At 48.9% G+C, this 71,447-nt stretch overlaps 2 protein-coding genes across 3 annotated transcripts in view; both read left to right on the top strand.

Annotated features, from left to right (window-relative positions):
* LOC142496417 (cAMP-dependent protein kinase inhibitor beta-like) overlaps positions 1-6,663 on the top strand; it is a 12,490-nt gene extending 5,827 nt beyond the window's left edge. The window contains exons 2-3 of the mRNA XM_075603116.1: positions 4,603-4,754; positions 5,947-6,663. Of these exons, the coding sequence (XP_075459231.1) occupies positions 4,610-4,754; positions 5,947-6,029 (228 nt within the window). The 5' untranslated portion in view covers positions 4,603-4,609 and the 3' untranslated portion in view covers positions 6,030-6,663. The remainder of the gene's footprint in view (positions 1-4,602; positions 4,755-5,946) is intronic.
* Positions 6,664-45,343: 38,680 nt separating this feature from the next.
* On the top strand, positions 45,344-56,811 carry FABP3 (fatty acid binding protein 3). 2 transcript variants are annotated; one of them, XM_075603844.1, is made up of 4 exons: positions 45,344-45,499; positions 51,047-51,219; positions 52,838-52,939; positions 55,655-56,811. In XM_075603844.1, exons 1-4 carry the CDS (start codon positions 45,427-45,429, stop codon positions 55,703-55,705), a joined length of 399 nt encoding a protein of 132 aa, XP_075459959.1. In that variant the 5' UTR covers positions 45,344-45,426; the 3' UTR covers positions 55,706-56,811. The 2 variants fall into 2 exon arrangements, with proteins under 2 accessions (XP_075459959.1, XP_075459960.1); XM_075603845.1 differs by lacking the exon at positions 45,344-45,499 and adding an exon at positions 49,212-49,275.
* The last annotated feature ends 14,636 nt before the right edge of the window (positions 56,812-71,447 follow it).

The following is a 71,447-nucleotide window of genomic DNA, read 5'->3' as shown; positions in this document are numbered from 1 at the left end:
ATCGATGCTTTAAAAAGTAGCGTTACAGTGATGGATTTTTAGAAATTCTCAACCTCCAATTCCAAGTTCTTCTGAACTCTGGAAAAGGAGGGAGAGAGGGAGAGAGGGAGAGAGGGAGAGAGGGAGAGAGGGAGAGAGGGGGAGAGGGGGAGAGGGGGAGAGAGAGGGAGAGAGGGAGAGAGGGGGAGAGGGAGAATTTTTGAAAAGTAATCCAGTCTTTCTGTATAAAGAAGGAAACTGTTAGTTTGTATATTAGATGTTATCATCATCTTCTTCAGCCCTGGCCTCCCTGGAAGCCCTGGTCAAGAACTTTGTTCTATTTTCTCTCTTACTGGGAAGCACTGGTCAAGAACTTTGTTCTATTTTCTCTCTTACTGGGAAGCACTGGTCAAGAACTTTGTTCTATCTTCTCTGTGTACTGGAAAGCACTGGTCAAGAACTTTGTTCTATCTTCTCTGTTACTGGGAAGCACTGGTCAAGAACTTTGTTCTATCTTCTGTTACTGGGAAGCACTGGTCAAGAACTTTGTTCTATTTTCCCTAGCCTCCCCACTGCTGGATGAAGCCTCCCCAATGATCTCCCAGGTACTGCAGGTACAGCCTCTCTTCTTCACATTGGGCCACCACACTTTCCATCTTACTTTTGGTCATCATCTTGGTCTTTTAATCACTCTTGGAATCCAGTTGACTACCATCTTTGTACAATGGTAATTTCATCTTGTTATATGTCTGACCCACCGCAATTTTAATGTCTTCGCCCTTGTGATAATGTCACAGACGTTTGTTTGGTTTCAACCCCATTCATTCTTTTCCCCCTGTCTCTTGGTCTTCTGGAACCAGGATGACACGTGGGATGTGAGTGAGCCCAGTGGTTTAACTCATCCCCCTTTGAGAGCACACAGAGTCCTTTTATTTTCTTCAACTTTAATGGGGGAGTCAAAAACTATAAAGGGTATGTGCAGATGGTAATGTGTGGTGAGAGAGTGCTTCTCTATGCGAAGGTGCTCTGTTATGGGGGGACAGTAAAAAAGGATGGCCTTGCAGGGGTGTAATGGAGGAAGCATGTACAGGCATACCCCGCTTTAAGGACACTCACTTTAAGTACACTCGCGAGTAAGTACATTTCGTTCAATAGGCAAACGGCAGCTCACGCATGCGCCTGTCAGCACGTCCTGAACAGCAATACTGGCTCCCTACCTGTACCGAAGCTGTGCGCAAGCGGGGAGACTATAGAGCCTGTTACACATGCGTTATTTACATCAGTTATGCACGTATATGACAATTGCAGTGCAGTACGTGCATCAAAAGTGGGAAAAAGGGAGTGCTTCACTTTAAGTACATTTTCACTTTACATACATGCTCCGGTCCCATTGCGTACGTTAATGCGGGGTATGCCTGTACTCACTAAGCCAGCTAGTTAGATCTAAAAGCACATGTTCCTGTGGCTGGCAGGAAGGGTCTAAGGACCAAAGTAACAGCTATAAAGGCGGGGGGCGCAAGCTGGACTAAACCACCTTTCCAGCTAAGGAGATTGGAAGGTTGCCAGGGCAACCAACTAAGCCTGTGTAAGGGACATATGTAGTAATAATGTTGCCTTTACATATGCAGCCAGCTGCTGGAACAGGAGAAAAACATGCAGCCGAACAAGGGAGACAGGAATAGTCAAAACTGCAAAGGGAGACAGAAAATGTGAAATCCTGTTCCAGGAAACTTCGTGTAATACCCAGCATGCATCGCTCTATACGTCTTTGGCTTGCCTGAAGCTTCTGAATTATCTTCGCACTTAGGATCCAAGTTTCACATCCGCACGTCAGCACGGATCACACATATTTATAGAGAGATGTTTTTATATAGCGCTTACACTGTACACAGTGCTGAACATAGCATTTTGCAGGCACACCGAGTCCCTACCCGGAAGAGCTTACAATCTAAGTTTGGTGCCTATAGAGAAGGAAGATAACGTGACTTGCCCAAGGTTGCAAGAAAAGTTGACGCGGGGATTCAAACCAGGCTCACCCATTTCATAGGCAGGGGCATTACCCCTAAGCTTTTCCTTTAGCCGCGGGGTAAATAAAGTAGCAGTACATTGGGTTTATAAATTAAAAAGTAGTGGTACTGTGGGGTTTTAAATACTGAACTAGAGGTACTCCTGGGTTTGTAAATAAAATAATAGTGGTACTGTCCGTAAAAAAAGAAGTTATACTAGAGCTTGTAAAGTAAAAAGTATTAGTACTCTGTGTTTGTAAACAGTATGTAGTCACACCCCTGCCGCCTAGTTCAATATATATATATATATATATATATATATATATATATATATATATATATATTGTGACAAATGGCTTACTCCGCGGCTCCGCCGTCTGTCCGGGACTGTTAGAACACGGTCTTTTAGGGTAGGTTAAATAACGGGGCGTAACGTGCTGTTCCTTTAAACAGGCTATTGCCTGGTTTATTCAGTCCCAGGCACTGAGACTGCCACAGTGCATACACAAGAAACACAAGCAAAACAAAAGCCTGCTCACCTGAGCAATAACTTAACTAAGATTTTCCCTGACTCAGGGTTGGAGTGGCTTTTCCACTTCCAACAAGAAAAATAAGGAACTTTGCAGTTTTAGACAAAAAGGAGCAGAATGATTTAACCTGTTTGGGGAGAGGCTTTTCCCCTCTCTGCTTCCAGCAGCCTTCCTGCCTCCAGGCTCTTGGGGAGAGGGGAGAGGAACCAGGAAATCAGTCTTAAATATCTGATTTCTAACTAGCAGGACAGGTGACAGAAATCAGGCAGCAGACAAACTCTGGTCAGGATCTCTCATCCCTCAGTTCCAGCACTTGCCAAACTGTGGGATGGAGTACATGTATTATCAGGCTGCACTTTCCAGCCTAAACAGGATATAAACTGTTCAGTAACCTGGGAGCCATATATATGCAATTTATTACCATCCCCTGGTTTCTGTCACAATATACATATACACACACACACTAGTGATGTCACCTCCCTGCTCCCCTGGGCACATAGGATGGGGCACCTCTCCCATTGCCTGTCCCTGTGTGAGTGACATGCTGACGGAGAGGCAGTGGCACCCTTTGTGCTGTCTGGCATAGGGATGCAGGCGTTGCCATGGTGACCAACCTCAGGTTACCTGCGGTCCTAAGGCGTGAGCTCTACCCACAATGCATCGCTCCGCCGAGCGCTTAACCCCTTTCTGCCCAACCACACACACAGTGAAAGGATTCACGTGTATAAATCCGGACCGAATATAACTTAAAATTCAGGCTTCACCCCAATTAAGCAAAGCTTTGAATCTGTTTGTTTTCATGTTCGGTAATAATGATGGTGTGTGTATTATTTAGAGAAATGGCTAAATATCAATAAAATAACCCTGCTATATCATCCCAAGCGCAGGAGGTCATGGTCTCCCTCTGCGCCCGCGATGATCAGTGTCCTGCGTCTCCCTGCTGTCTGCTCCTGTTGTGTCATTTGTGGCTCTGCCTGTTTCCTGTAAAGAGCCGGATTTTAATATAAAGTTTCCATTTCAGACACAAGTTTCTTTAGCAGGGCGGTGTCCCCAGTGTTAGAAGTCCCTCTGCTGCCGGGTCACTTAGTTCCATTGTGTCTCCGTTATATGAGAAGAGCTGACAGCCCTGTGATATTAGGCTGAGTCCCCGCTGGGGCTGAGCGCGCTTATGCTTGGAGAGCGCTCAAAGCATGAGCGTCGGGTGTCCTGGCATTACGCGCGCGCATGCGCGAGCGGGGGGGCATTGCGGGTAGTTGAGCGTGCTACAAAGTCATTTTTTTTGTTTACATAAGTGCTGAGAGCGGGTGAGCGTGTGTGCCTGCGCACAAGCGCGCGGAGACTTGCATCTATATATGTAAGTAACCGCGGCAAGCGCCGCGCGCTCAGCGCCAGCGGGGACTCAGCCTTACATTGTCTGATACCTGGAACTTCCTGTATCTTCAGTGATGTCATCAATGACAACTTAGAGACTTCCTGTTCTACTTTATTTTTATTTATTTTTTTTAACGTTGAAAACCTCAGCATTCTGTATTAAAAGATTTAAAAAACGATACAACTATTTTTTATTTTCTGTAATGCAGTGCGCACAGTATGTATATAAACAATAAATACAATACGTCATTTTAAGTGTATAGCTTTCATATAATACTCCAAGTTAGGGCAACCCCTGTAACCTTCCAAAAGGACTTATTACTGGATGTGCATGTACCCGCTGCGTTTGTTAGGGGGTTGTGCTTAATGGAGGAAATTATGCTATGCAGACCCCCAAATGTGCAGGGATCAGCGCTAAGTGCTAAAGCTATTGTGCCGATTTAACCCGTTCAATGCCAGCAGTTGTGGCTTCCTCTGGCAGTGAAAGTGTTACGTGGAAAGTAAAAGGAAGAAGAAGTGATGATGAGGTGGAAGGGCTCATGGTGTATGCAAGGTGTACGTGTGTATAAAGTGTATTTGCAGTGTGCGTATGTGTATGTATGCAGTGCATGTACTGTATGTATATGCATACTACAGTGCATGTGTATGTATGCAGTGTATGTGTATGTACATGCGTAGTGAGTGCATATCTCATCAATGTGACGTGTACTCTGCAGGGTGAATATGACGGAGGTGGAGCCTGTGCTGGACTTCGCTACCTCAGCACGGACGGGGCGAAGAAATGCACTGCCCGACATATTGGGGTCACCGGTTGGGGTCAGTCCCTCTGACCTGCCTCTCAAACTAGCAGAAATGTCTCTAAATGCGGGTAAGTGCAGATAGCTCCGTCTGTCTGTGTCACCCTGCGGTGGGAGGGACAGACTCCATGTCCCATACCTCCCTTCTGTCTGTGTCACTGTGTCACCCTGCGGGGGGAGGGACAGACTCCGTGTCCCGTATCTCCCTCCTGTATGTGTCACTGTCACCCTGCGGGGGGAGGGACAGACTCCGTGTCCCATAGCTCCTTCTGTCTGTGTCACCCTGTGGGGGGAGGGACAGACTCCATGTCCCATAGCTCCCTCCTGTCTGTGTCACTGTGTCACCCTGCGGGGGGAGGGACAGACTCCATGTCCCATATCTCCCTTCTGTTTGTGTCACCCTGCGGTGGGAGGGACAGACTCCATGTCCCATATCTCCCTTCTGTTTGTGTCACCCTGCGGTGGGAGGGACAGACTCTGTGTCCCATAGCTCCCTCTGTCTGTGTCACCCTGCGGGGGGAGGGACAGACTCTGTGTCCCATACCTCCCTCCTGTCTGTGTCACTGTGTCACCCTGAGGTGGAAGGGACAGACTCGTGTCCCATAGCTCCCTTCTGTCTGTGTCACTGTGTCACCCTGCGGTCGGAGGGACAGACTCCATGTACCATAGCTCCCTCCTGTCTGTGTCACTGTGTCACCCTGCGGAGGGAGGGACAGACTCCATGTCCCATATCTCCCTTCTGTGTGTGTCACTGTCACCCTGCGGGGGGAGGGACAGACTCCATGTCCCATATCTCCCTCCTGTCTGTGTCACCCTGCGGTGGGAGGGACAGACTCCATGTCCCATATCTCCCTCCTGTCTGTGTCACCCTGCGGTGAGAGGTACAGACTCTGTGTCCCATAGCTCCCTCTGTCTGTGTCACCCTGCGGGGGGAGGGACAGACTCCGTGTCTCATATCTCCCTTCTGTCTGTGTCACCCTGCGGGGGGAGGGACAGACTCCGTGTCCCATAGCTCCCTCCTGTCTGTGTCACCCTGCGGGGGGAGGGACAGACTCCGTGTCCCATATCTCCCTTCTGTCTGTGTCACCCTGCGGGGGGGGGGACAGACTCCGTGTCCCATAGCTCCCTGTCTGTGTCACGTGTCACCCTGCGGGGGGAGGGACAGGAAGACAGACTGTTCCCACATTTATTCTTTTTTCCCCCCATTGGCCACCAAGGATTGAACCTTTTGCCTACCCTTTAACCTTTGACCTCCCCCCTTAGACCGAGGTCCCGACCTCCAGTCCCCTTCCACGGAGATGCCGCCGCAACCCATGCAGAGTCCAGAGCCGAAGGACGCTTCCTAAGCTTGAGCCGCTCAACCGGAGGGCATTTCCAACCACGCGGAGAGAGAAGGCAGAGGCGTCTGCGAAGCTTTGGACAGGGTCTGCGGGGGGGGGCCGCGCTCTTTCCCCTGCGGTCCAGAGACCGGTTCTTTGACGCGGCAGCGAATGAGCCAAAGAGTGGGCCGGGAGGGGGGGTACGGTAGCGGGAATTAGAGGAACCTCCACCACCCCCTGTTCAGCCCCGGGTGGGGGCACTGTTTTCCGAGCCAACGCCTGAATATTCAGGACGGGATTTCTGCGGAGGAAACCTCCCCACCCCCCCCAACCAAGGACATCTTTTTTTAATTTATTTGGGATTTCTTGCGGGGTGGTATAAACGTGTGTTTGTGTGTGTGTACATATATATATGTATATACAACCACTGTGATCTTTTTGTAGTCCCCCCTAAATCCCTGTTTCTCAGGCCGCTGCCTTTTCTGTAGCAGGCGCAGGGGTTCAAATGATGATCATATTTTAGGGGTTCGTTTTGGTAAAATGTTTCTGCCCTCCCCCCCCCCCACTCATATAGGTGTTAGAAGAGGCAGAGGGGAGTGCGGTAGGGGAGAGAGCTAGCAGAGAGAGGAGCATAGGATGCAGTGTTAGGAGAGGGAGAGGAGAGCGCTGGTGGGGGTAGAGTTAGCAGAGGAAGGGGAGTGTGGGTGGGGGGGAGAGTTAGCAGAAATAGTGGGAAAAGGGGGAGAGTTATGAGAGGGAGAGTGGAACACAAGGTTCAGTATCAGCAGAGGGAGAGGTGGGAATGCAGGGTGCAGTGTTAGCAGAGAGAGGGGAGCGCAGGGTGCAGTGTTAGCAGAGAGGGGGGAGCGCAGGGTGCAGTGTTAGCAGAGAGAGGGGAGCGCAGGGTGCAGTGTTAGCAGAGAGAGGAGAGCGCAGGGTGCAGTGTTAGCAGAGAGAGGGGAGCGCAGGGTGCAGTGTTAGCAGAGAGGGGGGAGCGCAGGGTGCAGTGTTAGCAGAGAGAGGGGAGCGCAGGGTGCAGTGTTAGCAGAGAGAGGAGAGCGCAGGGTGCAGTGTTAGCAGAGAGAGGGGAGCTCAGGGTGCAGTGTTAGCAGAGAGAGGGGAGCGCAGGGTGCAGTGTCAGTAGAGGGAGAGGTGGGAATACAGGGTGCAGTGTTAGCAGAGAGGGGGGAGCGCAGGGTGCAGTGTTAGCAGAGAGGGGGGAGCGCAGGGTGAAGTGTTAGCAGAGAGAGGGGAGCGCAGGGTGCAGTGTTAGCAGAGAGAGGGGAGCGCAGGGTGCAGTGTTAGCAGAGAGAGGGGAGCGCAGGGTGCAGTGTTAGCAGGGAAAGAGCGCAGGGTGCAGTGTTAGCAGAGAGAGGGGAGCGCTGGGTGCAGTGTTAGCAGAGAGGGGGGAGCGCAGGGTTCAGTGTTAGCAGAGAGAGGGGAGCGCAGGGTGCAGTGTTAGCAGAGAGAGGGGAGCGCAGGGTGCAGTGTTAGCAGAGAGAGGGGAGCGCAGGGTGCAGTGTTAGCAGAGAGAGGGGAGCGCAGGGTGAAGTGTTAGCAGAGAGAGGGAAGCGCAGGGTGCAGTGTTAGCAGAGAGAGGGGAGCGCAGGGTGCAGTGTTAGCAGGGAAAGAGGAGCGCAGGGTGCAGTGTTAGCAGAGAAAGAGGAGTGCAGGGTGCAGTGTTAGCAGGGAAAGAGGAGCGCAGGGTGCAGTGTTAGCAGTGAGAGGGGAGTGCAGGGTGCAGTGTTAGTAGAGAGGGGAAGTGCAGGGTGCAGTGTTAGCAGAGAGAGGGGAGTGCAGGGTGCAGTGTTAGCAGAGAGAGGGGAGTGCAGGGTGCAGTGTTAGTAGAGAGGGGAAGTGCAGGGTGCAGTGTTAGCAGAGAGAGGGGAGTGCAGGGTGCAGTGTTTGCAGAGAGAGGGGGTCAGGGCAGGTAAAGGATGCTGACAATCCGGTAACAGCTTTTTAACCGTCAGGGACGTTTCCCCCCGAAATATACAAGTCCTATTTAGTGTAAGAGGGACCAGCGATGGGTGAGGGGCTCAGGAATCAATACTGAGACCCCCACATTACTGCACGTCCCCCCGTCTCCTGTGTCCTTCTGTCTCCGTCCCGCTACTTGTCATTGTCCTCTGTGATCCAGCCTCTGTCTCACGTGACAACGGTCACCCAGGGTGAGATAGCACAAGGGGGCGGCCGCGGGAAAGGGACAAGTTATTCTGCGGTGGAGAAAGGTGACAGAGACCGAAGAGGGGGGGGGGGGGGGGGGTTAGGCAAGGACACAGTGAGGGAGCCGGGGTCCCAGTGACATCTAGTCTAGGACATTTGGTCACAGCCGCTTGGCTACGACTCACCTCACCGCAGGAACCAGACACCGCTGCGGGTAAGTGCCTAAACCCCCTACCCTGAGCCCTTACCCCAAACCCTAAAAAAAACTTACCCTAAGCCCTTACCCCAAACCCCTTACCCTAAGCCCTTACCCCAAACCCCTTACCCTGAGCCCTTACCCCAAACCCCTTACCCGAAAAACAACCCCTACCCTAAGCACGTACCCTAAACACCCTACCATGAGCCCTTACCCCAAACCCTTTACCCTAAAAAACCCTACCCTAAGCTCTTACCGTTACCCCAAAATACCCTACCCCAACTGCAAAACCCCTTAAATGAACCCTCTACCCTAACCAGTAATAAAACACACCTTAGAAGCGGCCGGCAGCGGCGGCGACTCCGGCGGCGGCCACATGTCCCACCCAGGTGACCTCACTGAAAAGCAGCCGTCCGTACGGCTTGCTATTTGTATCACCCGACCCGTGACCCCCTAACCTCCGACGACCTCCCCAGTCCCCGATCACCGACCAGGTTTACCCACTGGGCAACAACACGTGCGGGGCGGACACAAGCGGGGTCACGCTTGCTCCGGCGGGGCAGTTGGGGGATTGCTGCTATAGCCATAACCCTGCACCTCTGCAATGCTGCCAGCACCAGGGGCTCCTATGGGTTATAATGTTATATGTCACAGGGTATCGTCGCTTACAGAGAAAGCAGCGAAACCATACAACTGTCTCCTCTAATAAATACAACCAGGCCTCAAACAAAGATTGGGCCATTTTCGTTTGGTTAGACTATACTCCAGTCCACCAACAGGCCAGGTTTTCAGGATATTGCCGCTTCAGCACAGGTGGCTCAACCAGTGGCTTGGTCGAGTGCTGAAGCAGGGATATCCTGAAAACCTGACCTGTTGGTGGCCCCTTGAGGCTGGAGTTAGCCTCTCCCTGGGAAAGAATTATCGGGGGCCTCAGGATGAGGGGGGACGCTTTCCCCAACCTGTATCCTACCCCGTCCCTGTTCGAGCCAGTAAAGATTAGGAGGGCGAGAGAGTGGGGACTTTGTCCGTGTAAATTCTTTTGGAATATACATTGATAACAGAAAAAAGGGATCAGCCAGAGGGAAAGACACCCCGCCAGGCCTCAGCTCAGGATGTTTACAGACTCATTTTAAATATAATTTAAAAAAACTTGTAGGTGTCAGATTTTTGCAACAATTACGGCAACTGCCATTAAACATATCACTGCCGTCAGGTCACTTTGCCCCTACGTGGGACTGACCCTTTATCCCATTAAACATGGCGATGTCATTAAGTCACTTTGCTCCTACGTGGGACTGACCCTTTAAGTCATTAAACATGGCGATGTCATTAAGTCACTTTGCTCCTACGTGGGACTGACCCTTTAAGTCATTAAACATGGCGATGTCATTAAGTCACTTTGCCCCTACGTGGGACTGACCCTTTATCCCATTAAACATGGCGATGTCATTAAGTCACTTTGCCCCTACGTGGGACTGACCCTTTATCCCATTAAACATGGCGATGTCATTAAGTCACTTTGCCCCTACGTGGGACTGACCCTTTAACTTTATATACAATTTTCTAACATTTTCTGAATCCAAAAAAACGTGCCGTCTGCCTGTAGTGCAAAAATACGACTGTCACGTGCACGACTGTGTCACTTTATGTCCTGGTTCAAGTGTGCGTGTACAAGTGTGCGTGTGCGTGTTCAAGTGTGCGTGTACAAATGTGCGTTTCTTCCAAATAAAGCCGTTTTTTCAAAGAAACAATCCATTTTCCGTGGCTTGTGTTGTTATTCTTCCCGGAGCGAAGGACAGTAATAGGTTTATAAGGCTGACAAAATGGGACAAGTACAGTGCGACGGTGAAGGGGGACCCAGGCCATTAATAAAGGTATTTGGCTCGGCTGAGTGCCCCCGAGCCATATTGGGAAATTGTGAGTGTCAGCTCTTCAACCCAATTGTGGCATGTAACTGCATGTGTAATAAAGATATGTGTGGAGTTTTTACTGTTCCAGGAGTGCCAACCAGTGGAGATGTGCAAGGCGTGAGTTTCAGGGATGATTTTACAGTAAAATGTTGTCAGGGTGTGTTGGGGTAGCAGGGGGCCAATGTTGCGGGTTACCCTGAAACATGCACTCAGGAATCCCCGCAGGCTCCTGAGGACATGAGGAACACAGACCACCGGATAAAATCCTCCCTAGAAAGCAGTTTGCAGCTCACCGCCAAATCCCCCTGCTTCAGCACAAACCAGGACAGTAAAACCGGGCAGGGAACTGAATTACATTAAAGGTTCTCGGCATATGCCCAAACCCCAGAACCCAATGTGGGGTTCCGTACAGCTCTCACCAGGCATAAGGCGAAGAGAGTTATAGGGGTTTTAAGTTAGAGTGTGAGCTCTGTGACCCAGTGAGGGCTGTAATACTGTAATTGTATTGGGGACCGTCTGTGTGTCTCCCACCAGGGCTAAGGTTTTCTGTATAAGGTAGAAAAGAAAATGGTTTTTAACAATCTCCAAAGTTTATATTTTTATTCCAGTACAGTACTGTTCAGAGGAAGGCATTTAGTATGGATAAATATTCATTTGCATAGGAAGCAGGGGAAGCTAATCCGCCTCTGAGCTTCAAAGAATCAGCTTCACAGGCCATCCAGGAACGAAGGGGTTAACAAGGATATGGAGGTGTTAACCATTTGGTACCAGGGAGGAGAAAAGGAAGAGAAGTTCAATAAGCAATCCTGGCAAATGGCTACTCAGTCCAGACTCTCCGGCGCTGAGCCGGCAGGGGGTCTCGCATGACAAGTGGGGGAAGATGGCGGTTCGCACATGCTCAGTTTCCATACTGAAGCTCTCTGCCAGGTTCTGTAAGAGACTGGCAAAACCTGACGATAGGTGGGTTATTTAGTTCCCACGCAGCAGTTGGCTGCAGACTGTACAGATAGGGACTGGGAGGGTTTAAAAATCTGTGCAGCCCCTCAGGTAACCGTTCCATCTGAGATTCACCTAAGATCCATCTAAGATTCATAATGCGGTAAAGAGTTCCATCTAAGATCTTTCCTGTAACCAGATTTAATATCGTAACTAGTAAGTGTATTTTCGTAGTATTTTGTAAATCAAGCTGTGTGTTCATTGTGTAAATAAATTACAATTTATTTTATCTTCTGCTTTGCTCAATCAAAGGATCCGGGTAATTAAGGTGTTAAAAGCATTGGTCTCCGTGACATACAGTACCGTTACTCTTAGCGGCACTAAATCTGTGCTAGGAAGCCGGTTACACTGAGTGGTTTAAAAATATATATTTTTCAACCCACTGCATGGGATTAACTTGGGGGCGGCCATCTCCAATAATCAAGGGCCACCAACAGGTCATGGTTTAAGGGAATCATTGCTTCAGCACATGTGGCTCAATCAATCCCCTGCTTCAGCACAGGTGGCTCAATCAGTGGCTCAGTCTTTGAGGGATATTAGGGATATCCCAACTCCAGGCCCTTGAGGACTGGAGTTGGCCATCCCTGGACTAAACATTTAAATACTGCTCTGGTTGGGAGGCTTATATACCAAGTCTATAGGTCATTCATTCTCTTCTTAATCTGTTCTCTTTGTAGACCAGAGACCAGTGGGTTAAGTCTCTCTGCTCAGACTTGCCAAAACGAAACCTCCCCATCACTCTCAGCCCGGGAGTCCTGTCCCTCTGATCAATCTGCTTTGTTATACACCGGTCTCCCCAGTTTTCCAGCCGGGAGACTTCAGGGAACAGACTCTTTGTATCTGGCAGAGAAAAGAATCGAGCCTTCCTATCTTCACCGTCTCGCATCAAACTTTGTAGCTTAAAAATCATGAAAAGCTGCACTTGCTTTCTCCTCTCGCCTCCCAAACACTTCTCTCCAGACACAACCGGATCAGGTCATAATATAGGCCATCAGATCCGCTGAAGCTTTATTACGTATACGTGCTCCCCAGCTTAACAATCGCGTATCCACATCTTCCGAAGATGTCGCCGAGTTGTTCCCATAAGTAATCGTCGTCCCGCCAGCTCCCTACTCCAGCTGAAGGACAGGTATGCTTACCCCATAACCAGCCAATGAGTTTGTTAACTGGCTGCTGACCTGTTCCTTATCCGCACAAGCAACCTAACAATTGGGTCTAACTAGACCAGGGAGGGGAAACTCCAGTCCTCAAGGGCCACCAACAGGTCAGGTTTTCAGGATATCCCTGCTTCAGCACGAGTGGGTCAATCAGTGGCTCAGTGTTCAGCTCCGGAAACCCCAAAACTGTCTGGTTTGGGTGCTTACATGTGCTGGGATCTCTGATAATGGTAAGAAATATATGAACCCCTATAAACTGATGTTCCAGACATTGGGCGTGTATTACCTGGTACGTGCTGCCACCTGCAGGACAAAGTGTATAACACCGGCTAAAAATATATTTCTGATTTAAAGGTTCGGTCCCAAGATCAAAACAAAACTTTTTTTTAAAAATAACTTTACAATCTTCTTCTTCAGGCTGCGGAGGTAGATTCGCGCTAGTGTCGCTGTGCGAGGTCTGTCCTCCGTTGACGCGCGCGACAGGAGTTGTGACGTCACCAGGCTGGGTCGCCCCTCATTGGTTCGAACGGCGACATGACGCGGCCGTCGCGCGAAAAATCAAATTCATGTGTCTCCTCCAAATCCTGCCGCAGTATGGCCGGACTGGTAAAGGTAATTCATTTGTTTGTGCCGCGTGCGGCCGCCCAGACTATGGACACGGCTTCAGAAAGATACAACCCCCCCCCCCCCCCAGAGAGTAACTGTTTTACATATCCAGATCTGGTCAAAAATGAATGTTTTGCTTTTCTCCGGGAACACTGAATTCCAGCATATCAGCTGCTTCTGTTTATCTGTCTGGCTATTGGCGGCTTCAAAATTACTTTGCAAACACAGAACAGAGCAGAAAGTGCAATTTACCTGCAGCTTCGATGGCTGACAAACAGTCTGATCATCCAAAGATATAAGATAATTGTTAAAAAATTAAAAAATAGGTGATATAAACTCAGATCCAATGTATTGCTTTATAGCGAAAAACTGTAACAAGCATTTGTTTTGTTTCTAATTTTTTATATATATACACATAACTCCGCGGGAATCCCTGTATATGTGTATCTATCTGTATGACTCGAAAGTATATACACCTGAATAAAAAGATATTAAAAAAAAAAAAAAAGCTTTTATTTATTGTCCAAATGTATAAATGTTTATCAAATGATTTAAGAATACTAACGTAGGTTAAATCAGGGATTATTATGAGCAATTGTTGTAAAAACAGATTCAACTATGCTCCGGAGGAGTTATAGGGAGAGGTTATATGGAGAGATAGGAGGAGTTATAGGGAGCGGTTATATGGAGAGATAGGAGGAGTTATAGGGAGAGGTTATATGGAGAGATAGGAGGCGTTATAGGGAGAGGTTATATGGAGAGATAGGAGGAGTTATAGGGAGAGGTTATATGGAGAGATAAGAGGAGTTATAGGGAGAGGTTATACAGAGAGATAGGAGGGGTTATAGGGAGAGGTTATATGGAGAGATAGGAGGAGTTATAGGGAGCGGTTATATGGAGAGATAGGAGGAGTTATAGAGAGAGGTTATATGGAGAGATAGGAGGAGTTATAGGGAGAGGTTATATGGAGAGATAGGAGGAGTTATAGGGAGAGGTTATATGGAGAGATAGGAGGAGTTATAGTGAGAGGTTATATGGAGAGATAGGAGGAGTTATAGGGAGAGGTTATATGGAGAGATAGGAGTTATAGGGAGAGGTTATATGGAGAGATAGGAGGAGTTATAGGGAGAGGTTATATGGAGAGATAGGAGGAGTTATAGGGAGCGGTTATATGGAGAGATAGGAGGAGTTATAGGGAGAGGTTATATGGGGAGATAGGAGGAGTTATAGGGAGCCGTTATATGGAGAGATAGGAGGAGTTATAGGGAGAGGTTATATGGAGAGATAGAAGGAGTTATAGGGAGAGGTTATATGGAGAGATAGGAGGAGTTATAGGGAGATATAGGAGGAGTTATAGGGAGAGGTTATAGGGAGAGATAGAAGGAGTTATAGGGAGAAGTTATATGGAGAGATAGGAGGAGTTATAGGGAGGGGGTATATGGAGAGATAGGAGGAGTTATAGGGAGCGGTTATATGGAGAGATAGGAGGAGTTATAGGGAGAGGTTATATCGAGAGATAGGAGGAGTTATAGGGAGAGGTTATATGGAGAGATAGGAGGAGTTATAGGGAGAGGTTATATGGAGAGATAGGAGGAGTTATAGGGAGAGGTTATATGGAGAGATAGGAGGAGTTATAGGGAGAGGTTATATGGAGAGATAGGAGGAGTTATATGGAGAGATAGGAGGAGTTATAGGGAGAGGTTATATGGAGAGATAGGAGGAGTTATAGGGAGAGGTTATATGGAGAGATAGGAGGAGTTATAGGGAGAGGTTATATGGAGAGATAGGAGGAGTTATAGGGAGCGGTTATATGGAGAGATGGGAGGAGTTATAGGGAGAGGTTATATGGAGAGATAGGAGCAGTTATAGGGAGCGGTTATATGGAGAGATAGGAGGAGTTATAGGGAGAGGTTATATGGAGAGATAGGGTTAGTTATAGGGAGCGGTTATATGTAGGGTGACCATTCGTACCGGTTTTGCCGGGACAGTCCCGTTTTTTTCTGCCCTGTCCCGATTTTAGCTCCGTCCCGGTTATGTCCCGGTTTTTGTCCCTGGTCCCGGTATTGCGGGGCAGCGGCGGTGAGGAGAATGCGGCGGCCGGTAAGTATTTTCTATGTGTGTGTGTGAATGCTGCCGGGGAGACTGAATGAAGGAGAATGCCGGGGGCAGGACTTAGAATGCAAGCCGGCCCGCAGGGGATTGGTTGCAGGCAGGTCAGAGGAAGCCGGGGGCGGGACTTCCGCTTTGTGCAGAGCACACGTGTCTTCCCGCACCCGGCTCCTCTGTGCGCGGTGAGTGTCCCCCTTTTGTCCCGGGTCCCAGCCGGGGGGGGGGGTGCGCTTACCTTTGTACCACCTTGTACCTTTGCCCCCCCCGGCGCTCCCAGCATTGCCCCCCCGGCGCTCCCACCATTGCCCCCCCGGCGCTCCCACCATTGCCCCCCCCCGGCGCTCCCACTAGTGCCCCCCCCCGGCGCTCCCACTATTTGCCCCCCCCCGGCGCTCCCACCATTGCCCCCCCGGCGCTCCCACCATTGCCCCCCCGGCGCTCCCACCATTGCTCCCCCGGCGCTCCCACCTTTGCCCATCGCCGCTCCCACCTTTGCCCCCCCGGCGCTCACAGCTTTGTCCCCCGTCGCTCACAGCTTTGCCCCCTTGCGCTCACTTCCCCCCGTCCCCTTGGTGTGGGAGATGGGCTCGGGGGCGGGCAGTGGTTGCTGAGCGGTCGCGGGCGGTGCAGGGGCTGGCGGGCGGTGCAGGGGGAGGCGGGTGTCTCTCTGTGTGTGTATCTGTGTGTGTGTGTGTGTGTATATCAGTGGGTGTGTGTATCAGTGTGTGTGGGTGGGTGTATCAGTGTGTGTGTGTATCAGTGGGTGTGTGTATCAGTGTGTGTGGGTGTGTGTATCAGTGTGTGTATCAGTGGGGGTGTGTGTAAGTGTGTATCAGTGGGTGTGTGTGTGTATCAGTGGGTGGGTGTATCAGTGTGTGTGTATCAGTGTGTGTGTGTGTGTGTGTGTGTGTGTGTGTGTGTGTGTGTGTATCAGTGGGTGTGTGTGTGTATCAGTGGGTGTGTGGGTGTGTATCAGTGGTTGTGTGTGGGTGTATCAGTGGGTGTGGGTGTGTATCAGTGGGTGTATCAGTGGGTGTGGGTGTATCAGTGGGTGTGTGTGTATCATTGTGTGTGTGTGTGTGTGTGTGTGTATCAGTGTGTGTGTGTGTGTGTGTGTGTGTGTGTCAGTGGGTGTGTGTCTCTCTCCCTCCCTCTCTCCCCCTCCCTCTCTCCCCCCCCTGTCTCCCTCCTTCCCTCCCACCCTGTCTTCCAAGTGTCTTCCACCCTCCCTCCCACCCTCCCTCAGACCCTCCCTCCCACCCTCAGACCCTCCCTCCCTCAGACCCTCCCTCCCACCCTCAGACCCTCCCTCCCACCCTCCCTCAGACCCTCCCTCCCACCCTCCCTCAGACCCTCCCTCCCACCCTCCCTCAGACCCTCCCTCAGACCCTCCCTCCCACCCTCCCTCAGACCCTCCCTCAGACCCTCCCTCCCACCCTCCCTCAGACCCTCCCTTCCACCCTCCCTCCCACCCTGTCATCCACCCTCCCTCCCACCCTGTCATCCACCCTCCCTCCCACCCTGTCTTCCACCCTCCCTCCCACCCTGTCTTCCACCCTCCCTCCCACCCTGTCTTCCACCCTCCCTCCCACCCTCCCTCCCACCCTGTCTTCCAACCTCCCTCCCACCCTGTCTTCCAACCTCCCTCCCACCCTCCCTCCCACCCTGTCTTCCAACCTCCCTCCCACCCTGTCTTCCACCCTCCCTCCCACCCTGTCTTCCACCCTCCCTCCCTCCCACCCTGTCTTCCACCCTCCCTCCCTCCCACCCTGTCTTCCACCCTCCCTCCCTGTCTTCCACCCTGTCTTCCACCCTCCCTCCCTCCCTCCCACCCTGTCTTCCACCCTCCCTCCCACCCTCCATCCCACACTCCCTCCCACCCTGTCTTCCACCCTCCCTCCCTCCCACCCTGTCTTCCACCCTCCCTCCCTCCCACCCTGTCTTCCACCCTCCCTCCCTCCCACCCTGTCTTCCACCCTCCCTCCCTCCCACCCTGTCTTCCACCCTCCCTCCCACCCTGTCTCACCCTCCCTCCCTCCCTGTCTCGCCCTCCCCTCCCTCCCTCGCCCTCCCCTCTCTCCCTCCCTGTCTCGCCCTCCCCTCTCTCCCTGTCTCACCCTCCCCTCCCTCCCTGTCTCACCCTCCCTCCCTCCCTGTCTCACCCTCCCTCCCTCCCTGTCTCACCCTCCCTCCCTGTCTCACCCACCCTCCCTCCCTGTCTCACCCTCCCTTCCTGCCTGTCTCACCCTCCCTCCCTCCCTGTCTCACCCTCCCTGTCTCGCCCTCCCCTCCCTCCCTCCCTGTCTCGCCCTCCCCTCCCTCCCTGTCTCACCCTCCCTCCCTCCCTGTCTCACCCTCCCTCCCTCCCTCCGTCTCTCCCTCCCTCCGTCCCTGTCTCACCCTCCCTCCCTGTCCCTCCCTCCCTCTCCCTCCCTCCCTGTCTCTCCCTCCCTGTCTCACCCTCCCTGTCTCACCCTCCCTCCCTCCCTCCCTGTCTCTCCCTGTCTCACCCTCCCTCCCTCCTTGTCTCACCCTCCCTGTCTCACCCTCCCTCCGTCTCACCCTCCCTCCCTCCCTGTCTCACCCTCCCTCCCTCCGTGTCTCACCCTCCCTCCCTGTCTCACCCTCCCTCCCTCCGTCTCACCCTCCCTCCCTCCGTCTCACCCTCCCTCCCTGTCTCACCCTCCCTCCCTCCCTGTCTCACCCTCCCTCCCTCCCTGTCTCACCCTCCCTCCCTCCCTGTCTCACCCTCCCTCCCTGTCTCACCCTCGTTCCCTCCCTCCCTGTCTCACCCTCGTTCCCTCCCTCCCTGTCTCACCCTCCCTCCCTCCCTGTCTCACCCTCCCTCCCTCCCTGTCTCACCCTCCCTCCCTCCCTCCCTGTCTCACCCTCCCTCCCTCCCTGTCTCACCCTCCCTCCCTCCGTGTCTCACCCTCCCTCCGTGTCTCACCCTCCCTCCGTGTCTCACCCTCCCTCCCTCTCCCTCCGTCTCACCCTCCCTCCCTCCCTGTCTCACCCTCCCTCCCTCCCTGTCTCACCCTCCCTGTCTCACCCTCCCTGTCTCGCCCTCCCTCCCTCACCCTCCCTCCCTCACCCTCCCTCCCTCACCCTCCCTGTCTCACCCTCCCTCGCTCACCCTCCCTGTCTCCCTCGCCCTCCCTCCTTGTCTCCCTCCCTCCCTCGCCCGCCCTTCCTCCCTGTCTCCCTCGCCCTCCCTGTCTCCCTCCCTTCCTGTCTCCCTCCCTCGCCCTCCCTCCCTGTCTCCCTCCCTCGCTCTCCCTCCCTGTCTCCCTCCCTCCCTCACCCTCCCTCCCTGTCTCCCTCCCTCGCCCTCCCTCCCTGTCTCCCTCACCCTGTCTTATCTTAACTGCCGTATACCTACACCGAAGTAACCTACTCTGCTTTCTTCCAGATCTGTTTCAAATTTCACGCGGAAGACAGGTAAGGAAAACCTCCCCTCCAGTATAGTACCTTGAGGGACTGCGGATCAGGTAAGATCCCAGGCGGGATTGCTGCTTTTAGAAATTGTGAAGAGGGGGCATCCAGACACTGGTTAATGGGTTCAGAATCATTCACATCTGGGTTTTTTTTGTTGTTCGATTATTGAGGTGTATACACACACACACACACACACACACACACACACACACACACACACACACACACACACACACACACACACACACACACACACACACACACACACACACACACACACACACTAATGGTAGTAAAGTATAAGTGTACTACAATAAATAAACTGTTATATATATATATATATATATATATATATATTTATTTATTTTTAAATGTGTCCCGGTTTTTCATTTTCAAAATCTGGTCACCCTAGTTATATGGAGAGATAGGAGTAGTTATACGGAGGGGTTATATGGAGAGATAGTAACAATATAGATTTTTTTTTGTCATGGGGCTGCTATTTCACCGCTTTAAAAAAACAGCCCTGAGCCCTAAGGCCTGGGACATAGTGAGTTGAAGCTCGCAGAGGCGGGCTGAGCCGCGCTGAGCAGATGCACAAAGCCCCTGCATCTGTCATCAACGCGGCTATAGTTTCCCCCTCCGCATGCGCGCTGATGTGTGCAGAGGCTGAGAAACTTGGAACAGACACCCAAGTTTGAAATTTGCCGCTCGGGGAAGAGGAGGAGCGGTCACGTGACCGCTCCCATCCAATGGGAGCGGGGGTCTAGCCCCGCCTCCCGCTCCGCCTCCTGGCACGCCTCCGCTCCGCCCCGTGAGCGCGCTCACTGCCTCGCCTGCAAGGACAGGAAAAGCACCATTTTCAGCAGGCGAGGCAGAGCAGGAGCGCGGCTCAGCGAGCTTCAAGTCCACTATGTCCCAGGCCTAAGTGAGGGGCCAGGCTCCCTTCTCACCTCCCGGAGGCCTCTTTTCCTTCCCGCCAGCGGGTACAGGGGGTTGATGTGGTCAGGGGGCGGGAGCGGGAGGTGCAGGGTAGGGCACAAAGCTCAGCTGGCAGAGCGCGGGGTCAGTCCGCTCCCTGCCAGCAATTTCCCAGCCCTCCCTTTTTTATGAATATTGTTAACGATGTTTTCTGTTACAGTTTGAAGTTCCACTCCCGTTAATGGCCGGGTCATGGGGGCCCCGGCTTGGGAGTCACGGGGGCCCGGCTTCTGGGTCACTGGGTCATCGTTTCAAGGACCTTTGACCTTTCAATCATTGAGTGTGCACTTTGGCGGGGGGGGGGGCCTTGTACCTCGCAGCCTGGTTTCTGTCGCTACGTGTTTGTTATTTATAAACGCACAATTACAGCAAGCTCTAATACACAATTGTGCGTTTATTAATTTTCAGCTGGTATCAGTGGTTTGGAGGTTAGTGGCCCCTCCTCCCAGGGTTTAAGCTCGCCCCACCCCACTTTTTATGCAGTGGTTTTTCCATGTACCTGTGCAGGACAGGCCTATTAAAGCTGCAGTTCAGTCTTTTTTTTTTTAATTTATTTTTTTACTTCAATAGTTTCATGTGTGCAATCTCTAATTACCTAAAGAACTGTATAGCTGCTGGTCAATTCGTTCTCCATGTATTGATCGGCGAAATTTGGTGACATCATTAGTGAAGGGATCTGTTTTTCTTCTGCTTCTGTCTCTCAATGGAAGCTCATGAATATTCATGAGCACTCCTGCACTGACATGTGCTAGAGGGAGGGCAGGGCTGACAAAGGGGTGTGCCAGGGCTTGTGACAGGACATGAAGGGGCAGTGCCTTAGCAAATGGCTGTTAAAATAGAATACAAGAAAATTGGTCTTTCAAAGTTGTTTTTTTAAAAACAGAAAATGCTAAAAGTATTTTTTCTTACTACAGAACTGATTTATTAAAAAAAAACACACATGCAGGATATTGACTGAACTGAAGCTTTAATGCCATTCTCCCTCCAGCAGAGGTACATAAGAATTTTCACAGGTACTGTTAGGACCTGCATACTGGTCATGCCGTGACGTGGCTGCATACTGGTCATGCCGTGACGTGGCTGCATACTGGTCATACTGTGACGTGGCTGCATACTGGTCATGCTGTGACGTGGCTGCAGGCTTAGAACGCTTTGGCCAAAGGGTTTAACTACATGACCCTTACTTATGAGAACACTAACATTGAAGCATTTAGCTATGTATTATGTCACACTGGATGTAGCATTCGGTATCTTTATCTTTTATTTTAATCTTTTTTATTGCGTTTACAAGGATGTACACATTTTTACATTTCATTCCTCACCGGCGGTTTCAGACAAATTACCGTTAGTAGTGTTCACCTCACAAACTGATAATCAGCATGTTTCTTCTCTGTGTTTAGAATCTAAGTACATTGAGTGGTTTGGAATTCTGTATGTGTTTATTTTTCACCGGAACCCTCGGTTTCAGACGCCTTGTACCAGTTTTTGGTTCCTTGCTCAAAGCTTAGAGCAGACAGAAAAGAATAGGAAAAAGAGAAGAGAAAGGAGGGTATGGGAGGTAGATATAGAGGGGGAGAGAGGGAGGGTGGAGGGGGGGAGAGGATAATCCATTCAAGATATCAAGTAAGCATTCGGTATCTTTGTCGTTTGTTATTTATGTGGGGTCCTGGATGTTTGGGGGAAGGGAGCTCTCTCTCGCAGTCTGCCTGGTCAAGCCAAATAGTGCATTTTTAACAATTTGGGCCGTTTCCCTAAAAGTATTGGCGTCACAAGTTTGACCTAAACAGGGGCGAAGCGAATCTCAGCAGGAGATCTCTGTCAGGCAATACTAAATTCGACCGTATGAGCTGCTTCTGCTTCTAACTAATGACGGATTCATAATGACTCTGGAAACAAAGAACAGGGCAGAAAAAGCACGTTAACTACGGGTTTGAAGACTCAAACAATCGAGTCAGGTTAGTCATACTATAAAGGTTCTACAAATCCATCCAGTGCGGTAGTTGAACAGATTATCCCATTCATCTCCTATTAACAAGTAACTGTCCTTCGTTCACCTTGGTCCTAGGAGGGACTGACCCTTCACAATGGCTGGTATGACATTCTAGAAAGCTGGAGGTTGCAGTAGATGTTGTAGTGAATTTAATCATGCATAAAACACCCTGGCGCGTCACCGTGTCTCAGAGTTTGTCACCACTGAAGGTTACTAGGGGAAGGGTCACCTCACACCACCTGCTTCTCGTGTGTCCCTTGCCCGTCGTCCCCTTTAAAGAGGCAGTCCCTCCAACCAAAGACCGACGTGTAGAAAGGGCAGTGACATGTTTTACTAATGGCAATGACATGGTTTTTTTTTGTTTGTTTTTTTTTTTTTACATTAATTTCTTTATTACAAGTGAACATAATATAAAACACGTGTTGACACATATTCACAGTGATATCACATCAATGATATAAATAAACACCTAAAAGAAAAGAAAATCAATATAGGACCAGAAAAATTGTGTCTGGGAATGTCCTAAACAAGGGGAGCGCAAACTTTTGCAGCTGCGCCCCCCTGCCTTCCCTCCGCTGGTGTTTGCGCCCCCTCCCTTACGTTGATGCGGCGTCAAATGACGCAGCGGGTCATGTGACGTCATGTCACGTGACCTGCAGCGTCATTTGATGCGTGTGACATCACATGACCCTGCGTTGTCATGCCTAGCAATGAACAGAAGTATATGAGTGTTGCCAAACACATAATTGTATAACAATTGAATGTCGGTTCCCGTGTAGAGAATAAAGCATATGTCCCAGCAGGTAAGCCTCTGATTCTTTATATTTAAAAGTCCATATAGTGTCTTTAAATGGAAATGTGTACTGTGACTGGTAGAAACACAGGCTATGAATCCGTGAATACAGGACCTGGTGTGATCAAGACCTCTTCGTCACAGTAATAAGTCAGGAAAAACAGTCTCGATTCAATCCGAGGATAGCAGGTGAGTCACAATGTAAAAGACCCTTGAGAGGTACTTACGGGATCTCTTGCAGAATAAAACCGCGGTCGGCGTGCTCCTGCCGATGTCCGGTATACGAGTAGAAGAGAAAGATGGCGGTGCACAGCCGGAAAAAAAATCACCCAAGGGTAGGTAAGTCATTCAAAAATGTATTGGCACATGAAGCAGGATTTAAAAAACACCTAAATGAAAAGAAAAACAATACAGGGCCAGGACAGATCCCAAACACGCAATAAATGTCACAGTAACATTCCTTCCTTATAGACAATCGACAAACTATATATCTTGGCCAAATATCCCGGGTCACAATTTTTAAAATATTTTTAACCTTCCTTACCTTTCTAAATAGACTGTATATATATATATACTACAGTTGAATGGTAAGTTCTCTCCTCCACCTCCATTTGGGGGAAGAGAAAGAATAAACAAGTCAACTAAAAAGTGGGGGTAGGGGTGAACGGCAGATTCCGACCACTTTGTCTATCGGGAACCTTCCAAGTACCAGCCAGCCTCCAGCGCGATCCCTATAACAGATTCAGTTTTCACCAGGTTCCCCCCAGTAAGGCAACTGGTACCCAGAGTATGAAAACGGAGCGCTGACTTCTTTAAAGACCGCTGGAGGTAAGTTGTTCAAATCTGGTTTCCATTTGGGGATACATTTCCCAGCTCCATTAGATATCGGAACGTGCATCAACCTTTGCAGTAATCATGACATGAAAAAGAAAGGCCTCTAATTGGCCGATACTTGGGGGAAACGGTGTTAGCCAGTTTACCAGTATTAATTTACCAGCAGCCAACGTGATCCTCGCCAATCTGGGCATCGGTCTGAGGCCTCCACGCACCCAAACAGTCTTTGGACGTCTTATAGTCCAAAGGGAACCTTAAATTAAGCAACCTATTCAAATTATTTAACGTTTCATTCCAAAAATTCCTTAAACAATACCATAAACCAGTGGTTTTCAACCTTTTTTCTCTCTGGGCACCGCTAACCAGGGGACAGGGAGTCACAGGGGTCAGAGGGGACAGGGAGTCACAGGGGTCAGAGGGGACAGGGAGTCACAGGGGTCAGAGGGGACAGGGAGTCACGGGACAGGGGGTCAGAGGGGACAGGGAGTCACAGGTGTCGGAGGGGACAGGGCGTCACAGGGGTCGGAGGGGACAGGGAGTCACAGGTGTCGGAGGGGACGGAGTCACAGGGGTCAGAGGGGGCAGGGAGTCACAGGAGTCAGAGGGGACAGGGAGTCACAGGGGTCGGAGGGACAGGGAGTCACAGGGGTCGGAGGGGACAGGGAGTCACAGGGGTCAGAAGGGACAGGGAGTCACAGGGGTCAGAGGGGACAGGGAGTCACAGGGGTCAGAAGGGACAGGGAGTCACAGGGGTCAGAGGGGACAGGGAGTCACAGGGGTAAGAAGGGACAGGGGTCAGAGGGGACAGGGAGTCACAGGGGTCAGAGGGGACGGAGTCACGGGACCAGAGGGGACAGGGAGTCACAGGGGTCAGAAGGGACAGGGAGTCACAGGGGTCAGAGGGGACAGGGAGTCACAGGGGTCAGAAGGGACAGGGAGTCACAGGTGTCGGAGGGGACAGGGAGTCACAGGGGTCAGAGGGGACAGGGAGTCACAGGGGTCAGGGAGTCACAGGGGTCAGAAGGGACAGGGAGTCACAGGGGTCAGAGGGGACAGGGTGTCACAGGGGTCAGAAGGGACAGGGAGTCACAGGGGTCAGAAGGGACAGGGAGTCACAGGGGTCAGAAGGGACAGGGAGTCACAGGGGTCAGAGGGGACAGGGAGTCACAGGTGTCAGAAGGGACAGGGAGTCACAGGGGTCAGAAGGGACAGGGAGTCACGGGACAGGGGGTCAGAGGGGACAGGGACTCACAGGAGTCAGAGGGGACAGGGAGTCACAGGGGTCAGAGGGGACAGGGAGTCACTGGAGTCGGGGGGCAGGGAGTCACAGGGGTCAGAGGGGGCAGGGAGTCACTGGAGTCGGGGGGGGCAGGGAGTCACTGGAGTCGGAGGGGGCAGGGAGTCACTGGAGTCGGGGGGGGCAGGGAGTCACTGGAGTCGGGGGGGGCAGGGAGTCACAGGAGTCAGAGGGGACAGGGAGTCACTGGAGTCGGGGGGGGCAGGGAGTCACAGGGGTCAGAGGGGACAGGGAGTCACGGGACAGGGGGTCAGAGGGGACAGGGGGTCAGAGGGGACAGGGAGTCACTGGAGTCGGGGGGGCAGGGAGTCACTGGAGTCGGGGGGGGCAGGGAGTCACTGGAGTCGGGGGGGGCAGGGAGTCACTGGAGTTGGAGGGGGCAGGGAGTCACTGGAGTCGGGGGGGGGCAGGGAGTCACGGGTCGGGGGGGGCAGGGAGTCACTGGAGTTGGAGGGGACAGGGAGTCACAGGGGTCAGAGGGGACAGGGAGTCACTGGAGTCGGGGGGGGCAGGGAGTCACAGGGGTCAGAGGGGACAGGGAGTCACTGGAGTCGGGGGGGGGGGGCAGGGAGTCACTGGAGTCGGGGGGGGGGGGGGCAGGGAGTCACTGGGGTCGGGGGGGTAGGAAGTCACTGGAGTTGGAGGGGACAGGGAGTCACTGGAGTCGGGGGGGGCAGGGAGTCACAGGGGTCAGAGGGGACAGGGAGTCACTGGAGTCGGGGGGGGCAGGGAGTCACAGGGGTCAGAGGGGACAGGGAGTCACTGGAGTCGGGGGGGCAGGGAGTCACAGGGGTCAGAGGGGACAGGGAGTCACTGGAGTCGGGGGGGGGGCAGGGAGTCACTGGAGTCGGAGGGGACAGGGAGTCACTGGAGTCGGGGGGGGCAGTGAGTCACAGGAGTCAGAGGGGACAGGGAGTCACTGGAGTCGGGGGGCAGGGAGTCACAGGGGTCAGAGGGGAAAGGGAGTCACTGGAGTCGGGGGGGGCAGGGAGTCACTGGAGTCGGGGGGGGCAGGGAGTCACTGGAGTCGGAGGGGGCAGGGAGTCACTGGAGTCGGAGGGGACAGGGAGTCACAGGGGTCGGGGGGGACAGGGAGTCACAGGAGACAGGGAGTCACAGGGGTCGGGGGGGACAGGGAGTCACAGGGAGTCGGAGGGGACAGGGAGTCACAGGGGTCGGAGGGGACAGGGAGTCACAGGTGTCGGAGGGGACAGGGAGTCAGAGGGGACAGGGAGTCACAGGTGTCGGAGCGGACAGGGAGTCACAGGGGTCAGAGGGGGCAGGGAGTCACTGGAGTCGGGGGGGGGGCAGGGAGTCACTGGAGTTGGAGGGGCAGGGAGTCACTGGAGTCGGGGGGGGGGCAGGGAGTCACAGGGGTCGGGGGGGCAGGGAGTCACTGGAGTTGGAGGGGACAGGGAGTCACTGGAGTCGGGGGGGGCAGGGAGTCACTGGAGTCGGGGGGGGCAGGGAGTCACTGGAGTCGGAGGGGGCAGGGAGTCACTGGAGTCGGGGGGGGGCAGGGAGTCACAGGGGTCAGAGGGGACAGGGAGTCACTGGAGTCGGAGGGGACAGGGAGTCACAGGGGTCAGAGGGGACAGGGAGTCACTGGAGTCGGGGGGGGGCAGGGAGTCACAGGGGTCAGAGGGGGCAGGGAGTCACTGTAGTCGGGGAGGGGCAGGGAGTCACAGGGGTCAGAAGGGACAGGGAGTCACTGGAGTCGGGGGGGACAGGGAGTCACTGGAGTCGGAGGGGACAGGGAGTCACTGGAGTCGGGGGGGCAGGGAGTCACTGTAGTTGGAGGGGGCAGGGAGTCACAGGGGTCGGGGGGGCAGGGAGTCACTGGAGTTGGAGGGGACAGGGAGTCACTGGAGTCGGGGGGGCAGGGAATCACTGGAGTTGGAGGGGGCAGGGAGTCACAGGGGTCGGGGGGGCAGGGAGTCACTGGAGTTGGAGGGGGCAGGGAGTCACTGGAGTCGGGGGGGGCAGGGAGTCACTGGAGTCGGGGGGGGCAGGGAGTCACTGGAGTCGGGGGGGGCAGGGAGTCACTGGAGTCGGAGGGGGGCAGGGAGTCACTGGAGTCGGAGGGGGGCAGGGAGTCACTGGAGTCGGAGGGGACAGGGAGTCACTGGAGTCGGGGGGGGCAGGGAGTCACTGGAGTCGGGGGGGGGCAGGGAGTCACTGGAGTCGGGGGGGGCAGGGAGTCACTGGAGTCGGGGGGGCAGGGAGTCACAGGAGTCAGAGGGGACAGGGAGTCACTGGAGTCGGGGGGGGGCAGTGAGTCACAGGAGTCAGAGGGGACAGGGAGTCACTGGAGTCGGGGGGGCAGGGAGTAACAGGGGTCAGAGGGGAAAGGGAGTCACTGGAGTCGGGGGGGGGCAGGGAGTCACTGGAGTCGGGGGGGGCAGGGAGTCACTGGAGTCGGAGGGGACAGGGAGTCACAGAGGTCGGGGGGGACAGGGAGTCACAGGGGACAGGGAGTCACAGGGGTCGGGGGGGACAGGGAGTCACAGGGAGTCGGAGGGGACAGGGAGTCACAGGAGTCGGAGGGAACAGGGAGTCACAGGTGTCGGAGGGGACAGGGAGTCACAGGGGTCGGAGGGGACAGGGAGTCAGAGGGGACAGGGAGTCACAGGTGTCGGAGGGGACAGGGAGTCACAGGGGTCAGAGGGGGCAGGGAGTCACTGGAGTCGGGGGGGGGGGCAGGGAGTCACTGGAGTTGGAGGGGCAGGGAGTCACTGGTGTCGGGGGGGGCAGGGAGTCACAGGGGTCGGGGGGGCAGGGAGTCACTGGAGTTGGAGGGGACAGGGAGTCACTGGAGTCGGGGGGGGCAGGGAGTCACTGGAGTCGGGGGGGGCAGGGAGTCACTGGAGTCGGAGGGGGCAGGGAGTCACTGGAGTCGGGGGGGGCAGGGAGTCACAGGGGTCAGAGAGTCACTGGAGTCGGAGGGGACAGGGAGTCACAGGGGTCAGAGGGGACAGGGAGTCACTGGAGTCGGGGGGGGGCAGGGAGTCACAGGGGCCAGAGCGGGCAGGGAGTCACTATAGTCGGGGAGGGGCAGGGAGTCACAGGGGTCAGAGGGGACAGGGAGTCACTGGAGTCGGGGGGGGGCAGGGAGTCACTGGAGTCGGGGGGGGGGCAGAGAGTCACTGGAGTCGGGGGGGGGCAGGGAGTCACTGGAGTCGGGGGGGACAGGGAGTCCCTGGAGTCGGAGGGGACAGGGAGTCACTGGAGTCGGGGGGGCAGGGAGTCACTGTAGTTGGAGGGGGCAGGGAGTCACTGGAGTCGGGGGGGGCAGGGAGTCACTGGAGTTGGAGGGGACAGGGAGTCACTGGAGTCGGGGGGGGGCAGGGAGTCACTGGAGTCGGGGGGGGCAGGGAGTCACTGGAGTCGGGTGGGGGGCAGGGAGTCACTGGAGTCGGGTGGGGGGCAGGGAGTCACTGGAGTCGGGTGGGGGGCAGGGAGTCACTGGAGTCGGGTGGGGGGCAGGGAGTCACTGGAGTCGGGTGGGGGGCAGGGAGTCACTGGAGTCGGGTGGGGGGCAGGGAGTCACTGGAGTCGGAGGGGGGCAGGGAGTCACAGAAAAGACCCCCAACAAGACAGTCACAGGAAGAAAAAAACCACACATACCAACAGGACAGAAACACACACACCCCCCCCCCCCCCCTCATCTCTCTACCGCCCATGCTGTTTCCTCTTCTGCTTGGCCACACCCCACAGGCTCCTGAAACCTTCTCCTGGTTGGCTGCTGCTGGGTAAGGCAGCCAATCACAAAAGAGGAAACTGCTCAGCCCCCTAGCAACTCCTCTGCTTTGGGAGATGGGGAAATCCTACAGCCCCCTTTTGATCCTCTCACAGGACCCCACGTGCCCCGGATCCCCACGTGCCCCGGATCCCAGTTGGGAAACCCTGCCATAAACAGTGAGCAATTGCTGCATCTCTGCATCCAGACTGCCTCAATTTCAATTAAAAATGTATTTAGTTGTCGAGACCCAAAGAAGGCACCAATTTATCCGTTTAAATTGCAATTTGCGCAGATTAGCATCTAAGTGTAATGGTGTGAACCTCCCTGTATCCCAGGAGCAGGGTCTCTAAATCAGGAAGGTCCGGGAAATCTGACTGCCATTTATTAAATAAAGGAATCCCATGTTTGGGGTATACATTTCCATTACAGGGGTATATATACTGTATGAGCAGTGCAGAAAGCCCAGCTGCAGAGAAGCCGATAAATTGGACCCCAAGAGATTACCCTCTAACAGCTGTGGGGAGTCTCTGAGCACTGATTGGCTACTGTATCTGATTTGAAGATAAGCAAAATAAGTGAGCGTTTGGTGCACTATAGTTTTAAGTTGGTAAAATGTAGGAGAGATGTGGCTCCCTGCTATGAAACAACCCCCCACAGAGTGACTACCCCTCCGGGCCCAGCTATCGAAGACTGAAGGTTCTCGTCCTGCGGAGAAATCGGGGTGACCCGCCATGGGAAGGTGTCTGGAAATTACAAGTGGGAGTTTGACCATTTTCCTCAGTTTTTTCCAGGCCCAGATTGGGTCCCTGGACAGTACACTCTCCCCCTCGGAGGGAGGACGCGGCAAATGGGAGAACGTCCATTGCGCAGAACCTGATCAGCAAGCGCGCAATTTCCAAATGAACAAACTCCGATATTCCAGATTTCCAGTCCCGGACATATCGCACGAGGGCAGCAAGATTACATACCCCCACATCCGGGAGACGAAGACCTCCTCCTTCTCTAAGGGCTCGTTCAGGGTGCCTGCTTTGGGATATGGAGGGCGCGCGTCCGCGAGAGCGCGCGTTACTTTTGTAGGAGACGTCCGATCATCCACCTGCCGACAGCCCCAGCGTTCTGTCGTTCAGTGGGCGTGTCTTTGACGTCACATGCTAATCCTCCCGGTCACAGACAGAGAGCAGGGATCAGTGTTGCAGTCTTGAAATCATTCTGAAGAATGATTTCATTGGCTGCCTGGGTCCCTGTGACGCTGCTGCAGCTCCAAAAAACGAAATTTTCGTTTACTGAAACTGTCGTCAGCTTCAACTCCGGGCTTCGGAGGCAGGGCAGTTGCTACCCTGACAACCAGTATTCAAATTGAATACTTTGTTTCTCACTGCAGCAAGCACGTAAGCACGCCCTCCCTCCGAAGCCTAAGGCCTCGTTCGGGGTGCCTGCTTCACTATGTGCGCGCACACGTTTGAAACAAAGTATTTAAAGTTAATACTGGTTGTCAGGGTAGCAGCTGCCCTGTCACCGAAGTACGGAGTTGACGCTTGCTACAGTTTCAATAAACAACTCAAGTTGTTTTTTGAAGCTGCAGCAGCGTCACTGGGACCTCAGCAGCCAATGAAATCATTCTTGAGAATGATTTCAACACAGCAACACCGATCCCTAAGCTGATGTGTGTCGCCCCGCCTCCTGGAAGCCTGAAAAGGTCTGCTGGGGGTGATGTGCACACATCGCCCTCAGACTGACGCACGGACACGCGCCCCCCACCTCCTGTCTCTGCCACCCTGAACGAGGCCTCAGTGATTTTATTCTGGCAATATGAGCCTTGTGTTTCCTGTTATGCCAAATAACGTTTGTGAAATACCTATGTACTTGGGAGATATCTTTCTTCCGTATAGCCAGAGGTAGTGTTTGTATTAAATAAAAAAAGTCAGACTTCCGGTATGGCGCCAGAGAAGACAGACGCGACTGACTGAGCTCCGGAGCGGCCCCGCCATGCATGACCGCAACAAAAAACGTTATTAAAAAAAAAAAGTGCAAGAAAAGTTAGCAATCCTTATCTCAATGCCCCCCTCCCCCCCCCCCCCCCCCCCCCCCTAGGCAGGAGAATGGGTTCCAGAGCAGCAACTGGCCATAGCACGGAAGCAGCAAAGAGTGGAGAAAGGGGAGAACAAGAAAAGGGTGTCCCAAAGGGGCTACTGACCGCATGACCACAAGGCAGGGAGACGCAGAAGGGTTATCTGACACAGAGGCAGGCTGTGAGGATGCTGATATTGCTGTTGCAAGAGAGCTGACGCATAAATAAAAAATGCGATTCCCTGCAAAAGTCCTTAGAAGATTTCAATGCGGATCTCTCCTTGCAAAATGGTAGACTGGGAGAGGTGGAGACCAGAGCGGGAGACGTGCAAGGTGGCCTGGGAGAAACACAAAGATGTTACGTTGCCTATATGTTGGGTGTTTTTTTTTGCATGCTTTGTGCTTTTTTATGCTATCTACAGATATTCATGCATGCTCTTTCTGAACTGCATTAAAGAAAAGTACAGAAGAGGTACAGGTCACACAGGATCTAGTTTGGAGACTAGACGAGGCTTTAAGGAGTCGTGTGTAAGAGGCATCACCACACGCAGATTATCTTTTGAAAGCGTAAACTTCCTATGGAAGTAATTTCATGGAATGTCAAGGGAATGAATTCCCGTATCGAGAAATAAAATACCGACATACTTTAAACACCTTTCGGTGTAAATGGCACTCATTTCAGGAAACACATCTAGATTTAAAAGAACGTGAGAAGCTTTGTGAGAAGCTTCAGGCGGTTTGGCAAGCGCTTCTTTTCCCCAGCAAAGAGGAAAAAGGGCAGAGTAATCTCTACATGGTGGGACACGGGAGGGTGGTACAGTAACAATGCCTCATTGAAGTCCATAATGAAGAATTACATTTTTATAATGTCTGGGCCAAATCAATACGACCGAACATTTGAACACGGACTGACCGACAAGATACTGACTGAAAAAAATTGTAAATTAATAGCAGGAGACAATTGGGTTTTTGATAGGGTGATCAGACATCCTGGGTTAGTCGGGACAGTCCTGTTTTTTTGTTGGTTGTCCCTGTGTCCCGAAATGTTAGTAAATGTCCCATTTTTTTTAGTATTGTTTTTAATCATTACCCGCGCACCGCCTAGGCAGGCGACGCACGCGCAGGACGGCTGCGCGATCGCCAGCCGCTCATGCGCGAACGACCCACGCCAAACGTGCATGCGCAAATGGCCCACGCTGGACTGCATGTGTGAACGGCCCGGTTTGTCCCGGGAAAAAATATGCTCACCCTAATTATTGAGCCATTCATGGATAAATCACACCAGACACAAAGTTCAGGGAGATTAAATCTAGCCCAAAAAGGCTAAAAGACACGCTAGGACTGGAAGACTGCTGGAGAATGTTATACCCCCACAGAAAGATAACACACCATTTTTTTCACACCCTCCAAAATCTTTTTCTAGAATTGATTATATCTTTGCCAACACGCAAGGGCACAGCTACCAAAATCAAAAATGTAATTACATCCGCCCTAATGTGGGTAGAGTTCAACTTGAGTCAGAGGGCACACGGGGATAGAAGCTGGCGATTTCCATCTTGTACAAACAAGAACGAATAATTCAAGGCCTTTATTCTGAATGACTGGTACTTTTTTAAGGAAACTTACGCGACTCACTCCCATGAGGAAAGACTATAATGGGAAACCAGGAAGGCAGTTTTAAGAGGGAAAATAATAGCGTATATTATATAAATAATAGGAGGAAGGAAATTGAGCTGAAATTTGCCAAATCGAGCAAAGTGTTCTGTGAATTTAAATTAAATCCCACCCCCGAGAGTAGAGAGAGATACACGAGAGCCAAGGAAATATGTGCGGTTTGATTGCAAAGAAAAGCACAAAAGAAAATACAGTTTAGAGATCTAAACAGCCAGAAAGTAGAGAACAAGTCCTCCGGAGAGCTACACTTTTACAAGTTTGGACATAAAGCAGGAAGGTTGTTAAAGTAGGAAGCCTATGAACGCTAGCTATATTCTGAGAATCAGGAAAAGCTCGGGGGGCATGACTACTAATCCCAGAGAAATAAATAGGGTAGTTGAAAAATTCTTTAAAACCAGAGACATAACATAAAACACAGACAAAGCTCAGTGCACATCCAGAAAAACTTATATACGGTACAGTGCCTAAATATACATGTATAAATAACTAATAAATAAAATGGTCTTTTAGTTTAACATTTTGGCCAAATTGTTGTAAGCCCTTGAGCCAACTGCACGGCAGACCACGTTTCAAGGGTCCCTAACACTAATATAGATTCTTAATAACCTATGTATTACCAGGAAGAATGATTTATAATAAATCTGTCAATATTAGTTGCAAAAGTTCTAAGTCTGATTGAAGCTTTTATTAACCTGTACATTACCAGGAAAAGCACTCTGTATTAGATTTGTCACAATCATACTGCAAGTCAGCAAGTTCCCCCTGAGAGTGGGAGATGCCATGGAGCGAGCTTTTAACCATTTAAATGTGGGAGGGAGTGAGCTTCAATTAGGTAGGAGGTTGCCACCCTATTTGGGGGTTCAATATGAGCTTGTAGGTGTTCTGTAAGTTGAAAAATTCTACCAAAATCTCTATAGTAAAATATATATATATATATAAAGATGTAAAAGCGCATCCTCATTTTCTAGAAAAAAGCCAAGCTCCCAAAATGTGATAGAGAAGAGCTCCTGAAAGCTCCAATAGCTCCAATAGGTATTGAGGAGATAGAGGACACTATTAAAAGCCTCGGTCAGGCGGCATCACAGCCGAGGTTTTATGTAAAGAGGAATACATGGAGAAGGGGAAAACTGCTTTTGTTCATATAATTCACAAAGGAGGCAGCGACCCGACAATCCCGGAATCCGAGAGGCCAATTTCGCTATTGAACCACGACGCAAAAAGACTGTAAAGAATATTGTCCAGTAGAGGCGCAACAGTCTTACCCACATTAATACACGAAGATTGAAAATAAATGGGTGTTTCTTTTGTTCTTTCGAATACCACAGGATCCTTGTTGTGTGAAAATACAGATCCCGACACAGGTTTCTTGCAGTCCCAATATATTTATTCCTGAGGCATTTTACAATATACGCTAAACCAGAAAAAGAAAACCCAGTTATAGGCACTTTGCCACCTAGCTGGATGATGTGTGAAATTAAATTAATAAAGTTTGTTTACAAAAATCGAAAATTCAAATATTGGGTATTAAAATCGAACAACGACGCGAAGATGACCCTATGTTCAGTACTAAGGTAGGTACTGGTATCAGGTAAGTATGTGTAGGAGATAAGGAATAACGTATAAACCGAACTCCTACAGAAATAGTGTACGTAAAAAAATCATATAATCCCACAAACATGTTGGGGGAGAATGGGAGAAACTGATAACCACTCTTATGTAGATAGCCTGATATAGCCCATATACAACACGTAGCTGTGTAGACACCCAAACTTCAGGAGCCTGTGCTACTGCTGTGAGTTCCGCTGCTCAGGGACGATATCTTAAGAACTTCGGACCCCCAAATGGTGAGTGGTAGCTCTGTAAAGAACAGGGCGGGTAATATCACACTATCTGGCTCAGAAGGTAGGGATCAGTACCCTCTAAGGTGATCTTGACACATCATAGCTCTGTAAGTATGGCACAAAGTGCAAGCGGCACATACAAGGCGTGAGGCCTCGGCAACTCAACTTAGCTTGACATTGCCGGCTGCAGGACTTGTCTCCATGGCAACGTGGCGTCAGGTCGTGTGATGTCACATGACCCCGCAACGTCATTTGACGCACGAGCACCGGGGGGAGGCAAGGCAGGGGGCGCAGCAACAAAAGTTTGCGCTCCCTTCAGTTAACTGACTAACATGTTCTCTATAGCCTGCAATGGTGACCAATATATGGCTGATATTGACGTAGTTAGATGAATATTCCTATAACCTCTACATAGGCACTGCCACCGGTAAATAGGTATAAGCAAATAGGATTGCTGTTAATACCGACAACCATAGGCTGCGGTCCCAGTTCATGCGCGCCCAGCGGGGTGGTGGCGCGTGCACAGCGCTGCACCTGCACACGCGATCCTGGGAGGGAGAGGTTGCGACGGGAGGGGGCGTGGTGGGATGGTTTGCGGGGGCGTGGCCATGACCTCACGCGGCTGGTTCGTCCTCATTGGCTGAACCGCCGGCGGGGGCGTGGCCACGGCTCCGTCGCAAGTTCCACGCACCATTTTTTTTGAGTGTGTGGAATCTTGCAATACAGCGCGGCGGCTGAATGTGCGCCGACGCATGTACTCGGCCCTGAGTGACTGGGGGGCCGGTGCTTGTGCGCATAGCGCACGCCTCGGAGTCACTGGGACCGCAGCCATAGGGATCAGTAGCCTCTACGTAGGTAATCAGGTGCCCTACGTAGTACTGAGACCAAGGCTTCTTTTCCTTGTTTAGTGTATCTCGTTACCCTACACCAGAGGAGCACCGTCACCACCCACGCATTAGTTGTAGCTGAAGCGGGGATACCCATTCTAGCGTTTTACAATCGCAAGCTTCAGGTAGCAGGAATAAGATGTTCAGGTTACAGGCGGAAAGCAGTGTTTTTGGTTCTGCTCTGAGGTAATTTTTCTTGTGGCTTTTTCTAACTATAAATTAACCTTTGCATTTTGTGCTCGTTAGTATGGAGAGACAAAGCACAAAGCATACATTCATTATTGAAGGTCGTATATCTGCTGTCAGCGTTCCCGGACCTTCACTATCTAACTCCGGTATACTCCCACAAACACCAAGAAACACCAAGAAAATATGTTTCATTTCCCCGCTGTGTCGATTCTTGCCTCAGCATTTTCTCCAGTGCATGCAACATTAACCCTTTAAATTACTTCTTCTAAATAAAATCTATCTACAAATCCTCTCTCCGTGCATTGGCACTTTTGGAGTTACAATAGAAGATTTTTCTTGGGACTTGTGGGCCTCAGGAGATGAGCTGTCAGTATTTCAGACAAACGACTTCAAAATTACAATACAAATCTAATTGAAAAGCAAACATTACTATTGTACTTACTAATAAAGCTATGATTGGAAGTATCATAACATTTTAACACACTATTGGCTGTAGGACTGAAAGGCTTTCGAACCGGGATAACTTTGCATCTTTATGTAATTCGGAGGGCTTATCAACTATTTTCTCCCTGTCGTGCATAATTGTTGGATGACATTGGTTCGATTGTGCAAACGCCCCTCCAACCTTAACATAACATTACAATTGGTTGACCATTGTTTCAGTTGTCCTGTCATCCTTCTGTGGAGTGTCTTACTATTTTATATTACTTGTTTCTAGGCATTTCGTTGTCTATTGAATTCATTCATCTAAGGCTAAGGATCCAGTGCGCGTGCGGCACCTATTGGTGCTCGTTCCCGGCAGCAGCGCGACCTGGTGGACTCCAGGCAGCGCGCGACAAGGAGGCGCGGAGAGGGCACGGCCAAGACGTCACGCGGATGGTTCGCCCTCATTGGCTGAACCGCCGCCGTGACGTGGCCAGCGCCCCGTCGCCACTAGCAAAGAGAAAATCCTTGTCTTTGCAAAATGCGGTCACGCATCGCGCATTGTGCCAGGGCGCGCAGGCAGCTACTGGGGACTTCCCCATAGAGAGCCGTACCTTATGTGCGCCGGACACGCCATGGCAGCCGCGGCCACTGGGGACTTAGCCTAAGGCCTCGGCCATGTTATCTGCTTGCGTGCTGATGCGCGCTGAGGCTCAGGGAAAGCGGGTGCTTTCCCTGGCCTTGCGGTTGCTTGCCCTGCGCGCCGTCAAGGGGCGGGCCAGTTACATCACGGAGCTGGTACGCCCTCATTGGGCAAACCGCTCACGTAACCGGCCCTGCGCTCCGGCAAGCGGTTTATTTTTAAAATTACCTAAGACCTGCGCTTGCGGAAGCGTAGGCAAGCCCCTACTAAAGCCGCTCTAATTGCCGCTGTAGGGGCTCAGTGCCAAGCATGAGCGCGCGTCAGCACACTTCAGCGAGCAAGCAGGTAACATGGCCGAGGCCTTAGACTCATAGTAGCACCTCCTAATATGGTGGTTGTAGTGTCACTTTTTGTTCTCTATGATTTATAAAAGAAATACCAAGTGTGAGCCACGTTTGCATGGACTGCACTGGAAATGCGGTGTATGTTGAACAATTAGCATATTTGGAAGTAACCAACCAATCTCTAGGGTTCATTTTCCAAGTAACCCATGTGCATGTCACCTCCCTTGCTCGTTGTGTGGGTGTGTATAACTTAATTTGTATTGGAGCTCCTTCTGTAAATGGTGATTCGGCCAAAGTAACATTATAGCACAAAAGACAAAAGGCCCAGTGCTACATCTAATTTGACATTATACTTAAATACTTAAATACTTCCCTGTATCTCTTCTCATAAGCAAGGGTCATTTAGTTCAATTCTTTTGCCAAAATATTTTAAACCTAGAACCCAACCCACTTACAGTAATATTAATATCTTCATGTTATCTCCCTTGTTCCATGTTACAGATAATGTGGAATTCACTTTCCCAAACTTCCCCTAGTACAGGGGAACAGTAGTATTGTACCTAAGGACTGAGAAACATTTCATTCGTTTTCAAAGACACTTGTACCTAAAAACATGTGCCATCAACGCTGATACTTGTTATTGGGTATCATGTGAGTGTGCATAAATGAGTGAAAAATCACATAATACCCATTTTATCTGTCATTGTCCTTAAAGAGGAGACATTGTCTGTCTGGTATCGGAAGGTCCGCTTCCCGTGATACAAGTTGGTGTCGTAGTCCAAATTATCTCTGGTCTCGGCTCACAAAGTAGTCTTTCCATTTTTGGAAGAAGTGGTTGTCGCTCAGAATTTGGTCTTTCATCTTTGGTCTTTCTGTAGCTGCTTTTGGATATGGACATCTCTGGCTCCCAAACGAGTCTCAGATATGATGAACCCGTAAAGACACACTGAAGCTTGTGTTATAGGACCATCCAGAAGAAACCACAGTGCACTAGTATTATCCCCCGCCAGGTGCCTTAAGGTGGACCTCTCCTCAAAAGCTCATGCTTAGCACTTTGACTACGAAATGCCTCACGCTGGGTTCCTTTTAGTTCGTTCCATGTTCACTGTTCTTTCTGCAGAAGCTGCTGTCCAAGAAACCTCGTGTCAACCCCGGTGTCACCTCCCGTGGCACAGGATTTAGACGGTAAAGTCTCAAAACTTCCTTGTATAATCACCGGATCCTTCTTCCTTAGGGTCTTTGATCGAGAGACCACGTACTCACAATAATGATGAACGATGAGGGAATTGGAACTCACCCCTATAAAAGGGGCTCACCTACAATCCCCCCGTTTGTGAGTTATGTGGGTCACATGATAATAAAAATCTATACTAATATTTGTTGTCCCACTCTTGGGAAAATAAAAATGATTAACAAAGCAGCAAAAATTTGAATTTCATAAGAGTTCATTTTATTTTATAACAACTTAATACTTCATAATGCATAAAAAAATGATAACATGCATTCCTCTTGCGTTACAGCCAATTTCTTTCTGAATTGCCTAGATATACTTTAGAAAGGGAGGGGGAGTTGGGTTCATATTCAATATTAACCCGTGATTTATCGTACCTCCTTGAAAATTATTTAGGAACTATATATATATATATATATATATATATATATATATATATATATATATATATATATATATATATATTATCCCTCACATGTGTTGTCCACATGTTGAATGCCTTTATATGCTCACTGTATATTTCCCTGTATATCATGAACTCTGTCCTTCGTCAGTTTGACAGGATGAGACAATGTCCTCATTTTGGTTTCTGGATCTATGGGTGGAATAATACTGGGAATTTGAGAGCAGGTGTTTTTGGCTTAGCGACAAATGAAAGAGTGGTAGGGGAAGCAGTATTGTGGATCGTTGCTTGTTCCATACACTGCATCCTTTTTCTGCAATGTCTTTTAAAAGTTTTACATGGGATCTTTTTTCTTTTTTGGCAGATCTCCCCCTGTACCCGTTGTTATCATTGTACGGGAGCATGGTGGACCATACTGTTACTTGGTCTCTTAGAAACAGACTATCCTGACCTTCAGTTGATCTAATTTCTTGCTCATAGATTAACACCATCTTGGACAAGAGCAGAAATGTATCTTTCTCTTTATGGGTATCAAATTTATTTTCATCAATTTGTTTGAAAACATCTATAACCCGTGTCCAAAATGTTCTCCGGTTATCCACACGCCCTGAATCTGTGGCAGGACAAGAGGGACCTTACATCTCTTAGCCTGCACATGAATAAAATCTATCCTTATTCACGGAAAAACTTTTCAACCTATTGCAGCAAATAATTGAGTAATACCAGGTTACTTACGTACACTGAAGTTTGTATTACAGAGCGAGCCGGCCAGAGGAAAATACTTGTGACAGGGTTTGTAAAAGGCAGAGCCTCTGTTAAAAATATAAGAAAGGTCCTAACAGCTAAACATTGGACTAAAACTAATCTGCATAGCAATAAAAATAACATCATAATTTCAGTGGATGCCGAAAAGGCCTTTGATAATGTAGGATGGGAATACTTAATTAATATTTTACAAAGAATGTGAATTACAGGAACTTTCCTTGGAACCATTAAAGCTATGTATAAGAATCCCAAAGCAATAGTAATGGCAGCAGGCCTACTTTCCCAGGAGAGTAGCTTATTTAGAGGAACTAGGCAAGGATGCCCGCTATCTCCGTTGCTTGCTAATATTGCTATCGAACCACTGGCAGAATATTTTAGAAATATGAGGGAGTTTGAGGGGATCAAAATAGGAGAGAAGGAAACGAAGGTAGCCTTGTTCGCAGATGATCTATTAATGTTAGTGTCAAATCCGGAGAGAGATAGCAGTAGAAAAGATATATAAGACGTTTAAGCAGTTTGGGAAATTTTCAGGATTCAAGGTCAATGCATCTAAAACAGAGGTGTTAATTTTGACGAACAAAAATAATTGGAAATGGGAGGATGCATCCATTTAAGATTACTAGGAAACCACTTAAATACCTGGAAGTATATATATTGACCCGGAGTTAAAGTATTTGTATAGAAATAACTATAGTGTAATTATCTCCAAGGTAACCGCTGAATTATAAGGATGGCAACATTTGCCGTTAAATCTCTCGGGCAGGTTAAAATGATTCGTTTTTCCAGATTGATATATCCATTGCAGATTTTACAAATATTATTGAAACACTCTGACAGTAAATTACTGAATAGAGCAATTACTACATTTATTTGGAATAAAGGGAGGAACAGAATAGCCATTAAAAAAAATATATAATTGAGAAAAGAATTGAGAGGACTTACCTTACCAAATATTCAAAAGTAGAATTTGGCCTGTGTAGCAAGACACCTAGGGGACTGGATGATGGGAAATAGCCATTGCTCATGTTTAGAGCTGGAGGAACGGGTGGTATTTCCTAGGAGCCTCCAGGACATTTTACATGCTAAATGGGGAGAATTAGCCATAGGAGACAAGGAGAGCCGGCTAATAAATACACAGAGGCAACCTGGAAAATATTGCGGCAACAGTTTGGTGCATCATATAATTCCTCAAAGTTTCTAACCATTCTCGGAAACTTGAAGTTCCCCCCAGGACTGAAGCAGGCCTCTTTCCAGGTATGGAGAAGTAAGGGTATAAATAATCTGAGCCAGCTGGTAGATGGGAATAATAGAAAGGTTGTTTTTTTTAACGTTTCAGGAACTAAAAGAGCAAAAGGGACCTAACTCAAGCACGTCATTTCCTGTACCTACAAGTCACGCATTTCTGCAAAAGTATGGGGAGTTATAAAAAGGATCTATTGAGGAAAAAATTAGTTCGATGATTTCTTTGAATGACCTAATAGCACTAAATACTCTATCTCAGATCGATATGACTGGGTCAGGGGTAAAGACGGTGAAAAAGAATGAAAAAAAAAAAATGGGGTTAGCCAGATGGGTTAGAGATTTGCCAGAAATAGAAAGAATTGTTGGTCTTCTGGATGGAATGACCCGAATAAGTAAAATCAGAGTTCCCGAGAAGTGGAGAGAGATGCAGTATAAGGCCTTGTTTATAGTGGCAGCGATGGTGCGCGCATGCGCACAAGCCTCTTCTCATAGAGGCCGTCCATAGAGCTTGCGACTGCGCAAGCGATTTTCGGCAAGACAAAGCATTTTGCTGGTGTTTGCGCATTCGCGGGAGCATGCGCAGAGGTTCACGCGAAGCGGCGGCCATTACAGGTTCACGCATGCGCAGATAGAGCTCGCGGTGGCCATTACAATGTCTCGCAGGCGCAGTGAAGCAGGCGCACGTGGCCCCAATAGCAAGGGACTACAACTCCCAGTCCCAGCAGCCCCAGGGGCTGGAGCCCAGGTGACCCACAGAAGCCAATAGGGCTGGGAGATTCCCCTGCAGAAAGGATACATTTCGTGTGCAGGGAAGAGGAAGTGAGTCAGAGCTGGGAGCAGGTTAGGGAAGGGTGTGTGCAGGGAGCAGTAGCCCCTGCACTAGGCCAGGTTTCCCCCCTAGGCCCCAGATAGGCCCTAAGCCATACCATAGATTGTGGTTGCTACAGAGACTCAGACATCACTCAAGATGGAGACTATCTTCATGGTGGGACTGTCTGGCGGGACAGCACCCCACGTAGTGGAGGCGACGTCGTGGATCACGCTTTCGGATCCATCATCCAAGTACAGGATTGTATGTGGTATTGAACCTAAAAATGTACTTTTAATAGACACTTAAAGAACTGTACACAAACTCAATGTAAAATCAGTGAATCCAGATGCCTTTGCATGTAGTGTGGGGGCGCAGGTGCTATATAGGGTTGGGGGTTAGGGTCTATTAGCTCAGAACAGCAGTATTGCGTGAGGCTAGCTGATACTGAGTAAGTGTGCCTGCAGCTGAATAAGGCCAGGTCCTCAGTGGCCGCTGCGGCGCACGCTACGGCGTGCACGGCGCACACCAGATACACACCTCTATCAGGCAGGCCCCAGTAGCTTCTTGTGTGGGCGCTCACGTATCGCGATGGCGCGTGCACTGGCAGGGAAGACAAGAATTCTGTCTTCCCGTGCCGCGACGCGATCACTTGGTCAGCGAGCAGCCAATGGAAGGGAAGATATGCCCCATCATGGCCGTGCCCCCTGTCATGGCCGCGCCCCCCGCGCATCCCATCGCCCCTCTACAGGCCGCAGATCGCGGCTTTTATCTGTGCACGTGCCGCCTGGTCGCCAGGCGCGCGTGCAGCAGTAAACACGGGCTGTAGCCTAAGGCTGAGCTTATACTGTGAGCGTTTCCGCCCGTGCGCGCGCGCCAAGCACAAGGTGCAGGATCCCTTGAGGCCGCTCCTACTGCGCATGCACGACAGAGCAACCGCGTTTTGAAAAGACAAGAAATTTGTCTTTTCAAGCGGCCACGTCACGTGTGCGGTTCAGCCAAATCACGGCGAACCAGCTCCGTGACGTCATGGCCATGCCCTCACCACTCCTCGCACTCTCGCAAGCAAGCTGTGACGGCGCTCGTCTCCGATCAGGAAGCGGACCCGCAGGGCTGAGGCAGGGATGCAAATTAACCGACCAGAGCCCAGGGACAGAGTCCTGTTAGAGTATCCGTAGTCGGCAGGCAGGCAGGGGGTCAGGGCTGGCGGCAGTGATGCAAAGTCCAGGCAACAGGCAAAGGGTCAGGGCAGGCGGCAGGCAGCGAGGTCGGGGTCACGGTCTGGGGTCAGCAACAGGGATTCCAAATGAACGGACGTCATCATCCCCCTCCCAGCCAAGGAGAAGACTAACCAATGGGAGGGCTCAACGTCATGCACAGCTCCCCCATTTGCATGCTGGGAAATGTAGTTTTTTCACAGCTTTGCAAGTGGGAGAGAAGAGTTCAACGCTGTCCCTGCCACCACAGGTAAGATACCAGGAGGGGGAGAGGATGAAAAAGGAGGATGAGGGTGGTGGTGAGGAAGGAGGGGGTAGTGGTGAGGAAGGAGGGTGCGGGGTGAGGAAGGAAGAGGGTGGTGGTGAGGAAGGAGGGTGCGGGGTGAAGGTGAGGGAGGGGGGTGAAGGTGCGGGAGGGGGGTGAAGGTGAGGGAGGGGGGTGGTGAAGGTGAGAGAGAGGGGTGAAGGTGAGGGAGGGGAGGTGAAGGTGAGGGAGGAGGAGGGGGGGTGAAGGTGAGAAAGGAAGAGGGGGTGAGGGAGGAGAGGGGGTGAAAGTGAGGGAGGAGGAGGGGGAGTGAAGGTGAGGAAGGAGGAGGTGGAGGGGGGGTGATGATGAGGACAGAGGAGGGGTGGTGATATGAGAGGATGAGGGGGGGAGAGGATGAGGGGGGTTGCAACAATCTTGGAAGTAGTGGGAGAGAAGCATTAAGATCAGTATAGCTCGCTATGTATTACTGCAGGTGTGTTATTTATAAATTATCTGACCGTTATGTCATTTTTTTTTCTTCATTTCACTCCACGTGTGCACCAATTTGCTCCATTTCATATTCCATTTTGTAAAAAATGCTGGGAGGGCGCTCAATCCCCAAACCCCTCCCAGATTTTTTTACGACATAGAATATGAAATGGTGCAAATTGGTGCACACGTGGAGTGAAATTTAGAAAACATTCCGTAATGGTCTGAGAATTTCTAAATAACACACCTCCTCACCGACTTTTCCAGCACGTCGCATTTTTCACCGTCGTGTCCAGTAGTTTTTAAGAAGCCACCTGGGAACCCTATGGATGACCCAAAGTCGGACGGACACAGCGTTTTGGTTAATATAAGATATGGGGAGATTTCTGAGACCATATGTTTATAAAACACAGCAGAGTATCCATCTTGACCTGAAGCCTTAAGCGTTTTAAGTTGCTTAATTGCCACAGTGACGTCCTCCGAAGCAATAGGGCAGTTACATTGGGCCTTTGCTTCCTCAGATCTTTGGGAGATGTCGATCTCTCCAAAATTCGTTATTTTTTATCTGCATCAATAGCGGGCGCTTTGTATAATTTGGGGTCAAATGTACATTAATGGCGCTATATAAATAAAGACATACAATACAATACAAAATGTCAGTAATAAGTCTGCGATTTTACTGGGAGATGAGTAACTGTTCGCTGTGTGGTCCCTCAAACAATAAATATTAATAGCAATAAAGCAAGACATGCAATTATAGGAGGCAGTGACATGATTAAGGGGTCAGTCCCCCAAGGACCAAAAGTGCACTAATGGCAGTGACATGTTTAAGGGGTCAGTCTCTCCTAGGGGCAAAGTGCACTAATGGCAGTGACATGTTTAAGGGGTCAGTCTCTCCTAGGGACAAAGTGTACTAATGGCAGTGACATGGTTAAGGGGTCAGTCTCTCCTAGGGACAAAGTGTACTAATGGCAGTGACATGGTTAAGGGGTCAGTCTCTCCTAGGGACAAAGTGTACTAATGGCAGTGACATGGTTAAGGGGTCAGTCTCTCCTAGGGACAAAGTGTACTAATGGCAGTGACATGGTTAAGGGGTCAGTCTCTCCTAGGGACAAAGTGCACTAATGGCAGTGACATGGTTAAGGGGTCAGTCTCTCCTAGGGACAAAGTTTACTAATGGCAGTGACATGTTTACAGGGTCAGTCTCTCCTAGGACCAAAGTAAACTAAGGGCAGTGACACGTTTAGCGGCCGCATCTGGGTTATTGATGCTTTTTTACCAAAACCTGACACAATTATTTTGTAACCATTTCTTTGTCAGTATATAAATGTCGTGGACTGAGACTTTATCTCCTCGGGTTGATCCCTTTTGTCTGAAGTCACAGTGCTCCACAAGAGTTTGCACAGGGAAAGCCCCCTCTCTCCCCTCCCTTATATGTATAGGCTCACAGGACAGGGTGGCATAAGGGTAAAGAAAAAAGTCGATTGACAAACACTCTCCCCCCCCCCCATTTCGCCCCCGCCCCACCCAAAGAAATGCAATTTGTCATTCATTTCCAGAGAAACCACGTGGACTTTTAGGGCACACGCGCTTTAGCAGCAATTCAGCATTCCCTCACTTTGTTACAGTTGCAGGATTGAAGCCTGGGATCTTCGGAGCTGAACTGTGTTAACTTCAGCTGCGGGGACCCCCCGCTTCCCGAGATACTCACCTCCTAAGGGGTTGCTGGTAGCAACTCCGGCTGCGCTGTGTGGGGCTATCGAAATGGCGGCTTGAATGTCCCGCGTCACGTGAAGCCGTGATGTCATCCCTTGCGGCTTTCTATTGTCCCGCGTGGACCTGGAACGGTGGTGCTGCTACCGGCACCCATTACAGAGATCTGTATCTCGGGAAGCCGGGGGTCCCCGGAGCTGAAATTAACGGGGTTCCGCTCCAGAGACTCTCCTCTTCCCACCTATTAAAAAAGAACAACAACATACGTTGTGATGCTATAAGCGAAGGGCCAGCATGAAGCAGGGGTGATGTACACACCCAGTATGATCACTACTTTTTAGTAACACTGCTCTTTATATTCAAACCCTTGGGCAGCGCCACTATTTTGTTACTCTTTTATTAACAAAGCTGGGTACCAATGCTCTTTGTATTACCAAACCTGGAGTATCAGTACTTGTTTATTTTGCAAGCTGACCATTCCACTTTGCTTGTATGGGGAAGGGGATTTATTTTACACAATCTTTTTTTTTTTTTTTTTCTCTCCATACTGTTTCAATGGCAATAGGGATCAATTGAGTACCTTTAACCCCTTATGCTGCCAGGAGGAGAGAGGGAGGGAGAGGGTGAGAGATAAAGGGTGAAGGGGAGATGGGAGGGGGTGATGGGGGAAGGTGAGAAGGGGGAGGAGGTGGAGGGGGGATGAGGAGGAGGGGGGATGAGGAGGGGGGTTGAGGAGGGGGGATGGAGGAATGGGGGGTGGAGGATGGGGGGTGGAGGAGGGGGGGGTGGAGGAGGGGGGATGAGGGAGGGGGTGATGGGGGAGGGGGGAAGGGGAGATGGAGGAGGGGGAAATGGAGGAGGGGGAGATGGAGGAGTGGGGGATGGAGGAGGGGGGAAGGGGAGATGGGAGTGTTCCTTTAAGTTATATGCAGGCACAGCTCATGTGATCAGAGCAGGCTATTTAAAGAGCAGTGCTGGCTGCTGCAGTCAGAGCGCGGTGCTGCTGTTGCCCTGAGTGTGAGCTGCACAATGGTTGAGTGTTTTGTAGGAACGTGGAATATGCAGGAAAGCAATCAGTTTGATGAATATATGAAAGCCCTTGGTGAGTATGTTTTATTTATTTAATAAGGGAGGTGAAAGCGAGGTGTGTGTGTGTGTGTGTGTGTGTGTGTGTGTGTGTGTGTGTGTGTGTGTGTGTGTGTGTGTGTGTGTGTGTGTGTGTGTGTGTGTGTGTGTGTGTGTGTGTGTGTGTGTGTGTGTGTGTGTGTATATATTACACACATACACGTGTCTCTCTCACAAACGGGGCGCCATATACCGGGGTGAGGGGACAGGAGGGCGGGGGAGAGCTATATACATGGCAGCTTTAAAACCGATGTAGACATTTATAGAGCGCTGTAGACAGAAGCGGATTATGGAGATAGAAGGGCGCTATATGGATGGATGTAGTCGGGACAGGGCGATGTGGAGGATTGTGGGAGGGCCGTGATAGACGGATTTATGTGGCACAGGGATTCAGGAAAATGTTGGGTGGGTCACTGCAGAATTAGAGGCGCAGGGGGAGGGGAGTATGGGAAGGGGGCTGGGGGGGGAGTATGGGAAGGGGGCTGGGGAGGAGTATGGGAAGGGGGCTGGGGAGGAGTATGGGAAGGGGGCTGGGGAGGAGTATGGGAAGGGGGCTGGGGGGGGAGTATGGGAAGGGGGCTGGGGGGGGAGTATGGGAAGGGGGCTGGGGGGGGAGTATGGGAAGGGGGCTGGGGGGGGAGTATGGGAGAGCACAGGGAAGACGGTGTGGGGGAACATGGGGGGGGGGGCGGGGGTTTTGGGGCTGGGGGTACTGCGCGGGAGGGGGGTGAGGGGTACTGCGCGGGAGGGGGGTGAGGGGTACTGCGCGGGAGGGGGCAGAGCATGGATACATACTCCGCCCATAGAGCGCTTTCCAGCATTGAAGACACGTGAAGAAAAATGTCAGTAATCACAACCGTCTCACTGGCCTGCAATGGCCGGGTAACATTAACCCCTCTGCTGCCAACAGGGCCGGCTCCACCAGGCACCCCTGAGCCTGTTTAGTTTTACTGTACTATCATATTAACTGTTTTATTTGACATATGTCCATGTTGCAGTGTTTAACAATGAGCCGGATAAACAGGTTACCCTCAAAGGGGTCTGTCATGCAAAGTGACCTAATAATGTCACATGTCTTAATGCCTATTATTAAACCTTCAATTTCAGAATTATCCTCACCTTGTGACATGAAGCAGCGTTTTATCTGTCCTTTTCCTAGCCGGGTAACATCTGCATTATCAGCGCTCTATCTGCATTATCAGCGCTCTATCTGCATTATCAGCGCTCTATCTGCATTATCAGCGCTCTATCTGCATTATCAGCGCTCTATCTGCATTATCAGCGCTCTATCTGCATTATCAGCGCTCTATCTGCATTATCAGCGCTCTATCTGCATTATCAGCGCTCTATCTGCATTATCAGCGCTCTATCCAACTAGGGTGGAGATATAAAGATTCAAAATGGCTCCCTCAACCCATTCAAAATCACTGTTTTGTAAACCAACATGTTGAACCCCTCAAATGAGGTCTTACAAACTTAGGTGGTCAAAAGCCTTGCAAAATGTTTTTATTTATTTTTAATGGAGCTTTTGATCAATTTTCAAAAAACAATGGATGCACCAAAACCCCTCTCCCTTTTTCTAGAACTGGTGGGTTTGGTGTATTTGGATGGGCAGATTTTATAAAACACTGTTCAAATAGCTTTGCCATGTCAAGCGTGTGTAATATGTATGTGACCTGTGCGCACAAACACACATTGGCATACGGTGGATACACATGACATTCACGCGTGTCCATATAACAGATCCCTGCATCTGTCCTTTGTGCTTTCGTGGCAGCAATGGCTTTAACATTCTCCCACTTCAGTGGCTGTGCTTTGACACACGGCATGGCAGGAATTTGGTGAAGCCGTTTTGTTGGCTCTTGTAAGCTGTGACCTTGGCGTGTAAGAACACATGTATGGAGTTAATCATTTGGCTTTCATTTCCCCCGGAGCTGCCTCAGCGCTGCTATGTATTTTGTTCTAGTACATACTATATACTATTGAACTGATGCTTGCAGCATTTGAAACCACTGTTAATCGGGGGGTAGGCCCCCCCAGGTCTAACTCCACAAGAGCCACTTGTGCTGAAGCAGGGATATCCTTAAAACCTGACCTGTTGGTGGCCCCGGGCGACTGGAGTTGCTCACCCCTGATTTTAAAATGTGTACAGTATGTGTGTGAACGCCTGCTCTGCTAGTTTTTTGGGGAACTCAGTTTGGCATCTCTATTTTGTACCTTATTTTTTTTCCCAGTATGATCGTACTCCGTGCATGGTAATAATGGCCTGATTGGGGCTAAAATTGACTGGGAGAAACTCTACATCTACCACTATTTACTGACTTATTGCATTTAACTTCCCTTTTTGTAGGGAAGGGTGCCACAACCCATAAACAAACCACTGTGCATATGTACCTGGATATCGGTGATAAAGTGTTCTATACAATATACCTTTACATACCAATTGTTAAATACAATTTCTCTGAAACTACTTTTATACCTCTGCACGGAGAAAAAAACAAATCCCTGTGGGGTGGGATAGAAAAATATGGCGGCTGTCGCTGCCCACACTTGGGAGTGACGAGCGTATAAATGGGGAGGACCAGACAAGCAGGGGGGGGATTCTGGGAGACTGAATGCCAATCGGTTGTTTATACAGTGACCGATCCTGAAAGCAAATACTAATGGTCAGTCAACTTGGTATTTTAATTTGGAAAATGTTACTTTGTTGCCAGCCAAAAAACACCTTGTAAAGAATCGACCTAACTGGCTCCCTTAAACAAAACTAACAATGCTTGCAGCAAAGATTTGTCCACCTTCAATTTTTGGGATGTTAATTACAAATTGCATTTGTTTGGAGCCTCTGCATAACTTTCTCAAAGTCTCTTTACCCATATTCCATTCTGTCCTTACTGGGGGAGTGGGGCGAAAAGATTCTGTCTGCGCAAACTCCTTCTTGAACACATGGCCTTCAGAGGTAATCCAACCCCTCCCATACCTCCGCTCACCAGGTTTACAAACTAACGTTTAAAGACACATGTTGAAATGCTTCTAGCTGTCAGATTTGAGTAAATCTCAACCACCCAGATGGGACCCCTTAAACATGTCACTGGTTGCAGAGTATCAATTAATTCTAATCCCCTTTTTCATAGCGTGATTACTGAAGTTTGATGCATGTATATGTATATGTATAATTTTATTTTTCATTTTTTTTTTTTTTAATGGAGCTGGATTAAGTAGAAATAGCTGGTTCGGTTGCGATAGTATAGAGTAAATGAGTATTAGGTGACACCTTTTTATATATGTTTTATAAGACAAGCTTTCAAGTTCTTTCTCAGGTCAGCAAAACTGATGTACAAAGATTCCACCAGTTTAACACAGATGTAAAAACCAAGATCACAATTGCTGACCTGAGGAAGAGAACTCCCGAAAGCTTGTCTTATAATTATTAGTCATCGCCCAATACTAATGGAACTGGGAAATGTATGCCCAAATGGAAACCATGTCTGAACAGCCCACCTCAATGGTCTTCAAAGAAACGATGGCGCTATCTAAATACTCTGGGCCAAGTTGTGTTGAGGGGAACCAGGAAAACTGAATTTGTTATAAGGAACAAGGTGGAGGCTGGCTGGAGACTGTCATTCCCTTCCCCCCCACCTACTTTTTATTTGATTTGTTTGTTCTTTGCCTGTCCCCTCCCCCCTCCTTCCCCCTGAAATGGAGAGATGGAGAACTTTCTAAGAAGCTCTTATACTGTACATTCTAGTTGGACAAGTAAGGTATAACCAATATCATGTTGGCCAAGATGCAGTGTTTGCTGATCTCCTATGAATGAGGGATTGTTATTGTGACACTTATGCCACATTTAGCATTGGTATTGGCCATATCGGTTTTATTTTCTTTGGTGTTTATCTACATTGATGTGATAGCACTGTACTGTGTGCATGTGATGTGATAGCACTGTACTGTGTGCATGTGATGTGATAGCACTGTACTGTGTGCATGTGATGTGATAGCACTGTACTGTGTGCATGTGATGTGATAGCACTGTACTGTGTGCATGTGATGTGATAGCATTGTACTGTGTGCATGTGATGTGATATCATTACTGTGTGCATGTGATGTGATAGCACTGTATGTACTGTGTGCATGTGATGTGATATCACAGTACTGTGTGCATGTGATGTGATAGCATTGTACTGTGTGCATGTGATGTGATAGCACTGTACTGTGTGCATGTGATGTGATAGCACTGTACTGTGTGCATGTGATGTGATAGCACTGTACTGTGTGCATGTGATGTGATAGCACTGTACTGTGTGCATGTGATGTGATAGCACTGTACTGTGTGCATGTGATGTGATAGCACTGTGTGCATGTGAACAGCTTTTTGTATTTTATTTTTTTAAATTAATATTATCGCTTGTAATAAAGAAATGTATACATTTCTGGTCCTCTTTGGCCTTAGAGTGACCCTTTAACAAAGGAGGCAAGTTTGTGATAAAGGGTGCTACGCTAGGTCTCTACATCACAATTTATTGAGGATTCCTAAATCTTGTCAAATATAAACTTTAGAAAAATTGATAATGGTGGCACAGGTTCTGAGTATGTTGTCAAGGGTATGTATGTTGGTAGATTTGACCTATCCTTGGTGCCAAGAATGCAGGGATCTTGTTTGCCAAATAATCACATGTAGTGTCGGGCATGACATTAATTTCACTATGCTTTTGACCTTGCGCTGAAGGTCGTGAGAACAGGGAGTGAAGGTGATCTGCTATACAAGGGTTTCTTTTAGTACTTGTGACACTTAAAGAGCTGACATTTTACTGATTTATTTTTTTATGATTTGGAAGACAAAGAATAATTCCATCCACAATTTTATTGCTCAAGCCAAACTGGTTGAAAGCAAATCAAGATTTAAAATGACCGTTTGCACTGCCTTTATTTTTTATTAGGTTAAGAGCTCTTCTTGCCTTTCCCAAGATTTTTGTTTTATAAATCTGCTTTGTTCAGGAGATGGAAGCGTTTAAAATGACGCTCTCCCGGCCACTTGATATTTCAAACTTGAGCCTGTCGCCTTACATGGTAACTCTCAGAAGCTAGATATGATATTAAAATGTTTTCTTTTCTTAGAGGGGGGGGGGGGGGGAAGCAGGATATACTCTGTGGGCGAGGTGCAAATACGAGTAAAATGTATAGGGTTCTGGCAGATTACTACTTTACTTGATATATATTATATATTTTTTTTTCAGAATTTGGTTGTTTGGAAATAGATGCCATACACAGTGTTGTGATATCGCACAAGAAACACACCCCTCCCACGACGTGGCTCACAATGTTTATAATTTAAAAATACTTGTAGGTGTCGGGTTTTGGTAAAGCGTCAACTCCCCCCCCCCCCCCCCAAACATGACCCCGTAACATGTTGCTGCCATGACTAGCAGGGAGTGCCCCTTTAAATATTTTTTTTTTTTTTTTTTAAATAGTCATTTCAGAAAATGGATCTCAACCCTTCTCCCCTTTTCCCTCCCTTTCGCCCCCTCAGGTGTGGGTTTTGCTACCAGACAAGTCGGTAATATGACTAAACCCACCTTGATCATCTCTCAGGATGGGAACAAGCTGGTGGTAAAGACACAAAGCGCCTTTAAGAACACGGAGATCAGCTTCGAACTCGACAAGGAGTTTGACGAAACCACTGCAGATGATCGAAAGTGCAAGGTGAGATGGTCTGCAGGAGACCCCCCCCCCCCACCCCCCTTCATACCCTTTCAATTCCCCTTGACACTTGTTCATGATATATATACTTTTGCAGCCAATGGCATCTGCAATGGCTCACAAAACTGTGCTTAAGCTGCAGCTGAGGCTTCTGGGTAGTGCCATGTAAATGAGCACCCTTTTTTATTTTATTTTTGTGATTTTTATCTAATTAAACATGTACGTAATTTAGTTACTTTGGTCCTACACAACTGATCTAATCAGTGACCACTATCTTAACGGGTTACAGGGGCTGTCCCATGCAGGAGCAAAGTGTCCTAAAAATGCTTAATGGGTTAAAGGGTCACTTGGACATTATATGGGACTGAACTTTTAGCTCAAACATCAGTCATTGGCTGACTGCTCCTATGTGGGACAGGCCCTTTAAAAATTGGTTTACTTCGGGGTTAAAATGGGATCGGAGTAAAGGTGTTTAACATGCAGTGCCCTTTGTCTTGATAAATGACCCCATGTAACCATTATCAAAGTGCCTTAAAATTTTTTGTAGGCATGAGAAGCCATTTAAACATCAAGGCGCAGCGTCGCATTAACTGGTTTCTGTGGCACGTTGTTGGAAAATAATTTTGCGGAACGGCAGGTTTATTAATACATTGGTACCCGCAGTAGAACACTACTGCCGACACTGGAAACACAGCAGTGCCATGGTCCCTCTGCTAGGGTACAGGTCCGGTAAGTGTTGCCAGGACACATTTTATCCTGTGAGGCGATGTGCTAAGAACGCAACAGGACATGAATTGCTAACAGGCTTTAAAATAGCTTCTCTCCAGAGGATAAGCGCTGGAAACATTTGCTGTTAAGAACGTTTTGGCATACGCTGTGATGCAGCCATCGTCCAGCTTTTTTGGCTTAAAATAAAGTTTCCAAAATGCTGTAGCTTCTATATTTGGCTCTTAAGATTATTCATTGCTAGTTTTGTTTAATGGTTTAATAGTGCAATCCCATACATGCTGCCAGAAACAGTTTGTAAACAATTGAACTCTAGTTGGCTTCCCTAAACAAATGTAACCATGCTAATAGCCAAGGTTTGGCTGCTTGCATTTTTGTGGGGAAATTCCACTTGTAATTCGTTTCTTAGGGGGGCACTCACTGAGGAGTATTGGTCAATAGTGTTCAGCCTTGTCCCACCCTGTCCTGATCAGAGGAAGTCAAATCGCTCCAAGTATCAGCGACCCCTTTAACAAACCTAGAACTTGACCACAGATGAGAACCACATGGTCTACCCACTTTCCGATATGCCCTAAATCCTCAGACCATCTTGTCCCCAGATTTCTTTTATATTTAGTGTAGCTTTGTCTACCCAAGGCATTGTTGAACTCCCTATCCGCCTCTGTTGGGAAGCTGTTGCATGAATGCACCACCCTTTCAGTGAAGCCTGGTCCCTGCCATTCATTCACTTTGGTCTGAAGGCTGGTTGCCCCAGTAATCAGGATAACGGTGTGAGGGGAGAAGGGGGACTTTAGTCCTATGTTGTTGGACTGACCCTTAAAACCATTAAACACGTGACTGCCATTAGATCACGTTGCTCATACATGATCTGACCCTTTACCGTGTGTGTTCTTAGTCCTTGGTCACCCTGGATGGCGGCAAACTGAAGCATTTGCAGAAATGGGATGGGAAGGAGACCACGCTGGTGAGAGAAGTCCATGACAACAAACTAGTACTGGTGAGTATCTTTTTATAAAAGTGGAGGGGGGGGGGAAATCTGCCGTCCATGCAAATTCTCTCATTCTAATCTCCCCAAAGTCAGTGGGGGATCAAACACCCTGTATTTGTCTCAAATCTACTAAAAGAAGCTACAATGTTGGGCTAGAAAAACTTGACCTTGTTCACCCTGTCCATAGTTGAGGGGCAAAAAGATAAGAAGTGGGGATGAAGTATTTTCCTGTGTACCCCCTTACCTGCTCTCTGGCATTGGCATCATGTGACCTCACGCTGCCGGAGAGCAGGTAAGGGGCAGTTAGAGGCTTCGCTTGCTCCCTCGGTATTTTATGTTGTAGGGAAGAGCGCGGGGCCTGTAACTGCCGGGCTCTCCCCAGAAAATCTCACATACCCCCCCCCCCCCCCCCCCCCATTTGCGCATTCTTTGTCTACATTATTATAGACAACTAGCCAAAAGTGTTATTTTTTTTAATTATTATTTTATTTTTTTTAACCAAACATTAGGCGCCTGTCAATGTTACCTTATTTTGGTGCTGAGTGAGACCCTTTCAATGCTAAACTTTTTCCATGTGCTCTTCTGACCCATTCTTGTGTGCTAAAAGGCCACATCCTTACCCAATGTGAAACTGCTCCTGCATCGGTGCACCCTGCAGTGTGTGCTTGGCTGACTACGAGCTTGACCTTCTGAAGGTCGTCTGACTTTCCGTTGACTTAAAACAATGACTCTCCCGTGTGTGTATATACACATTCCTGTCTTGTTGATAGATCTACAGTGAGAGAAATGCAGCAGTGCAAACTAATTCATGCCTTGCTATTCCTAAACTGCTTCACTTTCCTGCTCAACAGATTAGACCAGGGGTGGCCAACTCCAGTCCTCAAGCGCCACCAACAGTAATTGACTGAGCCACCTGTGCTGAAGCAGGGAGCCTTAAATCCTGACCTGTTGGTGGCCTTTGACGACTAGAGTTGATCACCCATGGTCTAAACCTATTGACTCACGAAGAACTGAGATTTGTGATCAAGAAGCCAATTGTATTGCTGCAATTTTACACATATGTACTCCTAAACAAAGATAATGCATGTCATTTGTATTCAGCACCTAAAACGTCAATCTCAATATGGTGCTACAACTATTTTATAGAAACGGTATTTTAGGAAGAATCTGATCAATGTCATATATAAATGTGAGGTTTTTGTATGTCCAATATAATGTATCGTTTGCCTTCTGTAGCCTTGTGTAGTTTTACACCATCCCAGTACATTATCCTTATCAGATCTAATAAATATGAGGGCCGGAGGGTTGCCTGTAAAAAAGTCTTGTTGAACACATAGTGAGCAGCTAGAGGAATCCCAGATTCCCACTTGCCATTTTTAAAAAATAAATAAATGTAAAAAACAAATGGCAGTCAGATTTTAGTTACAGCAAATAAAAATATCACTTGTGAGCACGTTCACATGTCAGACAGGTCTGCAAACCTGCTTTCCCCCATTCTCTTGGCATAGTGATTTCACTGCAGCAAGGGATTCTGGGTAATGACATGCAAATGAGCAGTGTTACCTTTTGGACCTTGCCAATTTGAACATGGACCCCTATAAGCCTGTTCCTGCCGTATTACAGCTTGGTAAAGTGCAGAGATGGTAAACCTGTTCACAGCTATCTGAACCTTTTTGGTCTCCGCTGTGAGGGGCTGTGTGTTTTTTTTAGTAACAAAATTGCATGAATCGCCCAAATACTATAGAACCTTTAAACATGTCGCTTAAACTGGTTCACTCTGTACCAAGCGATGTGCAAAACATTTTGCACAATTTCATGAAATCTGGCTATTTTGCTTGCGATATGAGGGCTTTGCCAGACATTAAAAATCAATGTACATTAAACATTCTCCGGTTTTTGCTTTAGTGAATATTTATTACACCCGTATAGAAAGGCAACATCTTCCCCATATTCTTTAAATCACACTCTACCCACATTTTATTATAATGCAGCAAATAACCCCAATTTGGCATTTGTCAGATCTGCAACCCAGGCTGTGCTGAAAAACCTGGAATACGGCAGGCATGCGCTTATAGAATCCCATGTTAAAATGGAGCACTAAGGAGTGACACTGCTCGTTTGCCTGTCATTACCCAGAATCCCTGCTGCAGTGGAAGCATTGTATGCTAAGATGATGGGGGGAAAGCAGGGTTGCAAATGTACTTGAGTGGTATGTTTTTTATTTACTGTAAGGCAGCGGTGCGCAAACTAGGGGGCGCGAGACTGCTGGCGGGGGGGTGCGGGGTTTACAGAGGCCCAGCGTGCTTCCTGAAGGCACTTAAATTAAGTGCCAAGGGAGCTGCAGGGCCTCTGTAAACTTTCACTTACTTAGGCTCCGGCGGCTTCCTTCCTGCGTCGCCATGGCAACGTGGCGGCAAAATGACGCCGCGAGGTCATGTCGCGTTGCTATGGCAACGTGACGTCACGACGCCGGAGCGCAGGTGAGTGGGCGTTAGGGGGGTCGCGGGAGTGAGGGGACCACCGGTAGGGGGCCCCGGGGAAAAACTTTGCGCCCCCCCTGCTGTAAGGGGTTGTGATTTTTTGTTTTGTTTTTTTTTCCTTCCAACCCCATCATAACTTTAATGGCTAGGCATAGCTTTTGATAAAAAAATAACAAATAAATGATTAAACCTGCACTTGAAATTATATTGAGCAAACAATGTCTTGAATTCCCTTTCTTTGCAGACTCTCACCATGGGGGATGTGGTCAGCACACGTCACTATGAGAAAGCATAAGGAACACCGTGCCTTCCTCACGATGCCATTTGTGTGTTTTTTTTTATTTGTTTTTGTACCAGTTGAACATATGATTGCCTTTACTGCTTTGTAAGCCAACTGAAGCCTTACCAAAAAAGGTTCCCAGCTTTACAACCAGTCTTGCCTATGATGGTAGGATTCAGGGTTTTGGATGCATTGAATTCTGCATCCCTGGAAATGTATTGGAAAGTTGTCCTGTATCTGTCATTTGAATCCACAGAATATACTCGGTGTAGATTTAACTGCTGTCAGTGGTGCGTTGGAGCAGAGAATTGGTAAAGATCTCTAGAAATAGCGCTGCTGGCAGCTGTTCTTGGGAGCAGGAAAAGGACTTAAGTCCTGTGTGCAGATGACAAAGCATGTCAACAGGGAGGAGACGACACTTCATTTTAGAAGTAGGGAAAGCTAACCTACAGACATCATTCATGTACCAAGAAGCACCTAGCAACCCATTCAAGGAACAATATGTTATGGCAATATATCACTTAGGCCAGGGGTTCTCAATTCCAGTCCCCCGTCGCCGTCGCCCCCAACCCTCATCAGCTTTTCATGATATCCCAGCTTCAGCAGTTAGACTGAGCCACCTGTACTGAAGCAGGGATATCCTGGAGGGGGTGTGTAGGTCTTGAGGACTGGTATTGGCCATCCCTGAAGTCACATTCCCCCTCAGTTGTTTTTCCACTTAAACTACAGTTTGGCACTACATGCATGAGGACTGGGGATTGTAGGGCTTCCTGCATTTATTCAGTGTCCTAACACCTTTTTCTGACAGCCTCAGAAGACCTGCTCTGGCTCTGAGGAACATGCGAAGGTCACTTTTGCCTGCCAAAAATCTTCCTTTTTTTGGAGGAACCAGTAAGTTTGAGGCTGGAAGTTGCAATATATTTGGCATCATTGCCACCTGTAGCATGGGCATTTAAACGCCTTCCCCTGCAGTGCAGCGGCCCCTCTGGTCAGGAAGGGGTTACGTTGAATTTGTTAATTGGTAAAGTGCTGTCTTGTTGAAGGCTGACAATTGTTCCTGTAACTTTTTATTTTTTTATTTTATGCAGAGTTGTCTGTTAAATAAAGTTGTTGGAAAATGATTTTTGCACTCCTTATACGTTGTATTTATTTATTTTTATATTCAAATGGGTAAGGTGGGTACAGAAATAAAGGAACAACCATTTTATAATTCTCCCCCCCCCCCCCCTCATACATTAAATGGTTTTCACATGCAGGCTTAGGAATGTGTATTGTTTCTAGCCAAATACCCAGGGAACCTTCCCTGAGGGGGTAATGTCTCAACTCCCATACCTCGCCGCTGTTGCCTTACTTCTACTCTATCCTCCATCCGATGGTTCCCATGTCCTATAACAATTCTTGGTGTGATTTAGGAATGAGTGGAGTTTCTCTATTAGCTGAACTTCATTTATTCTCCTAATTACAGTACTACTTTTTCTAGAGGGAGTTTTTTCCCCCACGCTGCTGTCGCAGCACACCTAGCTGCCTTTAGTATATGTCATATTCATTTGCACCTGGACGGGGCCGTGTATGTTCCCTGTGCAGGATCCCTAGGTGGCCCATGCGTAGCCACCACTCTTCTCCCAGCATCCATATCCAGGGCTGTGCTCTGGCCCCTGCACAGCTAATGCTCCATTTCTCTCCTCGCTTTCCCCTCCTCCCCCTTTCAAACATAGTAGTTGGAGTTTGTGATCTGCAATATGCTAGAAGTTGGGTAGTTGGTTACAACACAAGGCATTCAGCTAATGTTGGTTTCTTCCTGGTTGACGCTGCAGGTATCTAGAGCTGTGGCCCTGGGTTCTTACTTGCCCCCCTGTATGCGCACGTTTTTATAAGCACCGCAAATATTTTTGCCGAAGACCACGGTGCCTCTAGGTGCAGGCCTGAAAATGTTGTACAAAAAATAAATAATGCAATACGTGTCAGATTTGGGTAAAGTTAGGCTTGGAAGGGTGTAATATCTTCTGGCTGCTCCCTTGTATGTATGTCTTTATTTATATAGCGCCATTAATGTACATAGCGCTTCACAGTGGTAATACACGCGACATAATAATAACATAAATAACACAAAGGGGAGAAGTGCTTCAGACATAAAAGTAACATTAGGAAAAGGAGTCCCTGCTCTGAAGAGCTTACAATCTAATGTGTTGGTAGGAAGAACGTACAGAGACAGTAGGAGGGCGTTCTGGTAAGTGCGTCCGCAGGGGGCCAAGGTTTATGTATGAGCTGTTAATTACTGTGTCTGCCACTGTTCCGCAAGTTCTTCAACAGGCAGAGTTCCCACTATCTTTATTGAGTCTGAGGACAAGGTGGTGTAAAGGTAAAGAGAGCAAATAAACACCCCCTCGCCCCCATGTTTAAAGGCCCATAAGCCATTCAGCTGGCTGTGGACCTGCACCTTTTAGTGTAAGGCCTACAACTGCTCCTTGCCTAGGTAGCCCAAGGTTAAATGTTGATGATTAACACCCTTCTGTATGTAAATATACTTTATTTTTTTTAAATCTATATAACCTTTGTCTTATCACAAGATTAGGTCGTTTGAAGCATTATTGGTTTACAATCATCCACCAAAGATAAGGGGAAGTAGAATGAGTGCCAATCTATAGCTGTAGAACTAACTATATAGTTTTACACACGGTGGATGTTTTACTTTAGGGTGTAATTAAATCTTTCTGAAGAAGCCGATTGCATTAAGTCAGGGGGTGCTGAGCTCCAGTCCTCAAGACCCCTCAACAGTTCCGGTTTTAAGAATATCCCTGCTTCAGCGCAGGTGGCTCAATCGAAGACTGCGCCACTGATTGAGCCACCTGTGCTGAAGCAGGGATATCCTGACAGCTTGACGTGTTAAGGTCTTGAGGAATGGAGTTAGGAACTCCTGACTTAAGTTGTATACAATCGCAGACTACCTGCTGGTTTGTACTTTCTTTTTCCTGATCTGGAGATATCCTGGTTGCGTGTGTGGGCCAAACAACATGGTGGGTGATGGCCAATAAACCCAGGCCTATTGGGAGGTGACATTCGCTTGGCTTTCCCACTGTTGGGGTGATCTTGCAAAACAAAGTTTAGGTTATGGGCAAGAAGCAGGAATTCTATGAGAAGTATGTTGAGGATAAGCCAATGTTTTGTTTTTTAAACCACACCCGTGAAGTGTGAAATTCTCAAGCTTTCTAACCATTTCTGAGAATGCTGGGGTTCAACATCCATCCAAAGGATTAAGAGGTGAAATGGGGTGCGTCTGCAAATTAGATTGTCCTCTTTAGCATGTAAGAAAACTCACAAATCTGTACCTCCATCCTAACTGGTGTTACTCCAGTCCTTAGGGCAAGTCACTATCTCCCTGTGCCTCAGATGCCAAAAACAATACAGCGTAAGCTCATCAGGGCCGGGACTGTCTGTAAAAATTCCTGTGTGCTGCGTACCGCACACTATACTTGTGTATATAGGGTGGCCAGGTGGCTGCTCCAAAAATACTGGACACAATGGTGAAAGGTGCGACTTGCTTGACACACCCCTTCCTCTCTCCGCTCCAAGTGGTTTCCTCCTCTCCTTGGCCCCACCCTCAGACGCCTGACACCTCCTCCTGATTGGCTGCATTACCCAGCAGCAACCAATCAGGATAGATGAAGCTGCCCCGCCCCCCTACAACAGCCCTGCTCAGGGAAATCCCGCGGCCCACCAAGCCAATCAGGTCACTATGTCCAGAGAGGTAATTCCGGTATACACGTACACGCCCAGAGAGATAATACCGGTATACACATACACGCCCAGACAGGTAATACCGGTATACACGTACACGCCCAGAGAGGTAACACCGGTATACACGTACACGCCCAGAGAGGTAATACCGGTATACACGTACACGCCCAGAGAGGTAATACCGGTATACACGTACACGCCCAGAGAGGTAATACCGGTATACACGTACACGCCCAGAGAGGTAATACCGGGCGCACGCATGTCCAGTATTACCTCTCATTTTTTATTGGACAGTGTGTCAAAATACAGGACAGTCCGGTTCAATACTGGACACCTGGCAACTCTAATTGTGAAGCACTTTGAGTCCCATTTGGAGAAAAACGCTATATGAAATAAAGTTTATTAGTGCCACACCAGAAGTGAAGTGTTAATATGGTCCTAGAAATGACAATGAACCGTGTCAGAACTTGTACTGATAGGGTTGAAAAGTGTCAGAAAAAAAATTAAGAGCTAATACTGGACATGTATGTGTCTGGTATCACCTCTCTGGACATAGTGACCTGACCGGCTTTGAGGGCTGCAGGATTTCCAAGAGCAGGGAGAGGGCAGGGCTGTTGCTATGGAGCTGGGCAGCTTCCTCCATCCTGATTGGTGGCTGCTTGTCATGGAACAAGAATCACATTCCTGCCCGACCCCCCTTCTGCTTGTCAGCTCCTTAAGTTCAGCTGCAGGCATTGGCTCCACATACACACACAGTGCCTGTGTAACATGCAACAACGTTGCATTTTTTGCCTCTGAGCACATAATCAGTGAACTGCTACTGCAGCTTCTCCAGTCCTCCCAGTTAATGGACTTTCCCATGTTCTCCCCTGTCTTTTGCTGACAGTTAGTGCAGTCCCACTCAACCTTTAGTGTGACCCCTGCCCCTCACTTCCTTTCCACCCTAGATTACAGTGAGTACAGACCTGTCTGCATCCACCCCTGGTAAGGCCTTTCTCTCTTACCATAGTCCAACCTCATAGAAGCATCCCACATAGAGAAGCACTCTCTGCCTACACTACACCCACAAGTTCCTGTGTTTTCTAATCCAGCAATAAAATTAAGAAAGACATTAAGGACTTGTCATGCTTTGGAAGAGGGAGGACATGAGTTGAGCTTACTGGAACTAATCATACATCATTCGTGACCCTGGTTCCAGGAAAGTAAGAGAGAGACCGTGTATTAGAGGTCTACGCAGAAGCTATCACTCACAGCCTTCATGCTACAAAAGTGCAGCTCTACACAGCTATACAGCAAACTGCTACAGCTTTCTGCAAAAACAAGCAGCAGTTTAAACAGAACAGTAAAAAGAGGACCGTGTGCCTTGGGAAATACACACAGAGGAGCTGCTACCCACAGCCTTTATGCTAAAGATACAAGCGAGCAGCTTACGTAGCAAATAAATAAACAGCAGTCTCTCACCACATTGTACAAGCACGTTGCTACACAGAGCCACAAGCCTCTACACAGCAAACTACCACAGCTTTATGCAAAGACAGTGAGCAGCCTTACTTTGCTAATACTACACAAAGGAATCACACAGCAGCTACTACTCAAAGACTTATAGACGGATAGCTTCAGAGGATCCAGTCCAACGCACTGAAGACTACGTCAGGAGCCTCTTCAGTGTAAACACCAGCGCACCATCTCAACACGGATGGAGCGACTCCACAGATACCGAAGACTCGCTAGGACCACGAGGAGGAGACGCTGCTCCATCAATGGCACATGCTGCCTGGGATAGCCACAGCCACAAGAGTGATCCACACGCCAGCGCGCACACGGATGCACCACCACAGGCTCGCAATCCAGGTACACCCACGCGGGAGAAAACAGCCCCTCACACTAGCCAGCAGCCATCACGCGTCCGCGCCAAGGAAGAGGCGACCGCACAGACCGTCCCAGCAACTACCTCAGAACGGGGCAAACGCGCCGATGTCTCAGGTCTGACAGACATAGCCAAGTACATGATCCGGCGCGACTTGGTGCACGCAGGACTCATCAGCTTCGACGACCGCCCTGAGAACTACCGGACGTGGAAGTTCACGTTCAAAGACGCAATCGACAGCTTGGACTTCTCAGCAAGGGAAGAGCTCAACCTGTTAGTCAAGTTCCTGGGGAACGTATCCAGGGAGCAAGCGCAGAGACTTCGGACGGCAAACGCACATCAACCCCAAGTAGGTCTGGACCTAGTGTGGGAAAGGCTAGAAGAGACCTATGGCAGCCCTGAAGCAGTCGAGGATTCACTCTTCAAAAGAATCGAGAGCTTCCCCAAGATCACGAGTAAAGACTACTCGAAGTTACGAGATCTTGGAGACCTGCTGCAAGAACTGGAGTTCGCAAGGAAAGACCATTCCTTAATAGGTCTCAACGCCCTAGATTCAGCTCGTGGAGTGAGACCCATCCTGGAGAAGCTACCTTTCAACCTCCAAGAAAGGTGGCTTTCACAAGGTTCCAAATACAAAAGGGAGAAGCAGGTTGTCTTCCCCCCATTCTCATTCTTCGTGAGCTTCATCTGCGAAGCGGCAAAGACAAGAAACGATCCCAGTTTCATCTTAGGTGCGCAAACCACATACAGTGCAAGCAGCCCGAAGAACGAGAGACCAGCGACGAGATATGGTAACCCCCAAACACCCATCTCGGCCCGCAGGACGGACGTGCCTCCCACGGCCCAAACTACTCCCGATCAGTCGGTCGCCGGAGACAAGGAACCAAGGGACCCAAACAGGGAATGTCCCATACACAAGAAGCCACACCCACTCAACAAGTGCTTTGGGTTCAGGATGAAGTCCCTAGAGGAACGCAAGAGGTTACTTGGAGAATTCGGAGTTTGCTTCAAGTGCTGCGGTTCCACGACCCATCTAGCCAGGGACTGTAAGGAAGAGATCAAATGCACAGTGTGCGAGAGTGACAAGCACGTGACAGCGTTACACCCAGAGGCGATGACACTCCACCAACTCAAGAACCCATCCTCCATAGCGGAGCATGGCGGGGAGAAAGAAGAAGGAGAGTCAACATCCGTCACATCTCAGCGCACTGAGGTTTGCGGAAAAGAAGGTGACAAAATGTCCTGCTCCAAAATATGCCTTGTCGCAGTGCACCCCCAGGGACAACCTGAGAAGGCTATTCGGATGTACGCAATCCTCGACGACCAGAGCAACCGATCACTGGTCAGGTCAGAGTTCTTCGACATGTTTAACATACAAGATGGTGCCTTTCCTTACACTTTCAGAACGTGCGCAGGGCAAATGGAGACCACAGGGAGAAGAGTGAACGGCTACACCATATGCTCAATAGACGGCAAAGTGAACATGCCCCTTCCCACACTCATCGAGTGCAACCACATGACCACAAACAGGGACGAGATACCCACACCAGACGTGGCACTCCATTACCCCCACCTCAAAGGAATAGCCAACCACATCCGGCCGGTGGAACAAGACGCCAAGATCCTGCTGCTGCTCGGTAGGGACATCATGAGGGTACATAAAGTCCGTAAACAGCACAACGGACCCCACAACGCGCCCTACGCCCAAAGACTCGACCTAGGATGGGTGATAGTGGGCAACTCGTGCACTAACAGAGAGCACGGGCAAGACTACGTTGATGCCCGCAGAACGGAGGTGACAGAATGTGGACACACATCTCTCTCTGAACCATGTCTTGGCCATCTCCAATTGACCGAAGGGCCAAGTGAAGAGGAAAGACAAGGTCATACCCCTGAGACCAACAAAGACATCCTCACGCCGATGGGATGCGACAATGGCTTAGGATGCTCAGCAGTCCAGACAGCCAAGGATGATGAGTCGACTCCACCGAAGGAAGAGAGTAACCTCCCAAAGGTGACCGATAAAGGGATCGTCCTAAAAACAACAAACAATCAGACAATACTCCCGCGAGCAAGGGCACAATTAAGACGTACAGTTGTTCCTCTCCACAGAGTATCAAGCAACAGAGCAACCAATTGCCACGGCTGGCATAGCCGCAAAAGATTGCGCCCCACAGGCGAAGCCACAGTGTCAAAAGGACTGTTCGTTCAAACACGTAAAAGGGGACAGTTGCAGAGACATTTCCCAAAAGGATTTACAAGGACAAAAGAGACTGTTCTTCGTCATGTCCAGGGAGAAAACAACCTCCCGATGGCAGTCAACAAAGAAACACAAAAGCGTTTCAACAAACTACGCGGAGATGTTCTCGTGCAAGAGAAATGTACCGATGAACTACGGTGCACAGCGTTCCAGACAACAAGGAACGATGACAAACAAACACCCTCGAGGGAAGATAGAGGATTCCCGAGGTTAACTGTCAAGGAGCTCTCTAAAGACGGACTAAGCAGTCGGGTGACTCCGCTACCATTCCGTTCACCAAGGAGGCGCTTCCCAAACAATGGAGAACATGCCATCTCTAGGTTCACCTCGCACCTCTGCGGCCCACAAAGGGAACCAGAGACCAAAAACAACTTTGTGGTCTTCATCCAGAAGATATTCTTTACCGGCCACGCAAAGCCAGCACCTCTAATGGAGGAAGGCAAAGAATGTCGGTACCTCCAATCACCTGGGGCCTACCACCCTCAGGAACCCGATCAAATCCGGGTAATGTTCAACCCCAGCGCTCAGCTTCAGGGAGTCTCCCTGAACGACGCCCCCTTTATTGGATTACATTCGACAACCAGTTTTCCAGGGACAGTAATCCGCTCCCACAAGGAGCCAAAAGCCCTCTCCTTCTGCCAAACGCCAGGTGATAGAGCAACAGGCTGCCACGGCTGGTATACCTACAAGGGGATACACTCTGTGGGTGAAACTACAGAGACAAAAGGACTGTTCTCTCACAAGACTAAAAGGAAACAGTGCCAGAGACTTTTATACAAAGACATTGTGGTGCAACCAGCAAACCTGGAGCTGTGCATCCACCCTGCATCCTTTGCCAAAGAACCTTGGCCAAGGGACCTTGATACCAGTGATACCGGCCGGTGTCACATCGCTATGTGGACATGGACTCTTGCATTGTTTGAGAATGTGATGTTATCTTTGTTATGCATTGCACATATGTTCCACATATTCCAGTTATATAGTGGTATCTCCAGATACCAGACGGGGAGTGTCATGGAACAAGAATCACATTCCTGCCCGACCCCCCTTCTGCTTGTCAGCTCCTTAAGTTCAGCTGCAGGCATTGGCTCCACATACACACACAGTGCCTGTGTAACATGCAACAATGTTGCATTTTTTGCCTCTGAGCACATAATCAGTGAACTGCTACTGCAGCTTCTCCAGTCCTCCCAGTTAATGGACTTTCCCATGTTCTCCCCTGTCTTTTGCTGACAGTTAGTGCAGTCCCACTCAACCTTTAGTGTGACCCCTGCCCCTCACTTCCTTTCCACCCTAGATTACAGTGAGTACAGACCTGTCTGCATCCACCCCTGGTAAGGCCTTTCTCTCTTACCATAGTCCAACCTCATAGAAGCATCCCACATAGAGAAGCACTCTCTGCCTACACTACACCCACAAGTTCCTGTGTTTTCTAATCCAGCAATAAAATTAAGAAAGACATTAAGGACTTGTCATGCTTTGGAAGAGGGAGGACATGAGTTGAGCTTACTGGAACTAATCATACATCATTCGTGACCCTGGTTCCAGGAAACTGCTGGTTAATGCAGCCAATCAGGAAGTGTCAGGAGCTGGGGGTGGGGCCAAGGAGAGGAGGAAACAGCATGGAGTGGAGAAGGGTATGCGTGTGTGTCTCAAGTGCGTTGCACCTTTCACCATTGTGTCCAGTATTTTTGGAGAAGCCATCTGGCAACCCAATGTGCCGTTAAAAACTGCAGCAAGCAAAGACGTTGTGAAACTCCTATGTAAGAAGTCTGTTACACTCAGAGTTGCCACCGTCTGCTGAAGGCTAACCAGGAGATAAATGTAAAAAATGTTATCTCTTACCGGCAGCGGTGTCTCTGGCATCCTCCAGACATTCTCCTGCAGCTCCTGTCACAAGCGACCCAGATCCTGTACTTGTCTGGACTGGACCATGTTGTCATCAGAGGATTCAGATGAAGATCAGTGCAGGATGCTTGAGAAGGAACCCGAGCCACCTGAAGAGGATGACGGAGCGGATGAGTCATCTTTTGACCTCGATCTGGTTGAGCCACTAAAAAAAGGCAGTTAAAAAATATTTGACTAATTAACGATAAAGATCAGTCTTCCGACATCAAAGATCGTATGTGTGGAGGACGTCAAAGAAAGTCAAGGACGTTTCCCGTCCACGAGGTGATCAAGGGGATCATAAGAAAAGTGGGACCTGCCTCATTGAGGTATCAATCAATAGAAAATGTACACGGATGTATCCTTTTGAAGCAAAGGAGACAGAAGGATGGGATAACCACCCAAAGGAGACAGAAGGATGGGATAACCACCCAAAGGAGACAGAAGGATGGGATAACCATCCAAAGGAGACAGAAGGATGGGATAACCATCCAAAGGAGACAGAAGGATGGGATAACCATCCAAAGGAGACAGAAGGATGGGATAACCATCCAAAGGAGACAGAAGGATGGGATAACCACAGAAGGATGGGATAACCACCCAAAGGAGACAGAAGAATGGGATAACCACCCAAAGGAGACAGAAGGATGGGATAACCACCCAAAGGAGACAGAAGAATGGGATAACCACCCAAAGGAGACAGAAGGATGGGATAACCACCCAAAGGAGACAGAAGGATGGGATAACCACCCAAAGGAGACAGAAGGATGGGATAACCACCCAAAGGAGACAGAAGGATGGGATAACCACCCAAAGGAGACAGAAGGATGGGATAACCACCCAAAGGAGACAGAAGGATGGGATAACCATCCAAAGGAGACAGAAGGATGGGATAACCATCCAAAGGAGACAGAAGGATGGGATAACCATCCAAAGGAGACAGAAGGATGGGATAACCATCCAAAGGAGACAGAAGGATGGGATAACCACAGAAGGATGGGATAACCACCCAAAGGAGACAGAAGAATGGGATAACCACCCAAAGGAGACAGAAGGATGGGATAACCACCCAAAGGAGACAGAAGAATGGGATAACCACCCAAAGGAGACAGAAGGATGGGATAACCACCCAAAGGAGACAGAAGGATGGGATAACCACCCAAAGGAGACAGAAGGATGGGATAACCACCCAAAGGAGACAGAAGGATGGGATAACCACCCAAAGGAGACAGAAGGATGGGATAACCACCCAAAGGAGACAGAAGGATGGGATAACCACCCAAAGGAGACAGAAGGATGGGATAACCACCCAAAGGAGACAGAAGGATGGGATAACCACCCAAAGGAGACAGAAGGATGGGATAACCACCCAAAGGAGACGGAAGGATGGGATAACCACCCAAAGGAGACGGAAGGATGGGATAACCACCCAAAGGAGACGGAAGGATGGGATAACCACCCAAAGGAGACGGAAGGATGGGATAACCACCCAAAGGAGACGGAAGGATGGGATAACCACCCAAAGGAGACGGAATGATGGGATAACCACCCAAAGGAGACGGAAGGATGGGATAACCACCCAAAGGAGACGGAAGGATGGGATAACCACCCAAAGGAGACCGAAGGATGGGATTACCACCCAAAGGAGACCGAAGGATGGGATAACCACCCAAAGGAGACAGAAGGATGGGATAACCACCCAAAGGAGACAGAAGGATGGGATAACCATCCAAAGGAGACAGAAGGATGGGATAACCACCCAAAGGAGACAGAAGGATGGGATAACCACCCAAAGGAGACAGAAGAATGGGATAACCACCCAAAGGAGACAGAAGGATGGGATAACCATCCAAAGGAGACAGGAGAATGGGATAACCATCCAAAGGTGGACGCAGCTGGTAGCAGAGTCGCAAGGAAAATGACATTGCTGGTATAATACCAAATTGCTCCTATTATTCCCATTTTGGCTGATGTTTCCTCTCTCAAATCGTTTCACAATATTTTGTTGCCAGTGAACTCTGACCACGCCCGCCAGAGAAGCTCACATTTTAACCTTGTATCAGTGGTTACATATGAGAGTTGTTCCTTCCTCATAACCTCCCATATTCTCGACTCCCATTGTCCTATAATGGGTGCATCCAGCTTCTCCCAGTTGGCAGCGATAGTACATCTTGCTGCATTCAGCATACAGTTGTGTGAAAAAGAAAGTACACCCTCTCTGAATTCCATGGTTTTACATATCAGGACATAATAACAATCATCTGTTCCTTAGCAGGTCTAAAAATTAGGTAAATACAACCTCAGATGAACAATAACACATGACATATTACACCGTGTCATGATTTATTTAACACAAATAACGCCAAAATGGAGAAACTATGTGTGAAAAACTAAGTACACCCTTACTGCTTCCATATGAATTAAGATGCCAAGTAGCAGGTAGGTGCTGCTAATCAAATGCCTTTGATTAATTGATCATCAGCAAGTGTGACCACCTCTATAAAAGCCAAAGTTTTAGCAGTTTGCTGGTCTGGAGCATTCAGGTGTGTGTTAACACAATGCCAAGGAAGAAAGACATCAGCAATGATCTTAGAGAAGCAATTATTGCGGCCCATCAATCTGGAAAGGGTTATAAGGCCATTTCCAAACAATTTAAAGTCCATCTACAGTGAGAACAAGTATGGTTTGTTTGGAAGGGTTGCCAGGAGAAAGCCTCTTCTCTCTAAAAAGGACATGGCAGCACGGCTTAGGTTTGCAAAGTTGCATCTGAACAAACCACAAGACTTCTGGAACATTGTCCTTTGGACAGACGAGACCAAAGTTGAGATGTTTGGCCATAATGCACAACGCCACAGCGAAAACCAAACACAGCATATCAGCACAAACACCTCATACCAACTGTCAAGCACGGTGGTGGAGGGGTGATGATTTGGGCTTGTTTTGCAGCCACAGGACCTGGGAACCTTGCAGTCATTGAGTCAACCATGAACTCCTCTGTATACCAAAGTATTCTAGAGTCAAATGTGAGGCAATCTGTCCGACAGCTAAAGCTTGGCCAAAATTGGGTCATGCAACAGGACAATGATCCCAAGCACACCAGCAAATCTACAACAGAATGGTTGAAAAAAGAAAAGAATCAAGGTGTTACAATGGCCCAGGCAAAGTCCAGACCTCAACCCGATTGAAATGCTGTGGCTGGACCTTAAGAGAGCTGTGCATAAACAAATGCCACAAACCTCAATGAATTGAAGCAACGTTGTTAAGAAGAGTGGGCCAAAATTCCTCCACAACGATGTGAGAGGCTGATAAAGTCATACAGAAAACGATTACTTCAAGTTATTGCTGCTAAAGGTGGTTCTACAAGCTATTGAATCATAAGGTATACTTAGTTTTTCACACATGGCTTCTCCATTTTGACTTTATTTTTGTTAAATCATGACACGGTGTCGTGTTGTTGTTCATCTGAGGTTGTATTTACCTCATTTTAAGACCTGCCAAGGAACTTGTTTTTAAGACCTGCTAAGGATTGTTATTATGTCCTGATATGTAAAACCAAAGAATTCAAAGAGGGTGTACTTTCTTTTTCACACAACTGCATGTATTAAGAGATTTCCTAATTCTGTGCCCCTTGACCACTTCCCTGTTCAGCAATAAAATACTGGAGTCTTTTGGGATTCTAATCTTGGTAATGTTGAACATCTGCTCCACTATCACATCCCAAAAACGCTTTATTTTCTTACACTCCCACCACATATGGAACACAGAATTAGTGTTTTATGTAGCAAAACAGAACAATGGAGAGTTAAAAAGTTTTTTGTAAAATAAACAAATAAAATTTTTTAAGCAATAAATAAAATTGTGTGGTTATTGAGCTATTTGTGTGCGGGTCGAAAATGTCAATGTCAATTGAGTAAATACAAGATTGGAACCATACAACGTGTAATTCGACTTGGGGGTAAGTGAAATAAAAAGAAAAATATGTGGTATATATGGGTGACTAGCGGGCTTCTATGTGTTTGGATAGCCTGCTGTTGGTCGTACTAGACTTTGCAAACCAGCCTTACTACCCCTTTAACCCCTGACCAACAGCAGGCTATCCAAACACATAGAAGCCCGCTAGTCACCCATATATACCACATATTTTTCTTTTTATTTCACTTACCCCCAAGTCGAATTACACGTTGTATGGTTCCAATCTTGTATTTACTCAATTGACATTGACATTTTCGACCCGCACACAAATAGCTCAATAACCACACAATTTTATTTATTGCTTAAAATTTTTATTTGTTTATTTTACAAAAAACTTTTTAACTCTCCATTGTTCTGTTTTGCTACATAAAACACTAATTCCGTGTTCCATATTATTTTATCTCAATTTCTGAGCAAAATCCCGTGCGCTGACCAACCCTCCACCTCCACTGCAACTACAAGAAGATTCCGGGCTTTATCTTCTCTACTGGTCCAGCTGCAGAAAACAACAAGGGCAAGTATACACTACCCTTTCTTTGGTTACACATTACCACACAGGCAGTATCACAAGCCTTAATAAATAGGGAGCGCCCCAGCCTTTTCTATTTTTGTCACATTACTCCCACCACATATGAAGCATTGTTTCCACCTCCCCACATCTTCTCCAGCACGTATTAGACGTTCCTGGGTAGCATTCGCTTAGTTTTTGTGGTGTATAATACCCCCTGTACATTATCTTATACGCGTTTTCTAAGATATTCGTTGACATCGAGGAAGACCTGGCATTACTCCACATCTGTGTCCATTCCAGCGCAGAATATTCCCTACCCAGCTCCTTTTCCCAAGCTAATACAAATCCTGGCTTAGGTTCAGCTTTGATTTCCAATGTTCTGTAGATATACTATATATCGTGCCCACCTGCACCCAACGATACCAACACCGTTTCAAAACAATTCAACATCCACAACGTGTTTTTTTTTAAATTGGTGTTTATATAGTGAAAAATTTGCATATATTAACATCTCTCACCTTCATTAAAATCAAACCGGTCCTGGAAATCTTTAAAACATTTAATTTCTCCCATTTCCATCAGATCTCCTAGTCTAACTAGACCCACACGGCTCCACTTATTAAATATTCTGGAGTCCAGCCATGGGGGAAAGTCGGGGTTCCCACATGTTGGAGTGAGATGGGATAGGAACGTAAAAAAACTCTCTCATCCTTGGATATTTCATCCCATGCGCATAGAGCTGCACCGATAGTAGGTTGTTCATAAAGATCTTTAGGATCTGTCCTCCTGAGCCATGGAGCTTTATTTGTGTCTATATTTTTGCAGTAATTGTTTTCAATTTCCACCCAGAGTTTATTTTTAGTACAGTGAAACCATTCAAAAAGAGCATTCACTTGTGTAGCAAGACAATACTTGTTGATATTAGGCAGACCAAGTCCACCTTGTGATTTATGCCTCTGCAGTGTTTTAGTATTGGTCCTTGGTTTTTTAAATTCCCAAATAAATGTATTAATTTTACTTTGGAGCGTGGCAATATGCTGCTTGGAGACTTTCACAGGGATAGTCTGGAACAGATACATAAGGCTTTGGTCCCGCTGCGTCCGGCGGCGCTTGCGGTCGCGTGCGCGTTCCTCACGAGCAGGGGTATCCTTTCCTAGCCGGTCCCAGTCCCCCCTCGCTGCACGGCTCACTACGCGCTATGACGTGTCAGCCGCCAGGGGATGCAAGAAAATTGTGATCCCGAGTGGTGACGCGTCACGTGGTGCGCTGATGAGCCTATCAGCGGCGGGGGCAGGAGCTGTCAGACAGCTTCCTACACAAGGTAGGGGGTGGTGTGTGTGTGTGTGTGTGTGTGTCAGCGTGTGTGAGGAGGGCATTTGTGGGGGAAGGGGGAGGGAGCGGGAGCTGCTTACCTTCCAGCAGCCCGCAGCAGCTCCCTCCTGCAGCCCGGGAGACCGAGCCCGTGGAGGGAGGGGGGGGAGGGAGTAGCGGGTCCCTCAGCTCAAACCGCGCCTCCCCCTCCCAC

The sequence above is a fragment of the Ascaphus truei genome, chromosome 6 (genome assembly GCF_040206685.1).
Source record: "Ascaphus truei isolate aAscTru1 chromosome 6, aAscTru1.hap1, whole genome shotgun sequence".
NCBI classification, from domain to species: domain Eukaryota; kingdom Metazoa; phylum Chordata; class Amphibia; order Anura; family Ascaphidae; genus Ascaphus; species Ascaphus truei.
The sequence above is the reverse complement of the archived record's forward strand: the minus strand, read 5'-3'. Positions and strand labels throughout refer to the sequence as shown.

What these genes read in the sequence shown, in the direction of transcription:
- FABP3 (XM_075603844.1), top strand. Translation starts at nt 45,427, where the DNA reads ATGGTTGAGTGTTTTGTAGGAACGTGGAATATGCAGGAAAGCAATCAG. An exon ending in CAGATGATCGAAAGTGCAAG is followed by an intron (nt 51,220 to 52,837) that starts GTGAGATGGTCT and finishes GTGTGTTCTTAG; the next exon opens with TCCTTGGTCACCCTGGATGG. An exon ending in ATGACAACAAACTAGTACTG is followed by an intron (nt 52,940 to 55,654) that starts GTGAGTATCTTT and finishes CTTTCTTTGCAG; the next exon opens with ACTCTCACCATGGGGGATGT.